At 42.4% G+C, this 56,180-nt stretch overlaps 5 protein-coding genes across 10 annotated transcripts; 4 read left to right on the top strand and 1 right to left on the bottom strand.

The window, feature by feature from the left end:
• Nucleotides 1–2,916: 2,916 nt before the first annotated feature.
• Nucleotides 2,917–8,784, bottom strand: LOC139215346 (pyruvate dehydrogenase [acetyl-transferring]-phosphatase 1, mitochondrial-like). 5 transcript variants are annotated; one of them, XM_070846319.1, is made up of 7 exons: nt 8,394–8,784; nt 8,069–8,216; nt 7,734–7,968; nt 7,245–7,658; nt 5,185–5,285; nt 4,295–4,863; nt 2,917–3,354 (listed from the first exon to the last, which is right to left on the bottom strand). In XM_070846319.1, the coding sequence occupies exons 3-7, from the start codon at nt 7,923–7,925 to the stop codon at nt 3,047–3,049; spliced, it is 1,584 nt and encodes a 527-aa protein (XP_070702420.1). In that variant the 5' UTR covers nt 7,926–7,968; nt 8,069–8,216; nt 8,394–8,784; the 3' UTR covers nt 2,917–3,046. The 5 variants fall into 5 exon arrangements, with proteins under 5 accessions (XP_070702420.1, XP_070702412.1, XP_070702387.1 ...); XM_070846311.1 differs by having other exon boundaries at nt 7,734–8,006; nt 8,187–8,216; XM_070846286.1 differs by having other exon boundaries at nt 7,734–8,216.
• A 2,588-nt stretch (nt 8,785–11,372) lies between these two features.
• On the top strand, nt 11,373–17,088 carry cnbpb (CCHC-type zinc finger, nucleic acid binding protein b). 2 transcript variants are annotated; one of them, XM_070844979.1, is made up of 6 exons: nt 11,433–11,480; nt 13,449–13,641; nt 14,019–14,135; nt 14,937–15,002; nt 15,733–15,931; nt 16,148–17,088. In XM_070844979.1, the coding sequence occupies exons 3-6, from the start codon at nt 14,033–14,035 to the stop codon at nt 16,263–16,265; spliced, it is 486 nt and encodes a 161-aa protein (XP_070701080.1). In that variant the 5' UTR covers nt 11,433–11,480; nt 13,449–13,641; nt 14,019–14,032; the 3' UTR covers nt 16,266–17,088. The 2 variants fall into 2 exon arrangements, with proteins under 2 accessions (XP_070701073.1, XP_070701080.1); XM_070844972.1 differs by lacking the exon at nt 13,449–13,641 and having other exon boundaries at nt 11,373–11,480.
• Nucleotides 17,089–18,706: 1,618 nt separating this feature from the next.
• isy1 (ISY1 splicing factor homolog) lies at nt 18,707–26,063 on the top strand. The gene is made up of 11 exons (XM_070847083.1): nt 18,707–18,788; nt 19,499–19,521; nt 20,379–20,430; nt 21,249–21,314; nt 21,518–21,560; nt 22,301–22,413; nt 22,999–23,116; nt 23,218–23,340; nt 23,541–23,659; nt 25,536–25,625; nt 25,841–26,063. Exons 1-11 carry the CDS (start codon nt 18,786–18,788, stop codon nt 25,946–25,948), a joined length of 858 nt encoding a protein of 285 aa, XP_070703184.1. The 5' UTR covers nt 18,707–18,785; the 3' UTR covers nt 25,949–26,063.
• A 2,830-nt stretch (nt 26,064–28,893) lies between these two features.
• Nucleotides 28,894–37,896, top strand: LOC139207786 (haloacid dehalogenase-like hydrolase domain-containing 5). Its single transcript, XM_070837497.1, has 9 exons — nt 28,894–28,950; nt 31,600–31,791; nt 32,416–32,528; nt 33,300–33,393; nt 34,029–34,062; nt 34,524–34,698; nt 35,363–35,539; nt 36,802–36,979; nt 37,699–37,896. The coding sequence occupies exons 1-9, from the start codon at nt 28,894–28,896 to the stop codon at nt 37,894–37,896; spliced, it is 1,218 nt and encodes a 405-aa protein (XP_070693598.1).
• Nucleotides 37,897–41,486: 3,590 nt separating this feature from the next.
• On the top strand, nt 41,487–55,875 carry pcif1 (phosphorylated CTD interacting factor 1). The gene is made up of 16 exons (XM_070846106.1): nt 41,487–41,559; nt 45,432–45,590; nt 45,707–45,831; nt 47,473–47,598; nt 47,719–47,852; nt 47,959–48,113; nt 48,643–48,790; nt 48,959–49,042; nt 49,155–49,254; nt 50,470–50,629; nt 50,726–50,895; nt 51,089–51,175; nt 51,286–51,470; nt 51,878–51,971; nt 52,315–52,490; nt 52,857–55,875. Exons 2-16 carry the CDS (start codon nt 45,464–45,466, stop codon nt 53,182–53,184), a joined length of 2,199 nt encoding a protein of 732 aa, XP_070702207.1. The 5' UTR covers nt 41,487–41,559; nt 45,432–45,463; the 3' UTR covers nt 53,185–55,875.
• The last annotated feature ends 305 nt before the right edge of the window (nt 55,876–56,180 follow it).

Raw genomic sequence — 56,180 nt, 5'->3', positions numbered from 1 at the left:
TAAGGTCATGCCACAGCATCTCAATTGGATTTAAGTCCGGACTTTGACTAGGTCACTCCAAAACCTTCACTTTGTTTTTTTTGAGCTATTCAGAGGTGGACTTACTCGTGTGCTTCGGATCATTGTCCTGCTGCATAACCCAAGTGCGCTTGTGCTTAAGGTCACGAACTGATGGCCGGACATTCTCCTTCAGGATTTTCTGGTAGAGAGCAGAATTCATGGTTCCATCAATTACAGCAAGTTGTCCAGGTCCTGAAGCAGCAAAGCAGCCCCAGACCATCACACTACCACCACCATGTTTGACTGTCGGTATGATGTTCTTTCTCCGAAATGCTGTGTTAGTTTTACGCCAGATGTAACGGGACACACACCCTCCAAAAAGTTCCACTTTTGTCTCGTCAGTCCACAGAATATTTTCCCAAAAGTGTGGGGGATCATCAAGATGTTTTTTAGCAAGTGTGAGATGTGCCTTTGTGTTCTTTTTGGTCAGCAGTGGTTTTCACCTTGGAACTCTCCCATGGAGGCCATTTGAGTCGTTGATGCGCTCTTGGAGTAATTTTGGTAGGCCGGTAGTCCTGGGAAGGTTCACCACCGCTCCATGTTTTCTCCATTCGTGGATAATGGCTCTCACTGTTGTTCGCTGGAGTCCCAAAGCCTTAGAAATGGCTTTGTAACCCTTTCCAGACTGATAGATGTCAATAACTTTGTTTCTTGTCTGTTCTTGAATTGCTTTAGATCGGGTCGTGATGTGTTGCATTTTGAGATCTTTCAGCCTACTTCATGTTGTCTATTTAAGGGATTTCTTGATTCTACAGCTCTGGCAGTAATCAGGCCTGGGTGTGGCTAGTGAAATTGAACTCAGCTTTCAAAAATGTGGTTAATCACAGTTAATTCATGATTTAACAAGGAGGGGGCAATTACTTTTTCACATAGGGCCAGGTTGGTTTGGACAGCTTTTTTCCCTTAATAAATGAAATCATCATTTAAAAACTGCTTTTTGTGTTTACTCAGGTCATCTATGTCTGATATTAAAATTAGTTTGATGATCTGAAACATGTAAGTGTGACAATAAAGCAAAAACAGAAGAAATCTGTAAGGAGGCAAATACTTTTTCACACCACTGTATATATTTTAAATATACAAAGTAGGAAATATACAAATGCACTAAAAGTATCAGCATACTCTTTTTTCAACATAACTGACAATTAACAAAAACATAGCATAGTAACACTGCCCCCCCCATATAGGGCATTTGTCACATCTTTCAGGATCATTTGGCTTTAATAACGGTATTAAGTTAAATAAAGAAAATCCAGAATAAGTAAATATAACAATTATAAGGGTCTAAGGGTGGTAATGCATCTAGAAACAGGGTCCAGATAGAATGACAGGTTGTAGGTTTTTCCTGACGGAACATAATATTTTTTCAGGAGTAATGAAAAATACAATTTCATTAATCCGGTTGTTTCTACAATGAGGATTCTTTAGTTTTCCATTTTTAAGCACACATTTTTGCTGCAGTGCTCAAAAGCAGAATAAGTACTTTATATGATTAGTCATGCAAAGTGAGCTAACATCACCCACCAGCAATTGGACTTGTCATTAAGAGGAGTGTTCACAAGCAACAATGTATTTAAACCCAAGAGTGGAAGAGAATGCTGCCATGCGCCATGATACCCAAGTAAACTGGATTTTTTTATAATTACTGAAAGTTTCTTCCTCAAATCGAGTGCAGTTTTTAGTGTTGCTCTACTGACACCTATCTCACGTTACCTTTTGAGTGCAACTAAATCCCCAATGGGCAAACTGAGAGGTAGGTAATAAAATCTGAAATTTGGAAGATTTACCCCACCTTTAGCATATGGGACCTGGAGAGTGGCTACCTTGACCCCTGGTGTTCTATGCAATACAAATAAGGATATGGCTTTGTTGAGGTCTTTAAAACAATTCATAAGAACTTCCAAGGGGATACAATGGAATAAATAAATACATTTGGTGAGTATATTCACTATAATCGTATTGATCCTCACAAGTAATGACAGTGGAAAGCCTGTCCACCACTGAAGTTCCGTATTAGTTTTGTCCAATAGCTTCACATAGTTTTCTTGATAGACTAGAATAGAAGGATCCACCAACATTATCCATTCATCCATCCATTATCTACTGCTTATCTGGGTTCTGGTCACAGTGGCAGGAGGTCAAGCAGGGCACTCCAGACGTCCTTCTCCCAAACATCGCTTTCCAGCTCCTCTTGGGGATCCCCAGGTGTTCCCAGGCCAGATGAGATATGTAATCCCTCCAGCGAGTTCTGGGTCTGCCCTGGTGTCTCTTCCTAGTGGGACATGCCTGGTAAACCTCTAAAGGGAGGCGCCCAGGAGGCATCCTGACCAGATGCCCGAACCACCTCAACTGGCTTCTTCTGATGTGAAGGAGCAGTGGCTGACTCTCCAAGGCTGAGCCCAGACACCCTACGGAGGAAACTAATTTCGGCCGCTTGTATCTGCGATCTCATTCTTTCAGTCAATACCCAGAGCTCATGACCATAGGTGAGGATTGGAATGTAGATCGACTGGCAAATCGAGAGCTTTGCCTTCCATCTCAGCTCCCTCTTCACCACAGCGGACCGGTACAGCATCTGCATTACTGCTGACCCTGCACCAATCTGTCTGGTCATCTCACACTCCTTTTTATTGTCACTCGTGAACAAGACCCCGAGATACTCAAACTCCTTCACTTTGGGCTGCAACTCATCTCCAACCCGGGGGTAGCAATCCACTGTTTTTACACCAATATGAGAATTCGTAAAAGAAATAAATTCTGAATCTTTCACAAGTAGATCCTGAATCCCCACCTATGAAAGGCAGATTCAGGTGGGCCTTGTTATAAATGGGGTGGGCAAAATAATAGAAACACAACTTTAACTAAGTCAACGTCTGAACCAAAAGTTTATTTTTATCAAAAGTCAAACCACAAGAAGGAGCAGTCGAATAGACATGTAACAAAGCTTAGAAGAAAAACCGAAGTTACCGATTTGTCATCTGCCTGTTCAATGAGCACGTAACCCCCTACAGGTGTTCTGATTAAAGCTGGGCTCGTTCAGGTGGATGACAGTGATGGTGATGTCATCACGGTAGCTCCTGGCCCGCTCTGTCGGCAGGCTCAGCATCTTGGCCAGGCGGTTTGGTGCCACCGCTCCATACCCATCATCACCCAGGGCGTGGCGGAGCAGATGGGTGGCAGCATTCTGGTCCTCCAGCACCGACAGAACTCGTCCCTTTCTCTCCATCAGGAGGTGCTGCAAGCCACCCAGTGTCATGCCCACGCCGGGAGTTATTGGTCTCTGCTGCTGAAGCCCTGTACGGTAATAAATTGCCTCCATTGTTTATGCAGTTCAAATGTGTTCATCATTTACTTACTTCACTTCAACTGACATTTCAGGTGGTTTCATCATTTACACTTCAACTCATAGTTCAATTGCTTTCATTATTTACACACAAACTGCTTTAACCCTCCAGAGCCTTGGGGTAAAATGGAGGTTTTTTACTACTTTTCATTTTACCTTTGTGTTTCCCATTAAAACTGTTTAGCTTGGTTTCTTTGTGTTTGTGTCTTTGATGCCGACAGGCGGTCCGAGACTACAAGTTAAGCTTGTGTTCTACAAATAACACTTCAACTGGCTTCAACCATTTGCAGTTCAACTGACTGCCTTCAGTGCTACAGTAGAATTTTTCAGCTTTCATTATTTTATTCTTGAACTGACAGTTCAGCTGCTTTTATCTCTTATGCTTCAGCTGCCAGTTCAACTACTTTCAGTGTTTCTACATACAAGCTGAAGTTCCTAAAGGGGCTGAACTTTAGAAATTTAAATGCTTTTAATCATTACACTAAACGATTTAAATTGCTCTCACCTCTTAACACTTTCAATGGCACCTCAGGTCCTTTCAGTGCTTACAACCAAAACTGAAACTTCCATACAATATTAGGCCATATTAATGATAACAGTTTACTTTCATACTGTGAGGTGTGGCGTCCCTCAGGGCTCCATCCTTAGTGCTCTACTTTTCTCCATCTACACGCTGCTGCTCTGAAACCTGCTTTACATCTACAGAATACATCTGACCAAATAACTCCAGCTTTTAACTCGATGGATGATCCAGATAGATAAAATGTATTTATTCTTCTGCTTCTGATTTTATAATTGAAGTGTGATCGTTTACAGTCTGTACAGTGCATTTGAGGTTCAACTCTGATGTTCAGTTTACTGTAGACTTAGTGAGGAGCTTAGTTCTCTGACCTGTCAGTTGTTCCCCCACCATCTGGACGACCGTCTGTCGGTGCATCAGCTCCCAGAGTCCATCAGTTGCCAGAACCAGGAACTTGTCAGTGGGTTTGATGCAGTGTTTGACAACCTCTGGGTGGGCACTCAGGTAGGGTGGGGTCAGGTAGTGTGGTGGCGGTGCCCGGGCCGCCTCACTGACTGCAGACAGGATGTCTGGTCGCGTTTCGTAGATTTGACTCAGCATCTCTGCGCTCCATTTGAAGCGGACATCACCAAATGCCCTGAAGGGCAACAGCAGACTTAGCAGCCGGTTGTGACGGACCACTGTCCTCTGTTCCGATGGTGGGTGTTCTCTCAGAATCCTTTGCAATTCATCTGGGTTCTGTGCATTGTGGTCGTTGGTAAGGCTAACTGCCAGCCAGCGTCCATCTGGCTCCTGGACGCCGAGGACGGCCCGGCTATCACCCAAGTTGGCCACATGCAAGACCCCGTTTGAGACATGGGCGATGCAGGCCGTGCAGCCGGACAGCGCTACCCGGATGGGTGAAGACACTGGCAGCACCTCCCCTGGCAAAGACAACCGTCTGTGGACATAGCAATATATTGCTATATTAACAACCAATATATGGCAAGCTCCAGGATACATGTTTTGACCAACTCAGACTGTTGAGGATTCGCATTATCTTCAGCTGAACTTCTATGTTGTCCTCCATCTCTTACCGATAACTTCACAGCCAGTATGGACTGTGGTATGATTACACATTCACCAATGAGTCTGACAACAATATTACAACCTGTGTAAATTAAACACACATAAAATTGTAATTATAACTTTGTTTGATAGAGACTTTCACATCAAAGTGTAAAGGAGTCAAACAGATAAAGTGTGACTGAAGAATGCGGACCTGGGTGAGCGCATAGACAGGTGGACCTTGGCCTCCGCAGAAAGGTCATTGTCGAGGCGATGGAAAGCGTTGACCAGCGCTGATGTCATCCGGCAGTCATCCTGCAGCCAATCAGATGATCATTCAAAAATGAAGCCTGAACCAGCTGCAGCAAATGGAGCTCCTTGTTTGCCAGTGCTGATCAATAACCCATGAGACCCATCTAGCATCCTAACCCATTGAATTCTAATTCAAATGGTATGCCTGTGCCTACAGCAGTGTTTTTGTTTATTATGACGTCATTGCTTGGAGTATCTTCAAAAGCTTCATATGCCTAAAATCTGTACAACCCTAGCTAAAAGGTTTTGTAAGTCAATAAACCATAATAATTGATTGAAATTGGTATTGAAATTGTGCCATATGTTAAAAACTTCATCAAGTTTGACTAAATCAAGGCACAAAACACATTGATCCAAAATAATTCTGAATGTAAAAACAGAGAAAATATTTCTTAACACTCCAGAAATTATTTGAACTATTGACTTTTTTTTAAGTTTTAGAGCAGGGTCCATTTTTCTGAGCAAAGACAATGATTTGATACAACAGAAATACACTGCTCAAAAAAATTAAGGGAACACTTTATTATCAGTAGTTTTCATGGAGATCCGATGTGTGATTTAAGTGTTCCATTAAGTTTTTTGAGCAATATATTTCCCCAACGCATTGGTCCATTAGTGTTTTAGCTTAATGTCATCATTGTCACCTACACAGGCCTACACTACACACTGACACACTAACTAACTAGCCTACATACACTATAGACCTACATAGACATAGACTGGGATCATTCTTTTATGTGTAAGGCAACATCAGGCATGCCCAAAACATTGATTTCCTAACTTTGTGAAACTATCCATCCATCCATTTTCTATACCGCTTATCCGTCAGGGTCGCGGGGGGAGCTGGAGCCTATCCCAGCTGACTTCGGGCGAGAGGCGGGGTACACCCTGAACTGGTCGCCAGCCAATCGCAGGGCCACATACAGAGACAGACAGACAACCTTTCACTCTCACACTCACACCTACGGGCAATTTAGAGTTACCAATTAACCTAATGTGCATGTCTTTGGATTGTGGGAGGAAGCCGGAGTACCCGGAGAGAACCCACGCTAGCATGGGGAGAACATGCAAACTCCACACAGAAACACCCCGGGTTCAAACCGGGATTCTGCCGTTTGTGAAACTAAATGTGACAAATAAATACAGAGATATACATTTATTGGCTAATTAATTATTAAATCAATAGTTATGGAAGATCCTGACTGGCAGCCGGTGGTAGTAAGCTATCCACTGTGGTTTTGGCGGCAGTGCCAGTAATTTAAGACCGTCCTGCCCTCCTCGTCTTTTATTCTACTTACCTAGACCTATCATTACCATCAGTTGACAGTAGTTAGTAGTTAACTTGCTCATAAGTAAGCACGAAGGAACTGTCACTAAATTGTGACATTTCAGTCCTGAAAGTTCAAAGTCAAATATGCACCATTAGCCAAGCCAGAGTAGCATGGAGGTGTTTCTGATCAGAGTGACTCTACCAGCAATGACAGATGATGTAATACATGCCCCATTGTCACAATCCCCAATCCAGCTATTTGAGTCAACATCAACCCAACATCCAGTGCCACTATGGATCAGGGTGCATCCCTAACGACTGAGGTCTGACATGTCCTGGTGATAATCAGGAACTGAAAAGTCTGTCTACTCTCGTATCAGAGATCAGCTCCTAGGTCTGCTGGACAGGTCAGCACCTTGGGCCATCACCAGATGTCAGGCCTCACACAGATTTGATGGTCAGAAGTCTTCACTGGTCCATGTGGTTCTTTGTAACAAAGACCTGATCCAAGAACTGAATCATGCTCGGTCCAAATTATAGTCCCTTTTGACTCAGGTCTCTTTTAAAATTAATTCATGCATGTCAGGATCAGACGGTTTTCCGTTGGTCCTTTTTTGGGTCCACAATTTTGGACCAGTGAAGATCTCTAGCCTGGTTTATTGATTCTCCAACATATCAGGACACCTGGCTACCTCTTCCTCCTTCTCATCTTCTTCCTCCAGCCTGTCCTGCCAGTAGTTTCGGAGGCTGTAGAAGGAGGTCTCTCCTCCGTCGGGGCAGCTGTGGTCTTGGGGGTGTTTGTGCCACTCCAGCAGTGGTGGTAAGGCCCGTTCCTCCTCTACTGCCTGTTCGAGCTCTGCCAGCATCCTTAGCGGAAGTGTTGCCACAACGATGTAGTAAAAGAGCCTCAGGCTAACGGCATGAGCACACGCCCGACCTGCATGACCATCAAACACACCAAACAGTACACCACCACGGTCTGGAAGGCATGTGGCGCTGCTCCGACAGTCCTCACTGGGGTGGTTGGATGGCAACATGTTGCTATGGAAACCCAGGACACCATGAGAGGCAGGGCCTCTGGGGAAGGTGTGGCTGTATTCATTGGCCTGGCAACAGAGGACAGACAGATCACTAGTTTGACTGATTGATCGACTGATACCTTGAATGATTGATTTTCTCACCTTTAAGATGCGGTTGATCTGAGCAGAGCTCATCGGTTCCGCTTCTCGCCCTGTCTTGTACTTCCTGCTCCTGCTGCCCACTGGGTAATGGAGTCTGAGGAGCTCAGTGGGAGGCGGAGGAGAGGGCAGGGAATGGCATAGCTGGATCTCAAACCTGCAGCGTCCACTGAAGGTTCCTGTTCTTCCCAGCATGGCCGCTGACTGGGGGAGCAGGCAGTAGAAACAACAGGAGAACCTGGGGGAGAACCCGTGGGGGAACCAGCAGAATGAAACCTTGAGGAAGATCAATAGAAGCATCAGCAGCTATCAACAGGGCTGCATGCCTCATCACAGACCAGACTCTGAAGCATCATACAGAGACTGACAAATTCCTGCTGGTTTGCACAGCATAGTGGTCAGAATTAACTGTACTGAGTGTGGTCTTCAAATGCGTGTCACCTCCCTCCCCCACACCTGACAGAAGTGTTCTGGTGTGCTTCGCTCCTAACAGTCACAGACGATGACAGAGAGGCAGAAAAAGGTTTTGTCTTGGCTGAGGTGGAAAACTTATCACAATGAAAAAGAGAAGACTGATGGAAACAGATGGAAACATTTTTGTAATCCTCCTCAATATGAATATAAATGAAAACTGAGCAGAAGATTAGTAAAGCTGAAACTCACGTGTGTTTGTTGAGGTGTTTAGTTCCTGGTTAACTCTTCGTCTGAATTTTCGGTTCATTAGAAGGTGTCCGGTGCTTCAGCAGATCGCTCCTTATCACAGATGTCACAACCTTTTTGCTGTGTGCTGTCGAAGGATGATTGTATATTCTGTTCTCTTGTTTGTATATTTGTTTCCGTCTGTTGCCCTGTAGCCCGCTGTGACCTTAGACAGCTTTCATATCTCACCCATTAATCAGTAATCTATAAACTCCTGCTGCTAGCTGCTCCTTCCTGTGGCAGTGTTGGTGAAGAAAGTGCATTTTTGGCAGGTTTCCTTATTATTTTTGTTGAGCGTTAACAGACAGAAGAGGAGAAATCTCCAAGCAGACCTGCTGAAAATGAATAAAGGCATCAAAAAATATGTGAGCTCACTGCTAAAACTCTGCTGTTGAAACATATTTTAAACAAAGTTGTACGCTCTGAGATACCCTAAGACAGAAAGTAGCAGTTAATGGAGGCAAAGTTCACTTCACTTTTCTGAACCTTGGAATAGACATTGGTGAACCATTGTTTCTCTTAATCAGGCAAGTGAAACTTGTAACTGGGATGTTTGGAGGACAAGTTGGTTTGACGGAACTAGAGGTTGTGAAACGCGAGGCCAACTGGCCATGGTGGTGAAAGTGAAGGTGTTGGGGGGGAGCTCATCAAAGCTATTGTGTTGATTTTTCAAACAGACAAAAACAAAACAGACTTGCTGTATGAAATGTGAAAAAATACGCAGTGAGCTATTTAAAATAGTTTGAGGCCTGGTGATACTGAAATTGTCTCCACACAGTGCAGTGAACTAAAGTTGAATTATGAAATGTATGCAAGTAAGATACATTTCAGTGGCAAATCAATATTTATTTATTCGTTATTAATAAATAAATTCCTTTTTTTTTTTTACACATTTCATAAACACAACTTTCTATGCAAGTTGTAAATAATATACTGTAAACCTACAACTTACATCTCAAGTTTTAGTGCTATGGACATAAAATAGCCATGGTGAAAAAATCATTTTCTAAATCTACCTCCAGAGATGTTGGCTGGTCATTATGAGATCTATCTACGTGTAACTTGTTTGTAAGATGTTGCTGCCTTTACCTCTGACAGGCAGGTGATGCCTCTGCTTTGAAAATAAAACATGTATATAATCTGATTATAATGTGATTCCAATATGTATCATTTGTTTTGATGATATAATCCAGTCATTTTTACATGTCATATGTAAATGTAGTGATGCCATTTAGCCAGCTTTGTGCACCAGATTTTCCAAAATGGCCTTTGAGTGTTGTTTAAGGGCAGAGGAACCTTTAATATGCTGACATAAGGCTCTGGCTATTATTCTAATCACTTTGTCAGATTTTTAATGGGCACTTGTGGTCCCATGGTCCTATCGGCGGGTGTAATATACGCAATGAAATGCGTACAAAAATACTAATTGACTGTAAATAAATGGGATATATTATCAAGCTATGTGTATAAATGTAAATGTCCAAGACACATGAAATGCTCGTATCATGTGACTGCTGAATTAGAGTTTTTTGGTCCAGTTCAGGCACTGGTGTACTAAACGTTTCCAGGACCGGACTGTGGCTGATGACAAGCATCAATAGTAGCTCCAACTGGAAACACAGTCACCAGTACAGTCACGTGGTGCAGAGAGGAGTTGCTTGGGTCTGCTTCAGTGTGAATGGTCTGCTGATAATGGCATGCTCAGTTGTCCATTTAGTAAGCAGCATGCAGTCCATATTGGTTGAGCATGTGTTTGTGTGCACTGTCAAACACAGCCTGTGTATTGGCGCATACTAAATGGACATGCTCAGCCTTTTCTTGCCGTTCTAAATAGTGTCACAGCAAGTGTGAACACTGCCCAGGTCCTATAGTGCACCCGTGCTGCTGTCACAGACAACACTGAACACATGAGGCTCCGAGGGGACAACTGGCCGAGCGCGGCCCCGCCCCTCCCCTCCTCTCCGAGCGCGGCCCCGCCTCTCCCTGCTGGGGCCGTGTGCACATGATGCGTTCAGGGACATCTGCTGAGCTCGTAAATAGAACAATTAGCAGTTTATTTATTTGTATATACTTTGGCAAGCAGTAGAGATGATGATTTTATCACATACTACTAAAAAACAAAAGAAAGGAACAATTGATGTCAGTTTGCGAATAATTACACAAATAATTTGGAATAAACAAACAGATAGAAATATAAGCTAATTATTCCAAACATTGTTTTAAACTTACAGCATGCAGCATGTTTTCACTTCTTCATTACAACTGTGGAATAAATTCACATTTTTAACTGAAATACAGCGCTGTGCACTGATTGTAAGTACAAAATTAAATTCACAGTGTTCTTTAAACAAGAATGTTATCAAAATTTAGAAAAAAAAAAACATTTCTAATGATTCACATACAATAGTTTGCAATGTTCTCCTGATGTGATGTGTAAAACACGGCAGCTGAGCGACCTGATAGCAAGATGCTAAAGTCACACACCAAGTCCTCGATTTGAGATCAGCTGTGAACTTGTGTTGCAGGTGGCACCAACATACATATTCTGAAGCAACAGGCCCGTGGACACCCCTCCTACACAGGAGCAAGGCCCCAGATTGAACGCGACACAAAACAACAAGGCTGAATTCTTTGTGGTGCTTTTGTGTCTCTTTCAGTGACACATTGCAGGTGAGGCCCAGTTGTCCCCTGACCCCTCAGGCCCCGTAGGCAAGTTCAGTAATGTATCTATGCTCTAGCCTCTCTCTAATAATAATAATAATAATAATAATAATAATAATAATAATAATAATAATAAGCTGTATAATGTCATTATTATATAACTATTACACCAAAGTTATGTTATTACAAAGTTTAATGTCAATACAACCAGCTACAATTCCGACGGCAACTGAATGGAGCAATACGTGTTTGTGTTTGTGTGTGTGTGTGTGTGTGTGTGTGTGTGTGTGTGTGTGTGTGTGTGTGTGTGTGTGTGTGTGTGTGGTGCCGTGTGCAGACCGCGTGTGGCGCAGAGGAGGATAGAAAACAAACACAGTCTCGGGGTCTGAGGTGAGTTTGAGCTCCGGCCGATCAATCCGCTCTTTTCTCCCCGCAGCAGGCTCACCACCGCCGGGCTGCCGTGCCGCTTCGTCCCGGTGTGACTCACCCGGAGAGGACGCGCTGCGGAGCGGACGATCTGCCGCTGTTTTATTCCGCTGTGGAACATATGCTAACGTGCTAGCGTGCTAGCTGACAGTGTGACAGCTCCGGGCCTGTTGACAGGCCGGATCTCCCCGCACGCACAGCGGGGACGTCCGCAGAGCAGAGCCGGAGGAGGAACTGTCCCCCCGGGCGGAGTGGAGCTCATCCCGGAGCGGAACCTCCGGCTGGTGGCCGCAGAGAGTCGCCTGTTAGCGGCGTCAGGCCGCGGGAAGCCCGGGGGGGCGGTGCTGCCTCTGGAGGCTTGTGCACAGTTTAGCTTAACGTAGAGGCAAAATACACCTAAAGTAAAACCAGCATACATTACCCAACACTGACTGTGATGACTGTAACCGGGATCATAATCCAGTCCGGTTCTCTGTGGTCCCACGTGAGAAGTTTGTCTCTCAGCTGCCCGATAAAAATAAACAGCAGAGCAGAAAACACCTGAAGTCATCAGTCCGTCAGCAGCGAGGAGGCTGCTGTCTCCCTGCTGCTGCAAATCAAGTTTAAAAGCTGGAAACATTGTTAAAGTGATCAGTCGATCAGGTCTGATTAATGATTTTAAAGCTAAAAAATCTCCTCATCCTCTCCTGGCAGTCTGCTCATGTCAGAGTGATCAGAATCTCTTCTGGGCTGTTGGATGAACTAAACTAAACATTTTAATATTTCTGCTTGGACACTTTTCACTGTTTCCAGTTATTTTACAGACCAAAATTATTAGCAGTGATAATAACTGTTAGTTTCTGCCTCCTTCAAAGTGAACATCGATCCCCTAAAGTCCAGCTCCTCAAAAACAAACACGTCAGAGGTGAAAAAGTGAAAGTGAAAGTTACCCATTGTGAAATGCTGTGTTAAGTTGAATTACTTTATATACTGATGGGTAGTTTAATCTACAGCAATGCATCATGGTCTGTGAGATCATCATATATTTGTGGTGCTGCTGTCCTGTGAGAGTCACTTATTTCTAATTCATTGGTTCAAAGAAACTGCTGTTTTCCACTTAGTTACAGTCACTTTCTCAACCCATGAAGGAACACTTACTTCTTTAGTTTATCAGAATTAGTATTATTATTCAGAATCACTAAATTTGGAGATGCATGATTTTCACCTGACAGGAAGGGCGGGACGTATCTTATTCTGAAAAGTAGCTAATATGTCAGATAAATGTAATGGAGTAGAAAGAATGATGTTTGCATCTGTAACGTAGTTGAATAGAAGCACAAGTCTGCATTAAATCAAGTCAAATGGGTGTGTGATAAATTAGGCTCAGGAAAGCAGCTCTTATTGTGAAAAACCTGTCTTGGATGAGCCTTTATTTTGAAATATCAGAGGAAAACAGACACGTTAAAGGGACACAATGAGAATTCCACTTATGGAAGCAGGATTTGGAGCCTTCGCTTTAGACCTCAAGAGGTCGGTGTGTGTTTGAGCCCTCTTGTGTGCAGCCATGTGGGGAAACAGCTGGAGTTCAGGCTTGCACAGTGATTTTCCAAGATGACACGGTGGAGGAAGTGAAAACAACACCTCCAGGCGTGTTGTAGTAGAGAGATTGTAACTGGTTCAACCTGAAAACCTGCACGACTGAGAATCCGCCTTCAGTCAGCGTCTCCTCCCTCTGTAACACACACTCCGCACCAGCGAGCAGGAAGTTCACACTCTTTTCAATCACCATTGTGTCGCGTCGTCACTGACAGCTGTACATCTGTAACATCTGGAACATTGCATTGTGGGATTGTTAGCGGCCAGAAGAGGACATGCTGGGCTCTGTTGTTCCAGGGCACCGCGCGAGAGGAGACACTCACCCTCCCTGTCTGTCTCTGTCTGTCCGTCTCTCAGGGATGCAGGGAGCAGGGATGGAGCTCTCTGAGGAGCTCCTGTGTGGAAACAGTTTCATCACCTCTCAGGTTCTGTCCTCTGTCAGCCTGAGAGCCACACACAGAGGTTGGAGGTGTCAGGCTGGGTCGTCTCATTAAGACGTCCGTCCCTGATCTTCAGATTCAGCAGACTGCTGCTCAGGCTGATGGAGGAGGTCTGTACTTCCTTGCCAGAATTCCCCCGCCGTAGCTGAACTATGGGATGATGAATATGAATATGTCTTTCCTTCCTTGGCTGTTTCTCCTCCAGTGGGACAGTGGCGGAGTGAGGACGATATCCTGCTGTCCTTAAACATCCCAGACTTGAGAGACTTTGTTATCAGTGTGGAGGTTTCAGATTTGTCCTGGCAGAGCCGAAGCTGTTGAGGTGTTGAGAGGTTTTTGGCGCAAACCCCCTGGACGGATGACCACCATGGCCAAATTATGGCCATTTTGATGAAGGCAAACTTTGTGTAAATAGACTTAACCAGAAATAAAGGTCTATTTTAATCTCTCTCTGTCTCCCTCCCTCCCTGTCTGTCCGTCTGTCCAGCCGTCGTCGTGGTGATGAGCAGTAATGAGTGTTTCGGCTGTGGCCGCAGCGGTCACTGGGTGAAGAACTGTCCAAGCGGCGGTCGGGGACGAGGGAAAGGACGCGGCAGAGGCAAAGGTGATACTGCATGTGTGCATGCTGCATGTCATCTGCTTTCTCCCTGTCTCCCCCCTGCCTCTCCTGTCACTCTCTACTGTGTGCTGTCAAATAAAGCATAAAAAAACCACAACATTAAGTTTAGCTCGGCATTGAAAAGAATTGTTGTTATTTATCCACAAACCATATGTGAAAGGAGAACAAGCCAGCTTTGATCACCAGGTCTTCAGTGACGGCATAGTAAAGTCCAGTTTAGTCAAACGTTTCTGAGGAAGACCTGTGAGGTTGAAACCAGTCAGAGTTTTAACCAACATGCTCGACTAAAGAATTCTTTTTTGGTGCCATTTAAGTTTAAAGTCTACTTAGAGTGCTTTTGTGCAGATGGTGCTTTTATTCTGAAGGACAGGAGCAGGAAGTTTTCTCGTAGAAACCAGCTTTGTGCAGGGACTTCAGGAAGGGATCATATGTTGATATATTAACCAAATGTAGTGCAGTAGAAGTGAAACTGAAGAAGTAAAGCACCTCATAATTGTACCTGAGAACTGCAGTGAAGTAAATGTTTCTGTTTTACTGCCTCTGTGAGCAGATGAGTGAATGTCAATGCATTTACTCAAAGATTCATTCTGTTTGTGCTGAAACTGATGAAACTGGATTTCTGTGCTGTGACATCATGGAGACAAAGAGTTTAAGTTTTTAATCTGTTTGATTTTGTTTTTCTCTGTTTCGAATGAAGAAAAGACAAAAATCTTGAATTGCTTGAAAACAGTTTAGAATCGTGTGTGTGTGTGTGTGTGTGTGTGTGTGCGTGTGTGTGTGTTTCAGATCTGTTCTGTTATCGCTGTGGGGAGCTTGGACACGTCGCCAGAGACTGTGAGAGGACTGAGGATGGTGAGGACACACACACACACACACACACACACACACACACACACACTGTGTATAATTCCTACTTCCTGTATTCATGTGACTCCTTTAACACCTTTAGATGGACGGTTTAAAATAAAGCGACGAAAATCAGTGCGCCAGAACCAGAGAACCATCGTCTTTATTCCACGTGTTCTTCTGCTCTGTCAGAACCCGCCGCCTACATTACCCACAATGCAATTCTCCCTCTTTTTGGCCATAACTCAAGAACTCGTACACTAATTATGACAAAATTTCACACAAATGCCTAATTGGATAAAATATCAACTTCACTGTGACTTCATAGTGTTCTGAGAAAACGCACCAATGGTCCTTATTGATATAAGTGAAGAACAAGAGGGGAGATTAAGACTATATTTCACATTTGGTCCGATACTGAGTCGGTGATCCTAATCTTGGCGTAATACTTTACTACCCACTGCTAACTGTTCAGTTACCCTGGATGATCATGTTAATAGCTGCTGCAGGTCAGTGAGATTTCATCAATAACATCAATCCATAATGAGTAGTCACAAGGTAATCCTGCTATAATTCTGGGTTCAGTTAGTCCTGATCTAAGCCTGAGCACAGCCCTGTCAGTCCTGGACTAAAGGAGGTTCGGGCCCAGGTCGTCATATAGGGTGAGAACTCTTGTAATGAAGTTGTGGTGTTTGGAAGAGGATCTGTGACCCTGAGGCTGCTGTCGCCCCTGCAGCCTGTTATAACTGCGGCAGAGGAGGTCACATCTCCAGAGACTGTAAGGAGCCGAAGAAGGAGCGAGAGCAGCTGTGCTACAACTGTGGGAAGGCCGGACACATGGCCCGGGACTGCAACCACGCCCACGAGCAGAAGTGCTACTCCTGCGGTGGCTTTGGACACATCCAGAAATGCTGTGAGAAGGTTAAATGCTACAGGTAAACTAACTGCTACAGGTAAACTAATAACTACAGGTCTACTAACATCTAAAGTAAAGTAATGCTACGGCCAACTGATGCCACGAGTAAATTAACTGCTACAGGTAAACTAGTTCCAGTGGACGTACTTTAAGCAGACGGATTTGGTTTAGTCTTTGGTTTGGTTGTTAGCCTCTGCAGTGTGTGCTGTATTTGCTGGTTCTGTGTTTGCTGCAGGTGTGGGGAGACCGGCCATGTTGCGGTGCACTGCAGCAAGGCGTCGGAGTTGAACTGCTATAACTGCGGGAAGTCGGGCCACCTGGCCAAGGAGTGCACCATTGAGGCCACTGCCTAGCTGCCACCCCATACCCCACACCCCACACCTTCGCCCTCGTTTATCTCTTTGTTCTTTCTCTTTGTTCATTCCCTATGATCCTCCTCTTCTCATTGGCCCAGAGGCCTGTCAGTCAGCCTCACAGCAGCCAGTCAGAGCAAGTGGCAGATGGAGAAGGGACGGACTCTGAAAAAACAAAAAGCAACTTTCTTCTGCATTTCTAAAAGAAAAAAACAGAATTTGTGTTTTTAGTTTGGTAGCAGTGTCATGATGTACAAAACTTTGTATAAGAATCCTTTCTGCCCAGCCGATTGGCTGAGAGAGTAGAGTGACTTAAAAAAAAGTGAAGCCCCCCCCTCAGCTATAAAGTGGGCAGGGCTTTAACAGAGGGAAAATAAGTGATGGACATTTCTTTCTTCCAACACGGTGATTTTTTTTTTTTTTTCTGGACAAAACCCAGTTTGTCTGAAAGAAACGTGAATGGCCCCAACTCACACGTCTGGCCACTTCATTGCCTCATGGTGGAACGAACGAGCAAATCAGAGCAGGTCACAACAGACAACAAAAGGAACATTAATAATTAATATTTAAAAGGTGCATTTTGTTGCTGTTTGGACCAGATGGAGGGACTCATCGATGGAGACAAAAACTAATAATAACAGTAAAATACATAAAAAAAACGACAATTTTAAGTTTGGAGAACGGAGAATGTTTTCACAAAGATCCAAATGTTATTTTTGTACAATATATCACTTAGAGCTACTGTAAAAATGTCATTTGGTTGTACTGCAGACTGTAAGTTTAACCTGACAATAAAAACATGGAGGAGGAGGGAGAGGATGGAGCTAAGTCTGATCAATTTATTTCACAACAACAACACACACATATACAAGAAAGGTTCAGTAAGGTTTTATTCAACAGGTCTGTTGTTCACGAGTAATTAATAAGATGTTTTCTGGAAACAGCTGTTTATGGCGGCTTGTTTCTCCCAAGAAAACGCAAGTTGATTTGTTCAGCACCTTTTAACAACATAAGACAGACATTAAGATGTGATACACAAGAAACACAAGTCAGTATTAAAAAATGCATATAATCAGGATTTTTTAAAAATGTGCTAAAAATTCAGCATCATATAAATACTTAAGACAAAAGATTACTTTTAAATTTCACCTTACCATGAATATTTCTACTTCCAACCGTGAAAATGTATGAGTTTCTGACACTGACACATTTAAACCTGGGTAAATACTCATGTATTCATTTGTAATGAAAATTGGTTTAAATAAGGTTTAAGTAATTTTTTTTAAATATAAAAAACCTAAAAATTTATGGGTTTTGCACTTTGGTGGCAGTGATGTCAATCTGTCTCCATCTGCATGATTATGTCAAGTGCTGTTTTTGTATAATTTGGACTGATGGAATCATTAAAATGTTAAAGAAAAGATGTCCGAGGATCAAGCCCTGGGGAGCTCCATGCACACACTGGTCAATTACAATGCAACCTCTGATTTAGTCAAAGTAACTCCTGTGACAAAACAGTCTCAAATGTTAATGAAAATTTGACTTTTCTGTGGTGTAAGCACCTCCAAAGGTTTTTGACATGTCAAATGAAACGATGCTGATGATGACAGAATATTGTCATGTTTTATTTTATTACATAGTTGATTTAATTTGATTAATATTACTGTATTTTCTATTTTCATATTTGATTAAATTAATTTTATTTATTGTATTTGTTTGTGTTTATCTTACTGTTGCATTTAGAACCGATTTTAAAGGTGCAGTGGGTAACTTATATAAAAATAGCTTTTGTCATATTTGCTGAAACTGTCACAGTATCCTAACAGTAGCACATGGGACAGGTAGTTCTCTTAATGGCATTTGCAATAATCCACCAGACTTGGACAAAAACAGCCAATCAGAGCCCGGAGGAGTCTCTAACACTGTGTAAAGCATTGCTATGCACTCATAGTGCAGACACTCATGCACTTCTCAATCTTACCCCCTTAAATTGGTCTCAATGTTGCAAACAGTTCCAAGAATAATTTACAGGAATGTAGAAACAGACACACAGCAAAGCTGATCAAACATTGGTGAAAATAGTCACAGAATTTGTATATACATACAAATAGGTGTATATAGAGATATATATTTAAAAAGCAGTAATGGCCAACAGCATACAATGTCTATTGAAAAGTGTTTCTGTCAATGAGAAATGGGTACAAATAGAGCAATGAAATAAATATAGATTAGGGTGTTTAATTTTTGAATTATACTTACTTGTTTTACTTATTTGATTTTATTTTTCTATGTAATCTGAATTATTGTTGCTAGTGAAAGCAGTTGACAAGGAGAAAATGGCCTCCGGTGAAAACTCCACCAGTAGGCGGCAGTAATGTTATAATAAAGACATCATATAACAGGAAACAGGAGAAGAAGACGGAGAAGGACTTCCTGTTCGTGTCGGCGCGTGTAGATCGTTTGAGTTTTCTTCAGTTTGTCGACGGATTCTGTATAAAAACACACAAACCCGCCGCAGAGATGGTGAGCAATGGAGCATATCTTCAGTGGGACTCTGGCGTTATTTACCACAGATACGTAGCTAGGTAGCATGCTAATCTGTTTAGCCGGACTTTAGCCTGTTAGTTCCAGCTGGCGGCTAACAGGTCCATTAAGTAACGTTTGTGAATACTCAGCAGATGAAAGTTTGAAATTCATAAACACTGTGACGAATTTCTCACAAGATATCAGTAATGACACGAAAATCTCAGGCACACACTCTGTGATAAAATAACAGATGTTTGAGTGGAGTCTGGTGTGCATGCTTGGTGTTAAATCAGTACAGTGAAGTTAGATATTCATTAGCTTCCTGTTTTGATTGTTAAGTAATCATTTTAGCAGTATACCTTATTAAGAAATGTATGCTTTCTCATCCTGTGAAAAGTCAAGCTAAATTCTAATTTTCAGATTTTAAGAGGCAGGGAAGATGAAGCCAAAAGTGTCCAGTGTTCTTCATACAGCCGGGGACAGAGCTCAGTCCAACAGTCCCTGATAAAATGAGTCTGTGGAGTAAATTTAGTCAGTTTAATCATAGTCCACCTTTTACCCAAATAAAAGGTAAAATAGAAAAAAGCCTGCAAAGGCATCAAATTGTCTGTTTTTCACGTTTTGTTCATGACTTGATTAACTGGCCATCGGCAGATTCATGTAATTCCAGCTTGTGTTATTACTGACATCTGTGTTTGTCTCTACAGGCGAGAAATGCTGAGAAGGCCATGTAAGTACTGACTCTGTGTCTCCGTATACAGAAACCTGTCATTCACTTCTTCGGGTTTATTATCTCGACTTTTCAGATTCTGCTCATATTCGGTTGTCGGATTATTAACCGACACAGTGTCAGTATGCCGTGACAGTCAGCAGTGAGATCAGTTGTATAAATGTCTGGTGCTGAAGCACTGTATGTGTTGTTTTGTTCTTCTGTAGTGTTTTAAAGACAATGGAAGAGTTGCTACTGGGAATTCAAATAAACTGGAGGACAAACTAAAATTAAAATGACATAATTAGAGTTTAAGTATGAGCAAACTTTAATTATAAAACACTCACAATATTATTATTACCCAGAAACTAAATAGATTAATGCCTATTGGTAGACTGAGTGGGGGTGTTAATAGTGAAGAGTGTATTTCCTCCACACTTGTGTTTCCAGTAAATATCACAGCATGTTTGAATGCCATAATCTGAAGATTTTCTGGATTAGTCGATTTGATTTATTAAACATCAGAACTTTTATTCTGATATTTAAAACCAAAGAATTTCAGTTTTCATTTGTGACAAAGAAAAGCAGCAAAATCCCACAAGTGTCGGACAGATTTGCATGAGACCACATCATTTAACTTGTTGTCAAAATAGTTACATTTCAGTTGATGAACAAATCACTGAATCATCCAGCTGGTTTCCGCTCTAATGCTGAGTTTATCATTTATTTAAAAAAAGTTAAATTACAGACGAGTTGACTTTTCTGTGTCTGAAACAACAACCAGACTGACTTCCAGTGGTTCTGTCATTTTCACATTCCTCTATCAGTGCCGTTACGTTCTGCTGTCGTTAACTGTGTTCGTCTGCTGTGTCTCTCAGGACGGCTCTGGCTCGGTTCAGACAGGCTCAGCTGGAGGAGGGAAAAGTCAAGGTCAGGTTCTACTCTGTGTTCTACTGCTGGTTAAACTTCAGACTGATGTAAAAACTCCTCTGGGTTCTACTCAGTGTTTATGTTCTCATCAGAGGTGGTGTTTTCAGGAATTATTCTTAAGTTTCTGATGTGTTGGAGACTGTAGCTCCACAGAGGCCCTCCAGGTTTGGGCCCCAGTAACGTTTTCCTCAGGCAAAAGCCTGAAGAGCTGAACAAGGACACTTCTTTAGGTTTTTCTTCATAAATGAAAGTTATTATTGTAGTCTGATTAACATTAGTAATGCTCCTGTGGCTAAACTGAACAAGTCTAAACATCTCTAATGTCTGATGCTGTGAGACAGGACGGGAAGAGATAACATCACTATGAGGGACACCATGTATGCATACAATAAACACAGTGTTAATGTTGGCCCAGTTCACGTTCGTTAGTCGTCATGGTAACAAGCTGTAATCAAACATTCCAACTTACAAAAAGCAAACTCAGAAGATCCACACATTTACATTCAGGGGTACGGTTATACTTTAAAGAAGGTACATGAATGCATCTCTTGTTCAAACATTAAACATACAGTGTGCATAAGGCACAAACTGACTGAACTAAGAGATTACTTGAGAAGTTTGAAACAAACGAAGAGATTTCTTCTTCAGTGTTCACAACCTGAAAATATCCAGACTTACAAAATGTTCCTTAAAGGCTGAGAAATCTTCCACATTTAAAGGAAAAAACAGGAAGACAGTCTCTGTTAGCAGAGATCTGTCTGTCTGCTCGTATTTTAGCATCCCCAGAAAACTGGAACTAACTGCCCATATGTCTGCAGGAGAGGAGACCTTTTCTGGCGTCAGAGTGCAGTGAACTGCCCAAAGCTGAGAAATGGAGACGACAGGTACGCACTCTGTAGTATCAACGCTGCCTCCCACATCATCACCTGTAGCTACGCTGTTAACCAATCATACAGCCTTGGGTTTTTGTTTCTGGTTAAGAAATACTACAATGCCCATGACTCTCAGCTGCTGAAGAAGAAGATGACAGTCAGATGTCTGTCGCTGCTGACAGCAAGCTGAAGCTGATTGTGTTTGTGTGTTTCAGATCATCAGTGAGATCTCAAAGAAAGTGGCTCAGATCCAGAATGGTGAGTGTGATGAATCTGACAGGACGTTAAGTGTAGTGTATCGAAGCGTATTATGAACTGTGCTCCTAAACTGGAGCAGTGGGTTGTCTGTGGCTCAGGTAGAGTGGCCACATGTTGAGGGGTTTAGTGACTGTAGTCTGTAAGGCAGGCGTACCATTCTTCAGCATTTCATTTTGGTGCAACACAAGTTTTCAGTTTGATTTAGGTTCAGATCTCCGGTGGGATTTTAGGTAATTTAAATAGTTTTACTCCCTGTATTGTTGTTGTGGCTTTTTCTAAACTGTTGATCAGATCCTAGAACTGACCCTGGTCTACTGCGTTTCTTAATCTGTGAACCGTTTCGTTGGTGCAGTGGAATTTCTTTTGTCCGATGGTCTGTTCATCCTGTGTCAGAGGTTCAGAGTGTTTATGTTGTAATGTTGGGTCCTGTTGGTGTGTGTGTTTTTGAACTGATGGCTGTGTTACAGGTTCAGGGTTACATTCACTGGAAATTTTTTTACACATTATTGTGTTTCAATGGTGGGGGTTCTTTGTTTTTCCATGTTTTGCATTTAATGCAGCTTCTTAGAAGATGTGGTTAAAGGTTGGTGTGAACTGTTGCTTTATTTCATTTGAATTAAATATTTGCACAAATTGTTCAGCGCTGGTTGGAGCCCATCTGTATGATTCTGGTTCTGTCTGTCCATCTGACCTCTCACCGTCTCTCTCTGTCTGTCTCTCTCTCTCTCTCTCTCTCTCAGCTGGTCTTGGGGAGTTCAGGATTCGGGATCTAAATGATGAGATCAACAAGCTGCTCAGAGAGAAAGGTCACTGGGAGGTTCGGATTAAAGAACTGGGAGGACCCGACTATGCGGTAAACCTTTTCTTAAGCCAGTAACCCTCCTGGTCCCAGTGACTGCATCTGGAACCATGTTTTTTATCTGCGTTTTGAATTTGAGCATAACAAACCAGAGTGGAAACACCAACAACTACAGGAAATTTAACTTCCACTTGGCTGAGGTGGAAAGTGTGTTAAAAAAACAAAATGCCACTAAGTGCAATGGAAACAGATTTTGCAAACACATGACACATGTGACTTCAACGTCCACAAAAGCTTCAGCTCCTCCTGAGAGAGAAAAGACAGCAGTGGATTGAATGAGGTATCATCATGTGATAAGCTACCAGAGATCAGGTCTGCCGCTCTGCTCTGAAACAGTAGCGGCCAGCGGCAGCACGGCACAACTTGCTGACCAGGCTACTCTGTAGGAGACTCGAAGAACAATTGATTTCAGAGGAAACTGCTGTTTTATACGAGTGAAACAAGTGAAGCCGGACAAAACAAGACATTTTCCGTTGTCCAATGTTTTTTTGGTTTTTTTTTTACACCAAAATAGCCAATAGTGAGCTGATGAATGGATGATGAAACTAAAGGTTGGTTCGATGTGTTTGCTTGTTTCAGCGGGTCGGCCCCAAGATGTTGGACCATGAGGGGAAGGAGGTTCCAGGAAATCGGGGATATAAGTACTTTGGAGCAGCCAGAGACCTGCCCGGAGTCAGAGAGCTGTTCGAGAAGGAGCGTACGTAAACACTGTCTTTACTTCCTGTTTTCCATCAAGCAATCCATCACTGTGCCTTTGTCTGATTGGGCCTCACGGATCATGTGACCCCCCCCCCCCAGCTGCCCCAGCACTGAGGAAGACAAGGGCAGAGCTGATGAAGGAGGTGGACGCAGAGTACTACGGTTACAGAGACGAGGACGACGGAGTGCTGCTTCCTCTGGAGGCGCAGTACGAGAAACAAGGTTCGGTTTAAATTTAAAATCCAGCGCTCACAACACCACAATAATCACCCACATCCCACAGATATAAAGAAAAGAGACTCATCCATACACTCGGACTTTGAACTGATGCACAACACACAAAGTGCAGCGTGGATCAAGTGCAGACTAAATGTGTTTATGTGGTGTATTTCTGTATGTGTGTGTGTGTGTGTTGTGTGCAGCTGTGTTGGAGGCAGTGCAGAAGTGGAGAACAGAGAAAGAGGCTCGGCTATCAGGAGACAAACAACAACAGGAGGAAGAGGAGGAGGAGGAGAGCATCTACACTGTCCACAATGAAGAGGTGAACTGTCCCTTTAAATTCAGGGAGCTTCCGGGGTTTTCCAGGCACTTCATGGGCCCTGTAGAGGTTTATTCAAGTCCGAAGAGTTCAGGCTGCAAGATGTTTTAGGATCAGCTGGCTGTGCCACCTCAGTTAAACTCCTAACTAATTTAAAACTAATTTATCAAACTTGAAATTGGCAGTTCTCTATTGTATTGACTCTCCACAGTTACATATGCCATACACACAGGGACTGACCCCACCGGGGCAGTCGATGAGGATATCTCCTTAAGACACACCACTACAAATCCCGTTTGCAGGGTTTTGAGGACCAGGTGTGCATGAATTCACTCCAGTTTGCCATTTTGGTTGTATTGTCCGCCATGAAAAAGATTTGCCGCAGGCATCAGAGGGGATCACATCTGATCTGATGTAGTTCTTGCTTGTGGGTACAGTTGCATTCAAAATTATTCAACCCCCATTGGAATAATATTCCTCTTTCTGCCACGTCCAGGTAGTGCAGCCAGTGTTCCTTTAACTTTGATTCCTACAGCATCTGAAGGAAGGTTCAGTGTCTTTGCTATCTTTAGCATCCTTTTCCTCGTCAAGACAATGATCTCCTCTCTTAACTTTTTGGACAGTTCTCTGGACTTACCCATATTTCTAACATGCAACCAAGCGTCAGTGTGAACAAACCCTGAGCCAGTCCTGGTATTTAATGTCTTCTATCTCATAGCTGTGCTTGAGACAACACCTGGTTTGCAATTGAGAGCTCGTATGAGGGATTCTATTCAGGGGAAACCACTTGTAATATTAGTTGTTTTGAGCTATTTCAATTGTTCTTATTACAGTTGCTCATTGAACACAGCTGAAAGTTTCTGCATTTTGCCGCTACACCAAATTTGCAAGGGGGGTAGAATGCTTTTGAGTGCAAATGTACATGTTTCTTGTCCAAAGGAAGCTGGTCAAAATAGGCTCCATGCTTATATGAACTGATAAAAGCATGCACATGAACTGAATCCACCCCAATGTAGGTGAATTAAACCTTTAAGACCTTCACGATGCTACATTTTGTTTTGGTGAAACGGCGCGGTCCTGCGTTCTACTTGATAAAGCAGTGAACACATTCTGCACTGTAACAGAGGACCGTGCTGTCTTCCTCATGGATATAAACCTCTTTGTACAATTTGTACAACATTGCACAGTATAATCTGCATATTTGGTATTTAGATAATATGATCATGTGTATAATAAGCACTGTATACATTTCTCATGGGATTTATATGCTCTTTGTTTGTGTTACTGCCCCAAACTTCACATGCTGGATAGGAGTCCAGTCTTGAAGAGACACCTACATGCCCATATTGAGTCCCACTCAAAGCATTACTACTGACAAACAGGAAGTCAGCGTCTTGTCACCTCAGAGAGCCTCATAGATCATTCATTCATTTATTTATTTATTTATTTAAATGAACTTAACTTGCTGTGGTCGCCACATGATGCACAGCAACATGGGTGCAAGTGCCTGGTCAACGCTGCTTGAAGCTTGAAATTTAGCTTTTGCCCTGATATATAAGTGGATGTTTTTATTACATGTTTAGTGACGGTGTAAAACATGGTGCTGTTTAAGCAGCTGAACCAGAGTCAGTAAGTCTGTTGGGACTCTCAACCTGCCTCAGGATCTCTAGTTCACATCTCTGTTGTAGCTATCTTGTTGTAACTACAGATTAGCTTTAATCATCACTTTACATCTTAAACAACTGACTGACAACTTGATTAGATAATAATGATAATATCAACCTTATTAGGAGACAGTTTACAGACTGTGAGAACGGGGGCAGAGCCACATATGTAGCTTCCTGTAAGTGAGGTTTGTTCGTTTTGTGTGCGTGTGCAGCCAGATGATGATGAGAGCAGGGAGGAGCTGGAGGGAGAGGAGCCAGGAGTCACCTTCATCGCACACGTACCTGTTCCCTCACAGAAAGAGGTGAGACACACACACACACACACACACGTCTCTAAAGACATTATGTATCCCCTAACCATCACAGCTAAATGCCCACCCCCAAACAATATCCTGACTTCTGTATTGATGCCATTTGTTTTTTGGTTACAAAACCAAATAATGTGATACCATACAATTTTATACAGTTTAATGCCACTGCTTAAGACCTGTCTCTCTCTCTGACCTGTGTGTCTCAGGTGGAGGAGGCTCTCGTCAGGAGGAAGAAGATGGAGTTGTTGCAGCGTTACGCCAGTGAGACTCTGCAGGCTCAGAGTCAGACGGCCAAAACTCTGCTGGGACTGTGACCTGTCTGCGTGTGACCTGTCTGTCTGTCTGTAACCTGTCTGTTTTGTCTTTTGATGTAAATATTGGCTCATTTTTGTACTTGGCCTGTTTCTTATTAAATCTTTCTTCTGCTCAGTTTGGTGTTCTCGTTGGGGTTTGTTGGTTCTACAGGTTTTCAGGGAGTTTTTAACCTGAACCTGCAAGTCTTGAAAAGCAATAAATTCAGTATCAACAACTGTGAGATGCAAAGTGACCACAGTGATCCATCAAAGCTAAAGTCACAAAACACCCTTCATGCATGCTGACTTTTCCTTATACAGTTCTCATTTATTCAAATTTAATATCCATCGTTTCATGTGATTAAAGCAGAATGCCAAACAGGTAAGACAAGTCAGAATGTAATCTAAAATCCTGATTGGTTCTGAGTTTATTAAAACAGTCCTCTTCATCATGTGGTTCCTATAACACTGTCAGACTCATTATGGACAGTTTAAAACGAAAAGGATCAAAATCGATGCAGTAGATTCTGAGATAACTTTATTCATTTCTACGCGTTCTTCAAAACCACCTACATTACCCACAATGCAACTCTCCCTCTGACAGAAATGGGATGTGTTATGTTAGAAGCTCTTAATGTAGCCGGAGGCCTTAAGCCTGCAGCAGAGCTCTGTTAAGCTTCTGTCTTTCTTACTCCAGACACATTTTTTACATTTTTAAAACATGTTCTTCAGCCCTGACCTATGCTGACTCAAGTGACATCACTTGAGGGTACTTGTCAAACTCCGCACAGCGTCCTCTGGAGACACCAGAGGATTTATACTACTATTGAAATATATACAGTAGGGATGTTAAGATTCACTAATTCAAACCGGAAATTGATTTTAACTTTGCGATTGGCAGACTTTTTAATTGATCCAAATGTACTATGAACCGGTTGATTGCTGGATCTCTAATTTGTGCCATTGGCTAAGTTTTGTTTTCAGTGTTCGAGGAGATTTGCCAAGTTCAAGAATTGCAATGTACTGAGGGGGTTAGACTCTTCATATTTTTTCTTTTTTTTCATACAGCAAGTCTGTTTTGTTTGTGTCTATTTGAAAAAATGAACATAATGACATGGTATTCTGATGTGATTTTTCCATTTTTGTCTACACAAATAGATTCAGGTTGCATTGAATCGAATTGAATCGCACTGTATTGTTCAGTAATAAAATGTATTGTCCCTGAATCGAAACATCGCCTCGTTTCTCATTGGATCGGCACATCAGGGAGAGATGCCCCTCAATATACAGTCATCTGGAAACTGGGGATCACAGCTTTAAGTAAATAACGTCAATATATGTTGACAGGTAAGAACAATGAAAACATTTAATTGTAAGTGGCCTCAAATCTGTCTGTTTTTCTGTCTGTCTCATTGAAATGTTTCTGTTTTTCTTGGCTTGACTGCATTCAGACACTGGCATCAATTCAAACATTGTCAGAGGAGTGAAGAGAAACAGTCTCTCTGTCCTCTCCAGGGTTCAGCTTCCTCTGTGTCTCATCATGTGGTTTCAATCTGGCCGCTGATTGGTTGATTGGTGGCAGCATTCTGCAGCATGTGATTGGCTGATTAATAGCTGAACGCTGCATGTGATGTCATGTGAGGAGAAAACTGCCATCAGCCGCATTTAATCAGCATCTTGTGTGTGTGTGTGTGTGTGTGTGTGTGTGTGTGTGTGTGTGTGTGTGTGTGTGTGCGTGTGCTACTATCTCTGCTGTGTTTCAGCTACGCTCTGTCTGTTCACAGTTTTTAGCTCTTGGACTGAAGGTTTCTCTGATCAACTGAATCAAATTTTCCAGCCAACATAGCACTGACTGACCCAGTGTCCTCAGCTTAAATGTAAAGACTATTTTATTGGCTTCTGTCATGTTTTAGACCAAACACATTTAACCAAAGCAACTATACATCTTTTATCAGTAAATGTAACTTTAACATTTTGTTATTTCAGTCACACTCTCAGCTGTGTGGATGTTACTAGAGTTCATCTTTGGCTCAGACTGAGATATGTGAACAGCTATTAGACATGTTTCACTCACTGTGAATTGTAATTACCTCACTGATCCTCTGACTTTTAACATTTGAATGTGTCTAATACTTTGGTTTATCACCACATACCTTGCAATATAATTGGTATTCCCATCAACCTCAGCTTTACTCTACTATTTACTAGTACACGTGCACTGGTATGGTAGTAAAATCACACTGTTGGTATCCTGCTGTTGCTGTTGGTTTGCTGCTGTCTGAACAGTTAAAGTTGTAGTGATCATCAGAGACAAACAACACACAGACGTGACATTACTGTTGTTTATTGATTGGTTAATAACTAAATTAATGTGTCAGTCTGTGGACCGTGTGTTAGCTGATGTATTTGATGTAGCTGATGGATTTCCAGAAAGGAAATTATTCATTTATTTAAACTTTAAGTGGAAAAGAAAGAAGGAAGAGGATAAATGTTTGTCAGGTATTAAATGAAAATAAAGAAATTAACACTCTTGATTGAAGGATAAATAAATGGTGAATTTTTGGGTGTGCTGTTGATGGACGACATTCTCCCACAATGCACTGCAAGGTAGGAAAACATGAAATAGTTTGTAGGTGGAGGTGCAAAAGCTGCATTAAAAAAAAACCAATAAGCATTAAATGCTCAAAAGAACATGTTGATGTATCCTTGAAGTTAAATTTGCAACAGCTTGGCAAAGTCACAGTTAGATTCACATCTGACGTCACAATAAATAACTTTATATTTGTATAAAACAGTGAAGCATGCTGATTTGTGTAAACCTACTGCTAAAGCTGTGTAATATGATCAGCACACACAGCAGAGTTGGTATGACACAGCCATAGTCAGCCCCTCCCCCTGCTGATGTCACAGCTCTGTCAGTATATATGAGCAGCAGACAGCCCGTGTCTTACACACAGATAGGCATCATGTGGTGGCGAGGTTTCCTGCGACAGACGGTCAGATCCATGTCGACCAGCAGGCAGGTCAGTATGAGTGTGTCTCTGTGTGTTTTGGTGTTTTACAGGCACGTAAACCTGATCACACACTGGTTATTGTTTCTGGGGGCTCACCCCCCTTATAGGAAAGTGCTTATTGTCCCCATTAAGTTTTAGGGCTCAGACTTTATTATAAGTCAGTTTAATGACATGTCCTCCTAACCAAAACTTTAGTTGCTCACCGTTTTCCTTAGACTCGTTTCACATTAAGAACAAAGTTTTAAAGAATTTCCAAACTTGATTTTATTCTTCATAATGAGAAAGACAGATTTTTATTGGGATTTATCACAAATACATGGACAAAATCAGGCTGAAATGGTAGCATGACTACCAAACATACATTGATGAAGAGGACTGGAAATATTTCTCTAAAATTATAGATGTTCGTATAATTACAATATAGGGTAAAATGTCGTTTTAATGTTGCAAGACGTGAAGAGACATTTTTGTCTTGCGACTTTACCTCGTTTTTGGATGATTTTAAACTGTGTGAATGATGACGTTTGAAGTTAAAAGACAAATGGAGGTTAAATGATAAAATCAACTTGCATTGTTGGAACTCCTTCACTCTGAAGATACAGATTGTTTCAGGCTTGATTAAGCTGATCATGACATTAAAGGGAAACGATGGACATGTTGCATGAAATGCATGAAAATGTTGGCATTTTCACATGAATTTCAATATAAAAAACATTCAAAAATGAAAAGCAAAAGGATCTAAATCTTGACATACACATTTCCATTTCCAATAATTATTATGTGTATGTTGTGTGTAAAGTTTTATTAGTTTCTGTTTTACTCATTTATGGATTCTCTTTGCTAGACTGTGTGTGTTGTTATGTAATCTGTGTTATGTGTTTTGGTTTGAAAGGATTATTGTAGATTTAGTTTCTTAAGAAATAATAGATAAATAAATAAAGTTTTAGGGGTTTTAAAGTTGTGAGAAACAGGATTACAATAGAATTAGAGCTTCAGTAATCACTATTTAAAACATCCATCATCCATTGTCCATACCACTTATCCTTAAGGGTTGTGGGGTGGCTGGAGACAATCCTAGGTAACAATTGGCAAGAGATAGAGTACACCCTGGACTGGTGGCCAGTCAATCACAGGACCAACACATAGAGACAGACAACCATTCACACTCACACCTACAGGCAATTTAGAGTCTCCAGTCAATCTAGTGTCTTTGGACCGTGGGAGGAAGTCGGAGTACCCGGAGAAAACCCATGCAAGCACAGGGAGAACATGTAAACTCCACACAGAGAGACCCCAAACTGAAAAACCAGCCGGCCAGCAGATTCATATTTATTAAGATTAATCATATTTGTCCAGTTAGATTAATACCGTCTGTGGTTAGTGCATTCAGTAAAGCATTAATTAGCCGTGAAAATCTTAAATCTCAGGCTGCGTACAACAATGCTCAAACAATATATATAAAGAAGAGAAACAAAGAAAATACTAAAATGTATCACCCTAAAACCGACCTTGTCTTCATCACTCTCTGCAGCCAGTCAGGATATTCCTAATCTTGCACCTGTAGAAGTTGCAGCGTATCCTAGAGTTGAATAGCCGACGGAGGAAGAAGAGCCGTTGTCTTGCTGTCCTTGCTGATGTGAACCACGAGGAATCTGTAGCTGCTAACTTTCTCCACTATGGCCCTATTAATAGTGATAGGGATGTGTCCTTCTACCGTCGCTTTCTCTAGTGCATAATCGGCTCCTTTGTTTTGCTGATGTTGAGATGGAGGCTATCCTGGCACTAGGAAGCCACGGCTCTAACCTCGTCTCTGTAGGCTGTCGCCTGTGATCAGGCCGATGACAGTTGCATCATCAGCAAACTTGATGGTGTTGAGCTGACCACGCAGCCCTGAGGGTTGCTGGTGTTGAAGAGTCAGGATGTGGTGGTGCCTATCTGCATAGCCTGGGGTCTGCACGTCAGTAAGTTTAAGATCCAGTCATAGAGGGCGGCGTTGAGCCCCAGGTCTCTGAGCCTGATGACAAGCTTGTCAATAAAAAGGATTCTGTGCTCCTCCTCCTGGTGGAAGAGGGCGGTGTAGAGGGTTAGGGCGATGGCATCGTCCATCCTGTGTGTGTGTGTCTGTGTGTTTGTGTGTGTGTGTGTGTGTGTGTGTGTGTGTGGACATGTATTGGTTACATTGTGGGGACATAAATGTGTTTACAACATTGTTGGAACTCCTCTTTCTGTGGGGACAGAATGTAAAATAATTGAGGGTGAAGACTTAAGGTTAGGGTTAGGCAAGGAGAGGGATAAAAAATCAATATAAGACACCTGTAATGATAAGGTGTCTTAAATGAAAAAGATCAATAAGGTGTTAGGGTTTGGGAATGAAAACAATTATCCACATGTCTCATCCTCAGTCTACTGCCATGTGGACAGGCTGTGAACAGAAACAGCCCTGCTTTACTTTTTTCAATAAGGTTTGTCCAATTTCTTGTGAGCTACTGGTGCCATGGTTAAGGATATAGGTCGCCAGGAAATTAATTTAAGTCAATATAATGTCCTCTGAAGTTATGGAAATACAACCGTGTGTGTGTGTGTGTGTGTTAGCAGGTGAACTAACAGTCTGTCTCTCACTGACTGACTGTCTCTGTTTTTCTCGGACTGCTCCATCAGGCGGGCGTCCTCTTTGATGTGGACGGCGTCCTGCTTCGCGGTGGCTCAGTGATTCCGGCCGCTCGAAGAGCTTTCCGGAAGCTTCTGGACCGAAACAACAACTTTCTGTTTCCCGTCGTCTTCGTCACCAACGCAGGAAGCTGTCAGAGACACCACAAGGCCCAGCAGCTGTCTCAACTGCTGGAGGTCCAGGTAGGTCAGAAAGGCTGGGGACAGACTGGTCAGAGAGATAGACAGACAGAGAGACAGGTGGTGACAGACAGAGGGAGGCATACAGGTGGACAGTCTCACAGGTAGACAATTTCAGATGATTATTAAATCTGTCATTTAAAGTGATTTGATCATCAGCATTCAGCTAATAGGAGCTCTCTCTTATTCAGGATTAATAAAGCAATGCTGGTAACACCATGTTAGTCTGAATTTGCTTAAGTAACAGGACCCTATTTATTGTAAGGCACATTATTTGCTTTTTTTCTTCCTCTACTTCTACAGGATTGTATCAAAATAAAATTCAAATGAAAACAGAGTAATTTTAGTCAGCAAAAATGGAGACTTTGTTGTTTTATTGTCCTCTTTTTTCTCTTTAATTTATTATTTATTATAATTATATATGGATTGGGTGTTTCTTTTGGATTTTGTATGGTTTATCCAGATCTTGTTCATGACAGAAATAAATCAAATCAATCTGTTTTATTATTGTATCTTTAATAATGTTTTTTTTTTCTGTGTTCAGCAGATAGTGAGATTTGTTTTGCCGTGCTGTTATTGGGTAAATAGAGTCATGTGACCTCTCTCTCTCTCTCTCTCTTTCTGTAGATTTCCCCAGAGCAGGTGGTTCTTTCCCACAGTCCTTTGCGAATGTTGAAGAGTTTTCATGATAAATGTGTCCTGGTGTCTGGACAGGGACCAGTGATGGACATTGCCAAAACGTATCCTTCACGTTTGACCTCTAAACTCTGAATGGCTCATAGTATACTATTTAGAAGTCTAAATAATTGAAACTGTACTAGTGCATAAACCTGTATAATAGTTACATTGTCCAGGAGAGTTTCTGTGTTCCTTCACATTCAGAATTCCCATTAAAGGAACATGTGAAATAAGAATGAGGGCAAAAAAAAACTTGAGGAAGCAGCAGCTCATTACACTTAATGCCTTTATTCTCTGTTTTATTACCTTGAAAAGAGAAAAGTGGTACATCCACTGATAACACTTCTCAGTACCATTTTAATAAGTCACTTGGCACATACTGAAAATAATACACAGCATTTCTACACAGTCTTTCATGAAGTGACACCAGAGACATTCACCTGCAATGAGATAGACAGGATACCTTGATGGATATATGAGTTTATGGATTCAGAGAGTTTTGGCAAGTGTAATCACATATTATACAAACTCCGATACAATAGGCATAATAAACAAGTCAGTCTGTGTGAAATATATTTTTTGTCTGACATTTGGAAAATATATATTCAGTTACTGCCCAGGTGATAACGAAACATGTTGATCTGCGTTGTTTGTAATAATAATTGTAATCATTGAAACTCTTGTTGGTGACAGTACGATTAAAGACTGGACATGTGATTTAACATTTAACGTTTTACACACTGAACCACAGCGAGTGTAAAATCTGATGCGTTGAGCTGATAGTTTGTCCATCTGAATGATGCATGTGTTTGAAGTCTTGACCATGTCGTCAGTTTGGGTTTTCAGAAAGTCGTGAGCATCGAGGAGCTCAAAGAACATCATCCCCTGCTGGATATGGTGGACCATAACAGGAGACCCAAACTACCTGTGAGTGCTGTACCTGTGACAGGTGACAGGTGACCTTTCTAACCTAATTTTCAACACACCAAATTAAACCCAATCACTGACTTTTGGCTAAATCTCCATAATCAAGCAATGTCTCCTTGTAGTGAGATGCTAATGACACAGCCCGTTACACCGCTGCCTTTTGTAACTAATGTATAAAGTATCATTATTATTGTTAACGGCCCCTGTTCTTCCAGGTATTTTCTCTCTGACTCTCTATTTACTCTCTATTCTCTCTATTTTTTCTCTGAATTACAATATACTTGCAGTGAGTCCAAATTTCGAGACGTTTTGGGGGGGGGCGGAGCTAAATCTCAGCATAGTGGAGGGGTCCTTTAACTGTAAAATAGGCTGATATATATATATACTATCCATAAACACAAATGGTAACTTATTGAGCCAAGCAAGCCTTTAATTTATTGTTACATGATACAATATGAAGTGTAAGTGTGTATGTCTGCGCACCAGAGATACACACTTACACTGCTGGCACAAAATTTCTCTGAGAAATTTTCTAGTTTCATATTTTTATTTGTAATTTCTGTTTTTTATATCTGATGATATTGTGGTTAAGATCCAGCAGCTCAGTTATCTATTCCATGTGTCCTCTGTTTCAGTCGTCTCCTCTACAGACACTTCCCCAAATAGAAGGTAACACAGAACTGCACAGAAAAATACACAACACACTTTAAGTATTCTGCAATTCATATTTACAATATTTATTATTCTTTCCCTCTGTGGTACTTTGTTATTTTTTCGTGTTAGTTTTTTGTGTTATTCTACTGACCTTTGTCTGTTTTGTCCCCCGTAATACTGTAAACTTAGCACACAGGTATAACAGGGCTCTTTGTGCTCTCACCAAGTGTAAATAGACGTTTAATGAACGGAATGGACTTTTTTAAACAAAACAACTCAAAGTGCTTTACATGAGACATGAAAAGATAGACATTTACATTTTGGACATTTTTAAGAAATAAAAAAATAACAAAAACATAATAAACAGTAGAATAGCACAAGACAGTGAAACATGATGAAATAGCCATCTACTGTATGATTGTCTTTTTGCCCTTATGTTGTTGAATTTTCCTCACTGGATTCCTATGTTGCTATAGCGATCATACTTTTTGGCGAGCCTGTCCGATGGGAGACCAACCTGCAGCTGCTGATTGACGTGCTCCTGACCAATGGGAGTCCTGGTTGTGTCTACGAACCTCAGCTGTCGGATCAGCTGCCGGTGCTCGCCTGTAACATGGACCTGATGTGGATGGCCGAGGCCCCATCACCACGGTAACCAGCACACCTAAAGAAATCACTTTAACACTTGTTGTTAGCTCTCAGGAAGGGTTGGTGCTAGATTGGATCGGTCAGAGGGAAGTGGGACGGACACTCTGCTGTGATTGGTTGTTATGTCATCTGTTGCTTGTGAACAACCAATCACAGCCTTTCTGCCACAAAGCTGTTGTTCATTTTCTCGTGTAAAAGTAAATGTCAGAGTTGAATTATTATTTTAACCCAAACCATGATCTTTTCCTAAACATAACCAAACTGCAAACTGAAAGATGTGACACATTATCCACCTTGACCTCTCATCTACACAGACTTTGTTATCTTTATATCACTTCACCTATCACAGGCTAACTTCTCCTATATCCGATACACATGAAATCCTCCATACTTAAATGTTAAACTCTACTCTGCTGTGAGTGGTTGTTTAGCTGTGAGGCATGACGTAACAACCAATCACAGCACAATGTACAGCAGAGCATCCCTCCTCCGTGTCCCCGGCCTATCCTACCTATGTGTGTGAAGGAATAGTCTCCTCCAAATTACATTTCCTCCTGTAAATGTCATGTAAAAGCACTTTGAGTTGTTGAAATAACTAGAAAGGCGCTATAGAAATACAGACCATTTACCATTTACCATGTTTATGGACCCTGCTGTGTTGCCGCAGGTTTGGTCACGGGATGTTCCTGCTGTGTCTGGAGTCCATCTATAGGAAGTTGACAGGTCAGGAGCTTCAGTACCACCAGCTGCTGGGAAAACCTAGTCTGCTAACATACCAGTACGCCGAGCACCTGCTGAGACTGCAGAACCACAACCACAATCTGACCACCATCTATGCTGTCGGGTAACCAAACCATCTATAACACTGTCTATACTGTCGGGTAACCAAACTGTCCATAACACTTTTCACACAGTCGGGTAACCAAACTGTCCATAAAGCCCATTCTCATTCCCAGACCGCTGTTGCATGTCACTGCTATGCATTAGTGCATTATGCATCTGCACATCTGCCATATTAGGGAGGTCAAGATCTGCTAGTAAACAATAATTATATTGTTTGTATAGTAATTCTGCACTGATTTTCATGAAATTTGGTTTCAACATTATAAACGTGAGAAACTGACCAATGATACTGACTACTTGTTGGAATTAAATCATCATTAAATTATTTAGAATTTCAGTTTTTGCAAGTTTCTCCAAAAGTGTAGATTTCTATATCTAGCATATTGTTATACAGCTGCCTGTTTGCTTGTTGTTGTATTAATGATTAAAACAGTTCATTGATGAGACTACACAAGACTAATTGTGCTCCAGAGAGAAGAATATCAAGTTTGTTCAATCTCTACACCCCAAGACATATATGATAACTCTACTTCTGCAGGCTGGACAGTTACCATTACACAAGCAATATCACAGTTATGTTAAATCTGAAATATTCAATACTTTTGACACATATAGGCTTTTCTGTGTGGAGTTTGTTGCATGTTCTCCCTGTGCTTGTGTGGGTACTCCGGCTTCCTCTCACAGTCCAAAGACATGCAAGTGTAAGCAGTATGTATATATAATATAATATAATACAATATAATATAATGTAATGTAATGTAATGTAATGTAATGTAAGATAATATAATGTAATGTAATGTAATGTAATATAATATAATATAATATAATATAATATAATATAATATAATATAATATAATATAATATAATATAATAACACTGTTATAATACAATACAATACTATTGCATAATTTAATGATAAAATACCATGTGTTACCATGTGCAATGACAATCACAATGACTCGTTATTAGATGCCAAAGGGAAGTGACAAAGCAGCTGTATTTGGCGCCATGGAAATGAGATCTTTTTTTCCCCATAACACGACCTACACTTGAGGCTAACCAAACTGTCTACTACACCATCCATAATACTAAATACGCTGTTAGGTAACCAAACTGCACATAACATCCTATTATGCTACTGGGTAACCAAACAACCCATGACACCATCTATGCTGTAGGGTAATCACACAATCCATACCCTATCTACGCTGTGGGGTAATCAACCTGTCAGGAAACCAAACTGTGTTGTTCTTGTTCTCTAGCGACAACCTGGTAACAGATATCTATGGTGCCAACCTGTACAACCGTTACCTGGCTGAGCAGCACGCTGCTATGACAACCACATCCAAGCTTGTTGCTGAGGGAACCGGGAGTCAGGTGACGATGGCAGTCACGGAGGAGGAACTAGTGTCTGCTGCTGCTCAGTGTCGCTCTATACTGGTAGGTAACAGTATTTGGGCCACAATTTAAGCAGTTAAAGGATAATGATTTTTTTACAACTTTGGTGTTATTTCTATTAGTACAGTGCTGGTTCGGAACAGGCTATTGCTTGGCTTAGCTTGCTTATTAGCAGTATACAGATGTAGCTTTTAAATTGGGAAACTATTTTAGCATAATGAAATGGGATTATACATGGAAATATTTCATCGCTAATGTTTGTTGTATAAGACAATGCCGTTTAATGTAGCAAAAATGAGCATCTGTTTGTGCTGTGATGGTAGCCGCTGCTTTTTGGCAACTCTAAGCACCAGTAGGTTACTGTAAACGCCATGTTGGCTTGACCAGTTTCTCACAGTTTTCTATAGAACTGTGAATCCTAACAACTTCACACTTGGCACTGCACTTCCTTGGGTCCTCGGCAATAAATCTGCCAATGAACGGTTTTTGAGAAAATCGAACACACACACACTTTGACATGCAGACACACACACATTTATTCCTTCATAGTTTGATGGGTGACTCGATATGTGCTGAAAGACCAACACACTTTCAGTTTAGAAGATTCACAGTTTAGTCCCAGTTTGTGATAAAAAAAAAAAAAAGCCTCTTTTATTTATCTCACCTGCTCCCCAACCCACTCTTTGTGGTTTAGTCTTAATTCACACTGACCCTGTCATCTGTCTCTGTCATTAACACACACCTGCTCTACCCGTCCTCAGGTGTGTACAGGTGTCTATAATCCTCGCTCCCCGTTGCCTTGCAACCAGAGCAGCGCGGTCATGGAGATGGTGTTCCACGGTCACAGAGATCTGGTCCTGGAGCCAGCCCTGGTGGAGCCGAGTCATGTGGTTGAGGATGTGGAGGCCGCCGTCGACCTGCTGCTGGAGCAGGAGAGCTCTGTCACTTCGGCCACCTGACACTTGACCTCTGACATTTGACTTCTGACATTTGACTTCTGACTCTCACGTATGAATTTGTTTGGGAGTCTCCTGATGGGCGGCTAAGACCTGCAAGTTCATGTGGCCTGAAGGCGACAGTTGGCCAATTTTCTAGTTGTTAGCTGGTCTGCTTGTACTATTAGCTGGTAGTCAGTGAAGACGAACTAAACACACCTTTCTGTAGAACATTAGTGTCTATACAGCATTCAGAAAACGATCTGTGCACCTTCACCTCAGTCGGTTTCCCATTCTGAGATGAAAAATGAAAAATGGGGCTTTTTTTAAATTAACAATGTTTCTAATACTGTTTTTTAAAATGAAAATAGGGCTGTTTTCCATTTATATTGGTTCTGAAAATACAATTTTGTGCGCTGTCTTACAGATTTTGGTATAGTGAGTGAAACACAAAAGTCAAGTCAAGTTTCCATAATACAAAATGCAAAATTATTTTTGTTTTTTAAAAAGGGGACCGGAGAATCACGCACTATCTGTATTTTTAGCCGTGATGTTTAGCCAGAGCAGCAGCAGGTCAGTGCAAGAAAACCCATGTGCCTACCCAGGATATTTATAGCGGAGTGTTTTCTGTGCGTATGCCTTGTGCCGCAGAAGTAAATGGAGAGCCCACAAAGCAAAAACTGATGATCTGTAATGTTTTTGCAGAGCAATGAAAGCCACTCAAGCTGGAGTGTAATCACAATACACTACTCAGAAAGTATCAAATTGACCCCGCAAATGACATATGGATTTCTACTATTGTTGCTGAACTGTGTTCAAAGGAGGGAGAATCATGGATCATGATAATACTCAGATACTAGTTTTGTCGAAACAGCGATGCAAAGGTTACATAACCTTTGACCTTATTTTTGTACTATTTACAAGCTGAAGAGCGAAGTGAAGCTGGGATGAGTGGGATCTACACGGAATCTGCAACCATCCAGTATTAAAGAAACTTAATGGTATATTTTCTTTAAAAGAAGAACAAACAACTGTGCTTAAAGCTCTTGCAGATATGAAAGATGTGTTTCCGTACTTCCAACGGGCTTTGGTAAAACGCTTATTTACGCTCAGTGCTACATCACATGTTTTGTTGGTCTGATTGCTTGTAGGTCTATCCAGTTAGAGGCATTTTAGTCTCCCTTAACACCCCTTGGAAATTGAAAATGAACTAAGACAATCCGAACTGATTCACTTTTGCGAACTGGTCAAGCTAGAGAATGCAGCCATGTTGGTTTAGATTCCCACACATGAATGTACACGTGTACGGTGGAAGCATCCCTAGACATTTTTATTCACAAATTGACCAAAGACAATATTTCTAGTTCATCAGATGTGAAACTCCATGAGGGATCCTCCAGTTGTGTTTTCAAAGAATTTTCTGCAGCACTTAACGCCCCTTTATTGATCAATCAGTGCGCAAACATGTAATAACTGGTCTATAGCAGACTTTCATGTAGTTGTAAGTGTTTCTGAATGTATTTGTTAACAAGTATCCAGTATAACTGTGCCAGAGGTGGAGGCTACTGTATGAACACATGAATGACAATATAGTAAAACACAGCTCTAATAATGTGAAATATGTTTTGCTAAGTGCTACAGTTGGATGTATTTAAAGAGCTGAATACTGCGCTGGTGCTCAGCCTTTCTTTTTCCAGTGGAATGAAAAATCCTCTGCAGCCCAAAAACCATTTTGCCCGTAGACCACCACTGTAAAAGAGATGTCTGAAAAACTCCTGACAGACACCTCCAGCTACAAACATGTTTAAACTTGTTGTGTTGTCTATTTTCACACCATGGCGGATAAATCTTTGTGAAAATTTCTGTCTAAATGATGTCACTGGTGTGACATCATTGGGCCGTTGGAATGTCATTGGATATTCATTGGGCCACACACACCTGGCAAGAAACCCAGAGGCTAAAAACCTTTTTGGCATATGCACCAGGCAAGCAATTTTTATTGGGTGCCATCTGCAGGTCCGGTACCCAGCTTTTGTAACACATCCAGGGTGCTGCCTTGGGCCCCCCCAGCAGTCACATGGCCATCACCTTGCGGGCTTTATTGGTCCATCAGGACTCTACTGACTTTGCCCTCCAAGATGACTGCTGATGATAAGCAGGTCCTCAAACTCACCAGTGAACACATGAACATGCAATTTACAGCAGAAAACTTTCAGCTGCGACCTCAGACTTGTTTGTTTACCGAAGCTGCAGATGATTTCAAGCTGTTTATTAGTTGTTTTTTTTTAATCAAAGAAATTAACTCTATTACTACTAATGAACCTGACTTGATAAACTAATAATCTCACTCTGTTGGTGCTCTGAACAAGACTGAACTGGATATGTATCCTAAATAAACTTGATGATTGTTCTGTCTATAATGATGATACTTTCCTTTTTGGAGACCTGATACTGATAGATAATGTTGTCTGTTTATTGTCTTATCTTTAGCGGATCTTCAATGCTGCTGCTCCTTAAACTCATAGATTAAAGCTCATTGGAGATTCAAAGGAGTGACTCAACACATTGATCCTCTCCTCTGTCATGTGGACTGTTTGAGCAATCAGATAATATTCAGTGAGACTTTAGTAAGAAAATCAACCTGGAACTATAACAGTAATGAGTACATGCCCCTGTCTCCCCTTACCCACTGTATAAATGTTTATCTGTATAATTCATTAACTCGATTGTACTTTTCCAGAGCACAAACAAAACAACAGCACCATCCAGTGACTGGACAGGAAACATGTGAAATGAATTTGATTGAAACAAGGAGGAATAAATAAATCGCAGAAAGAAAGAAAGAGATGAAAGGATAAATCCAGATAGGCCTACAAACACCACATATTAATGTTTCAAATTTTCAAGATGTCAGGGTGTTCAGGGTGCTTCATTTTAATTTAAAAATGACTTAAACTTCATTTCTTTGTAAATGTGAAATTTACTCATATCAATTATTTTCATTTTCATTTTCAGCTTTCCACATACAGCACAGAGCACATGGGCTATAATGGAGGAAAATTAAATGTTCTGAGAATTAAAAAAAAAAATCCATACACCTGTAATTTGCAGGTCTGTAACAGAAGATAAACTATTTCGATGTTTAAAACTCTTTCTCCCTTGGATAAAATTTCTGAAAAGGCTTCATATCTTCAATCTTATTCAAAATATCAATTTAGTTTTTGCTGTGGAGATCAATCTTTTTCAAACTTAAATGTTTCATAGCACTGTTGAAATATGGTAATAGCCTACATGGACAGAATTCCTACAGTTACTTCAAACTCCAGTTGACAAAACAATAAACTTTGTAGCTGTTGTGGAGCTTTCGATCATATCACATGATCTTCCTCCGCAGAGGGCGTATGGATATGCAGATGTTAGAATTCCCATTTTTTCTGAAAACTAGTCAATTTTCCAACGATGGGAATTTGTATTTGAGTACAATAAATCGGTTCCACCAGTTTGACCTGCTCAACATGGCGGCAGGAACAGGACATCTCGGAACAGGAAGCGAGGCAATAGCTGCGCCTGCGCAGTGGCTCACCCCGCGTCCCTGTAAAGATGTCTGAGCAGGCGGGGAGGGAGCGGAGCGGAGGACCCGAAACAAACGGACGGAACCTACGATTCTCCGCAATTTAACCGGTGAAGGTAAGGGCAGGCGGTCCCGTAGAACCGCTCTGACGGCACCGACCCGTTGCGGAATGTTTCAGCCTTCAGGTGGACCAGACAAACAGTGCACAGGGAGGCTGAGTCTGTAGTAATGAGCAGAAATTCTGTGCAGGACGCGCAGCACTGTGGCAGGGGCGTGTCCGCCATCTTGTCTGAGAAGTGGCGCCTAAACAGCAGTTGTCGCTCCGAGCGGAGACTGAGCGGGCCGCGCAAAATGGCCGTTAATGACGGGATCTAAAGGCGTCCCGTTTTCCGTTTTAGTGTTTTAAATCACGTTGGGCTGGTTTGGCCCCGCCGTGGACTGTTACGGAGAGCTGCTGTGACCGTGTCTTCGGCTCGGGCTCCGGCGGAGCAGCCGCAGCTTTTTGTTGTCCTCCCCCCTCTCCTCCCCCTTCTCTTCTCCTCCTCCGTGTTTGTTTGGAAACGCTGCCAGGCGCATGCGTGCAACCATAGCGCTCGTTTCTGCGTATGAGCGAGAAAACATCCAGGATTCACTTAATTTATACACGCAGCGTTTTAATTTCACAGCAGATTCACACAGACACGGTGTTATCTGGTTGTCCGAGTCTTCGGTCACAGTCAAACTCTCATATCGTTCAGTTTGCCGCCTTCTGCCGTCACACCGCCACATCCAGACGGTCTGTGATAAACAGCTCGGCCTGGACCTTCGTGTTGTCAACGAGCTGAAACAGACTCGCAGGTCCAGCCAGTGTGTCCGTTCACTCAGCGGTCTGTACGGCAGACTGACCCCGTCCGTCTTTACAGTCATACACTTTCTCTTCTTCTTCTTCCACTTCATAAGGCTGCGACTGAGCGTGTTGTTGACTCATCTGTGCGTTTTCTTAATCTTCTCTTCTGTCTGTTTACTGTGACAGAAAAAAAAAACAGCCAGTTTCGGTCCGAGCTCACGTCCAAAACGTTCAGGTTACTGTGATGTTTAAGCACCAAGATCATGTTTGGCATTTTTACTTCTAAAACGCATTGATCGCAATAGCGCCGTATTCATTTCCTATCGATCAATAAATCCATCAAACTGTTTCAGCTCTGGTTGAGTTTATCATCCTACCGAGAGGATTCTGTTCTAAGCAGAAGCTACTTTATGTTAGTTTAACACACAACCAGTGTGGAAACGAAGATCTAATTACATTAAAACAATAAACTTTTCTAGTTATAACCTGAGACATGGTTTTGTCATCATAACTAATTACTTGATTTGATCGGCTTGTAAAGGATCCTTCAAATTGATCTGCAGCTGTGTTTATGATAGACTGTGTTTATGTTTTCAAGAGCCAAAGCCAGGTTCTTCAATGTGTCACCTTTTTCTAGACAAAACCACGAATCAGTTAATCTCAAAAGTGATCGGCAGATGAATTGTTAATAAAAACTAATAAAATCAGTTATAATGTAAAGGCTGTAAAACATTATTAAATAGTAAATGTGACCCACTGGTTTGGCAGTAATGCTTAAAACATGACTGAGTCAATGACGATTTCTGATCATTAATCAAGTAATCGTCACCAGCACTCATTTTGTCAAAGCATCTGGTATATTTTCCCAACAGCTGAGTGAGGATCTGATGTGACACACGTCATTGTGACAGAGTCTCTGCCGTCGGACCTGTTCATTCTCATGCCACATTATTATTTGTCTTGCGGTCACTGTTTCATGCGAAGGAAATTAACATCAGTTTGCATTAGACTGTTCATCTTATTAGATTGTTGTAGGACGTGAATGTTCAGTCTTGTAGTTTTATCACCTGTCATCTCAGGAAGAGTGTGGTCTGATCAGTAACCGTAAAACAAAGTCTCCATTACAGCAAGACAAACTGATATTTACACTGTGAAATGTAGAGGTGAAACAATGAGCAAATCAATTGATTGGCACATCATTAATCAGGAGCTTTTTTTTGATAATAGAAGCTTTTCCACTGTTAGGATATTCTGATGTTTTAAATGACCGTTAGGGATGAACCGATACCATTTTGTGTCAGACCAAGTACAAATACTTACATTTGGGTACTTGCTGATACAGAGTACTGATACAAGAACTCAATAATACCATCACAGTACACAGTGTCCATCACAATACTATTACACATGTGTCAGTTGTCACTCTGCTGTCGCTTAGATGTCAGGTGTCACAGGAGGAACTGATATAACAAAGTTATTATTGGTTAAGAGTGTATTGTTGCTTCTCTTGATTTCAAAACCAGTGAAACCATAACCAGCTTGGTGGAAGTAATTTCATAAAATTAATGAAAAAATAAAAACTAGATCATGGCTGCTCACCGTGATGCACTGGGCAGCCACCCGACCCCCAAAAATGCGTGTTCATTAACCACTCGAACCCTTCCCACCCAAACTGCCAAATTTATGCCTTAAAATAGCACAATTGTCAAGACTGAGACAAGGACAGAGACGACACATGGGCTGAGAGCTGTGATGCTTTCCTGTGTTTGAGAGAGAGTGACAGAGCGGCGAAGGGAAGGTGGGCTACTGCACACAATGTTTCTCTATTTTATGAAATGCGGAATGCTGCTTTTGCAGTGTTTGACCCGTCTGCCCGAAACCACCTGACGGGTGGGTCGACCTCGTGCATCACTGCTGGTATTGGTTGTCCTAAAGGTATTGGGTGAGGTTGCGTCAGGGAAGTGTTACAAGTGCATTTGCGTACAATAGGATCCGATATTGTATAAATATTGGTGCATCCCTAAACTAAACACGAAAGTGGATATTTTGGGGTTTAATTTGAAATTCTGAGAAACTGAGACGGACATTTCTGTAAAATAATGAAAATTACGGAGCCCCAGAGGGGCCATGGAAAGAAAAAACATATATTGGGGCTACATTTTACTGAAGTGAGTGTTCGAAATGCCATTGCTTGTAAAGGAGACACAATTCGTGGCCACATTTTGATTAATTTGTGGAAACAAGATAAGTGTTCGTACAGAGAGCCAGCGCATTTCTGATCGAAATACAGGCTGCCCTCAGGGGCTGCTTTGACACTGACCTCTCCCAAACTGTGAGCCGGACCAGTAGCGCCTCATGCGTAATGTGATTCTGCTCTGGAGGCTTCTGCTGAGCCCCTGATGTTTTCCTTGGGGAGCACTCCAGAGCGAACAGCGGAGGCTCTAGGTGGACTCCTCTCTTCTAGTGAAGTAACCTGTTGACCACCTCGCACACTGGCACATATCCCGGGGGCCGGCCCATTGGTGAGCCGTAGTGGGCTGTCAAAGAAAATCCCCTAAGTCTTTACCCCCCTTCTGGCCCTGTCTGTCTCTGTACTGGCCTTCTTTGTGAGCCTGTCAAACAGGGTCTATATAAGACCGTGCTGTTTGGGTGTCCTGACCCAGTGCAGGCAGCACTGACAGCAGGCATACGGTTATTTGATGTGTTGTGGTTGTTATGTAGACTTACCAAGTCACAGTTGCCGTTGCTCATGTTAAAGTGTTCTCTGGAGCAAGCCCATGGGGGGGTTCTGCCGAGTGAATAGAGCAGAAGCCTGCGGAGAGGGTAATACACACAAGACACTGCCGTACCGGCTCACAGTCTCAGGGACGTCTGTGTGACAGTGATGTGATGCGCAAATCCTAAAATTCATCAAGACACATTGTATCTCGTGCATACAACAGTATTGTGACTGCTCAGTGTAGTAAAATGTGGCCTCTATGTATATATATATATATTTTTTTCCTCACAGTTGCTGTTTATGAGCTCAGTAGAGGATAATCATTATTGTTCATCATCATCACAATTGTTTTAAATGAGGATCCTTCAGCAACATGTTCACCAAGTCTCACCAACTTAAGTTCTCATCACTGTTTTATACTGAAAGTGTGTCTTCCTGTCCAGGCAGGTCGATGTCATTCTGACGAGCCGCTGAGATGTCCAATGACAGCCAGGGATCGGTGAGGGGGGAGGCGGCCACGATGCCGGTGCCCTCCGTCGCCGCCTCCTCTCAGGGACCGCCCCTTTCTCCGTCCACCACCTCTAAACCACCTGAGCTCCCAGGTACACCTGCCTGTCTCTCTGTCTGTCTGTCTGTCTGTCTGTCACTTGTCTGCCTGAGCTCCCTGTCTGTCAGCGCTCCTGGCTACATCTGTCTGTCTCTCTGCCCTGTGTGACAGATGAACTGGTCCAGGCTGGATGGGCGAAGTGCTGGTCTCGGAGGGAGAACCGGCCGTATTATTTCAACAGATTCACCAATCAGAGCCTGTGGGAGGTGCCGGTGCTGGGTCAGCATGATGTCATTGTGAGTAATGTCACTGTGTCCGTTTTAATGATCTCAACGATCCACAGCAGAGGTTTTTCAAACTGCGATGCCTCACCAGGAGGGAGACAAAGGTCTGTTTTTCAGATTGATAACTCGCTTAAAAGTGACATTATGCTCATTGTCGGGTTCATACTTTGATCTGGGGGTCAGACGAGAATATTTTTACTTGATAAAATGTCTTTCTGAATGTTCTGTTTTAGCTCTGGTCTCTTTTAAGGCAGCCCTCCGTAAAAGCCCAGTCTGCTCTGATTGGTCAGCTCCCACAAGCCTGAGCAGGCACAACTCCTTAAAGTAGCTCTATCTGTGTTTCCGAAGCTGAAACAGATTAGCTGTGCAACATGTTAACATCAAGTTCAACAGGCTAACCTGCCAAATAAACAAAAAAAACAATGTCAGACACAGCAAAACATATTACTTCCAAGACTGGAGTCGGGCCACGGACAACTGAGTTTGTGCAGTTACCAGCTCTCGTTAAAATAGCGGTCCTGAGTAAAATCAAATCACATTTCCATTCAAAATAAAGTAAATGCTCTCAGTCTTCACTTCCTCAGAAGGTGGGAGGACATGAAGACTGACAGAACAGTTTGCGTGGTTTGCTCGTTCTCTCTCTCTCTCTTAGTTTTACCGTGGTTAGTGTTGATGAGATGGCGAACAGCGCCGTGAATTCAGCTCTGTTAGCATTATCAAACAGGAGCTACGCTAGCCTTGAATGGGCGTCATATACAACATGAACTGTATGATGCTGTGTTAGTAACAAAACACTGTTGCTGTTGCACTTACTCTATCCTCAGCCATCTGTTTCGCCCCTTTTGTTGGCTTTGGTTGTTTTTTCCACATTCTTTTCGGGATCCTGATGTATGTCTCCAGCACTCCCAGGTCCATATGTAGCCGAAAGCTTTCATGTTGCGTTGCACGTGCCCCTTCCTCTGCAGATTCAGCAACTTTATCCAAAAGAAAATAGCTTCTGTGAAATACGGTGCAGCACAATGACTCCAGCTCCATATACTGCAGCAGCACCAACATTTAGTCTCGGCACGGAATGGTTATGGGTGACTATTCTCACCAGCTGGCTGAGCTTGACTCTCAGCTGTGGCAGCCTCTTCCTGCTCTGTACACTGTAACTTCTCAGCACTGTATTCTAGCTCATGTAAGTGTCCCCAAATGTCTGATTACAGCATTGGACAAATGAAAATAGTTTTCCACCAGAACATTGCCTTCTGTCATGATCTTCCAGTGCTTGCTTTGATTTTGGAGTGGTAAGGATTTGGGCATAAGAAAAATTGCAGAACAGTACAGTCTGTAGTTTGAACAACAGCCCCAGAGGAACATTAGAGGAGGGGCTCCAGGTGCTGGCAACATGGAGGAAAGTGAAACATTGTTCATTTATATGTACTGCCCACATTGTAATGACACAAAGCTGGTTGAATATTGGCAATGTATCCTTTTTAACAATTGATAGTTTGACACCTGACTGTCCTATTGTGTAAAACAGTAAAGTACTTTGGCTTTATCTTATCTGAACTTTACAGATTAATATGTAGTGCATACTGTATCCAGTAAGTAAGCCTGGAACTGAGACCCAGCAGTTACCTGTCTGTCTGTCTGTCTGTTTGTTTGCAGTCCGATCCTTTGGGCCTAAATGCGGCTCCAGCAGAGGGTGCTGACACTAACCTTGGCAATGGTCAGAGGAAAAGGAGAAGCTCTGAGGAGCAGGGGTCGGGGCCTAACAGCTTCAAACGAGCCAAGGTAGAACTGCCCTCTTACAACTAAATCATAACACACACCTGTTCTGATGTGCAGTGGATTGTGGGAAACTGCGTCTTCTAGCTTTGTGTAAACTGAAGAGGTTTGTCTGTCTGTCTCCAGGTGGAGCCCACCACTCCCATCTCTCCCAGCACCCCCGGGGTCAAACCCTGGAGCTCGGCACCCGAGGACAAACAGACCCAACCAGCCACCCCCACGACCCCAAGCCCCGCCCCTGCTCCGTACAGACCAGCTGTGTGAGTACTGTGGCCAAGCCCCTTCCAGTTAGCCTCTTCTGCATCTGTGTTGCATTGTATTTTTAAAGGTTATATTGCTGAAGTTGTTTATCACTGTTGTTTTCAGTATCTACTGGGATCTGGACATCCAGACCAATGCTGTGATCAGAGAGCGCCCCCCTGCAAACCACCTGCCTCCCCACCCTGAGATCGAGCTGCAGAGAGCTCAGCTGGTCACCAAACTTAGGCAACACTACCACGAACTGTGCCACCAGAGAGAAGGTACCATTTTACCTGACAGTGTTATTTACTGCTCATTAACTGGTTATGTTGCTGTGGTTTGGAGTTCTCATTAGAAAGGAAAATGTGAGAAAGACAGTAATTGAGTTGCTAGTTTCACGTAAGTGAAATGGGAGTGGGTACACTGCCACTTTGGACAGCTTAACTGATTAAAACTAAAATAAATGAATGAAGAATTTGGGGGAGGGAGGTTTGGGGTAGCCAATGGTCATTAGAAGTTACTGTGTGTTGGTGGTGGTGGGGGTAAACTTGTGACTTAACCAGGGTCTTGTTGGTCTTGACTTGGGACTTGACAGTCGTGACCAGAGACTTGAGGGTCGTGATCAGGATTCGACTGCTGTGACTGTGGACTTGACAATCTTGACTTGGGGCTTGAGATTTGACCAGGGACTTGTTTGACTTGAAATGGGATTTGTTGGTCAAGTAGAAGCTGAACTACACCCAAGAATTATTACCTTCTGTAAGTGCATGTGCTGGATGTAAACACGTTGGACGTCTGTCTGTGGTGCAGGTATTGATCCGCCCCGGGAGTCGTTCAACCGTTGGCTACTGGAGAGGAAAGTGATTGACAAAGGCCAAGACCCCTTATTGCCGAGTGACTGTGACCCCGTCATCTCCCCGTCCATGTTCAGAGAGGTCATGAATGACATTCCCATCAGGTACCTGACTGCCATGTTAAAATTGGCAAACTCAAATGTCTGTATTGAAAATGTGTCACCTTAAACCTGGAATGGGCGTTATCACTATAAAAAAGTTTAAATGTTTTGATCATTATCTCTTTTCATACATTGGTCATATATTAATATCTGTGTGTGTGCGTCTCTCAGGTTGTCACGTATTAAGTACAAAGAAGAGGCCCGGAAGCTGCTGTTTAAATATGCTGAAGCCGCCAAGAAGATGATTGATTCCAGGTAGGTCACAACAGAAGACGTAACTGACGTATATCATTAAAGTTTTATCCTGCTGACAGTCAGCCAGTGTGCAGGCTGATATTGAGGGAGCTTTGTCCTCTGACCTGTGCAGGAATGCAAGTCCAGAGAGCAGGAAAGTGGTAAAGTGGAACGCTGAAGACACCATGAACTGGCTGCGCCGAGATCACTCCGCCAGCAAGGAAGACTACATGGTAAACTCTGACTATTAACTACTTCTCTGTACTGTGTGTATTTTAATCAAGATGTTTAGTCTCGGGCTGTAATGTCCATAATAAATACCATGTGCGGGTGCACAATGGTTCATAAGTGTGCCTGGTTCCAGCGGATCTGAGGTAAAAGATAAACAGCTGAATTTGCGACTGTATCAGCTGAAGCAAGCTGAGGAAGCTGTCTTCTCAGCTTGGTTGGACCAGGGGACTTGTGAAGCAGCAGACAGGTATCAGAGGGCCAGAAGAACTGCTGCCTCTGGGGTGTTCATACCGGCAGGAGAAATGCTGACCCTGGAAAAACTGTTAGATAGTGACCGTGCCTGTGGACTGGCAGACCAGGGTGGTGGTTCCTAATTTTTCTTAAAGGCGTACTCAAGGGTGTACTCTGACTATTGAGGTTGCATGCTGCTCAACCCTGTAGGGAAGACTTTTCTCAGGCAACTGGAAAGGAGACTCTGGCTGATCGTTGAACCTCAGGTTCAGGAGGACTGAGTTGGATTCTGTCAGCTTTATACCTTTATGTATCTAGTCTACACGTCATTTGTGTACTTCGAGAAGGCTTATGAGTATGTCGCCCAAGGTATCTTGTAGGGGTGCTGTGGGAGAATGGGATGTTGGGGCCATTAACATCAGCTTTTCCTCTCCTTGTATAACGGGTGAGAGCTGCATTCACGTCAGGACTCCGCCAGGGTTGTTTCATAATCTGAAGGGGCAGCTGAGATATGAAGAAAGGCAACTTCACACTTTTGCAAGTGTGAAGTGGTTGGACTGAAAGTCAGCACCCAGTCTGAGGTCACAAGTGAAGGAGTATCAGGTTCTTGTTCACCAATGACGGTGACATGGAGCCATGGAGATCAAGATGCTGAGTTGTTAGCAGTTACATTAACAGTGTACCTGACCGTCATGCATCAGAGAGCCCAAAGGTGAAGGTCTGTATTTACTGGCTGCTCTGCATTCCAACGGTCACTTGTGGTCGTGACTGGAAGATTGATAATGCAGATGAAAACAGCAGAAAGGAGGATATCTGAACTCAGTCTCAGCAACATGATGAAGAGCTCAGATATTGGAACATGGAGCACCTCAATATCGTCCAGGAAGAGCTGGAAGAAAATGTGTTTTGTGTTCATTATAATGTGTTAATGTGTTCATTATACTTGTAATGTAAAGTAATTTCTGTGTGTGTGTGTGTGTGTCTAGGACCGTCTGGAGCACCTAAGACAACAGTGTGGTCCTCACGTCACTGCCGTCGCCAAAGACTCTGTAGAAGGAATCTGTTCCAAGATCTACCAGCTATCTGCAGAGTACAGCCGCCGCCTGAGACAGACGCACCTGAGTCTGCTGCAGGACCCCCCCACAGGTACACACACCGACATACCTGAGCCCACTGCAACACTCCAGAGGTGTCCTCCTGTCCTACGTGTGTTATTTATTTGTGTTTTTTCGGTGTGTTCAGAGGCGTGTGCATCCCCGCAGCAGTCACGGTTGGTCTACTGTTATCCAGTGCGCCTGGCGATCCCCACACCCCCCCTCCCTCGAGTCGAGCTGCACTTTGAGAACGACGTGGCCTGTTTGCGCTTCAGAGGGGAAATGGTCAAAGTCAACAGAGGTCACTTCAGCAAACTGGTCAGTGCTTATTACAGTGATGTAATTGTGACTACAGCGAATTCACATGCAGGTGTAATAGCTGGTGCCTGATTGGCTGGAGCTCAGGAAGCTACTAAATACTGTGTAGCATTAGTATCGTGTGAAATAAATCATGTGAGAAGTACATCTGTCTCTGTTTTATATCTAACTCTCTCTGTGTCTCTGTGTCCAGGAGTTGTTATACAGGTACAGCTGTGTAGATGATCCTCGATTTGAGAAGTTCCTGGCCAGAGTCTGGTGCCTCCTCAAGAGATATCAGGTCAGCTGACTCTCTGTCAACCAACCAGGACTTACTTAATCTCACTGGACTGTCTGTGTTTGGTAACAGCTCAGTTCATTTCTGAGTTAACTTGGTGTTTTTGTGTCTAGGTGATGTTTGGCAGCGGGGCTAATGAGGGGACGGGCCTGCAGGGGGCGCTACCTGTGTCGGTGTTTGAGGCATTGAATCGACAGTTTGGAGTTTCCTTTGAGTGCTTCGCCTCACCGCTCAACTGCTACTTCAAACAGTTCAGCTCCGCTTTCCCCGACACCGATGGCTTCTTTGGATCCAGCGGGTGAGACGGGCGTTAGGCACACTGTGACAGCGGTGGTCTGTCTGTCTGTATTTACCTGCGAGGTTAAACATGTCAGATACACACACACACAGAGTAAAGATCATTAAAGCCTATGTTACTGTTTATGCAGCAGTAATCACACAATATTTATAGTGAAGGATTATTATTTGTGACTTTGGCGCCTCCAATGGTAGCAAACTGTGATAGACAGACTGCATGTTTCTATACACAAACATTTGTCTTCAGAGTAAGTTACATCATCACTTCATTATCTGTCATGTGGCATTAGGCTATAATCAGTTTGAGTGTGTAGTATTACAGTGTTTGATGTCAGTATGAGTATGTAGTATTACAGTATTATTAAACCCTGTGTGTGTGTGTGTGTGTGTGTGTGTGTGTGTTTTTAGGCCGTTCCTGTCTTTCTGTCCAGTCAGTGGCTCGTTTGAAGCCAACCCTCCGTTCTGTGAAGAGCTGATGGATGCTATGGTGACGCACTTTGAGGTCAGTCCAACGTATTGTGTACTACTTTGTACCATATTGATCTGGACTATACTGGTTTGAACCAGCCTGCACCAGTCTATACCAGGCTGCTCTAGTCTGGATCAACTTGTACCTGTCTTGGCCTTCCTGTGCCATTCTGTACTCGTGCTCCAAACCTTTTCATGGATGGTATAAAGATTCTGTCACTAGCTGTAGGCTCACTGTGCTCCTCTAACCTCCGGTCTAGATACAGGAAGTTAGAGGAGGCAGCACACACTGCTAAATGGGTCCGTACAGGTCTAAACCGAACTGTTCGCTATTGTATATACAGGTCAACATATTTTCATCTGCCTGTGTCTGTTAGGAACTGTTGAATCAGTCCTCCGAGCCTCTGTCCTTCATTGTCTTCGTACCTGAGTGGCGTGACCCCGTGACCCCAGCTCTGACCCGCATGGAGGCAAGTCGATTCCTCCGCCACCAGCAGAGCGTCCCAGCCTACGAGCACGAGTATCGTTCCGGAAGTCAGCACATCTGCAAGAGGTACTTACACCACACTGTACTGCACGGTTATTACACTGTACTACACTGTACTTCAGTGATACTAAACTGATACTGCACTGTACAAATACTAGTATCGCTCTGGAAGCCAACACATCTGCAAGCAGCATTAATTCTACTACTACTATAACTACACTGTATGAACACTGAGTGTTGCTCTGGGAGTAAGAACATCTGCAGAGGAATTAATACTTCACTATAATGCAGTATTACACTGCACTATACTTTTCTACAGTAAGTATGCTCCGCAGTAATGTCATGTTTGCCCCCCAGGGATAAGATATAATACGCGGTAGCATACTGATACTCCTTGGTACTACATTAAAGTGTATCTGTGTGTATTTTCAGAGATGAGATGTACTACCGGGCAGTACATGGTACTGCAGTACTCTTCCTTCAGAACGATGCTGGTTTTGCAAAGTGGGCGCCGACTCCAGAGCGTCTGTCCGAGCTGATGGCAGCCTACCGCCCCTCTTCCTCCCGCCCCTCCTCCCTATCCTCTCCTGGCCCCGCCCACATCACCCCTGGAGACAAGGACTCCACTGCCAAGGCCACTGATAGGACGCAGAGTGGCGTGATGTCACCTGATGGCCATGACAACAACAACAACAATAACAACAGTAGCAGTAGCAGCAGCAGCAGCAGCAGTCCACAAGACAAGATGCCTGCTGTGTAGAGTGGGCAGGAGTTATCGTGTGACGCGCCCATTGACCTGGTGGAAAGTTTCTGTTTTACAGCATTAGTTTGTGCCGATCGTTGTCTCGTCTGTTGTCCCTCACCAGCACCTATAGCACACCCTCAGCATCTGTTAACATACCCACAATGCTGTTCTGTTGCCAGCAGAGGGCATGGCCCAAGTGTCCTACTCCAACCTGAGCTAATCTTTTTTTTTTGTTATTCACTAATCGTTTTTGCTTTCACTGTGTCCCCACAACGTGGTTTGTCCCCGCTCTCACGTCATCTCTCCCGATTGGTCGAAACTCTGACATCACGGCGTCTGGAGTTTTTCTTTCAGCTGCTGCTGATTCACGTCCAGGTGTGACTGCTCTCGTTGCATAGCAACAAGCACCGCAGCCAATAAGATGTAGTTAATCAGCAAGCAGCAACGTGTTGAAGCTCCAGCAATAAAAACCTTTTCATCCACCTGTGATGTCATTTGTGATGTCACTGCTCTTCTCCTCTGGAGGACTTGTGATTGGTCCCCAAACCAACAGGGCTTGGTGGTTGGTTGACAAGGCAGCTATCGTTTCTATTGGACTCGTCTTTCTTTGATGAATTGGACAGAATCCAGCAGTGTCCCGCCTCAGGCTCCGCCCCCTCGGGACGGCCTGGCATATCGGTGTACGTCCTTCAGAAGATGAACCTTTGTAGGAAACTGAGAATTCAGCGGGCAGGAGGGGGCGGAGCCTGTGCAGTGTGGTCATATTTACTGGTAGAAGGATTCAGAGTCTGAACTGGGACTCTGGACTGGTCAGCGAGGACAGACATCTGAGGTGCTTCCTCAGAGGTCCCATCAGACTTCTTGTGGTGTCTGAAGTGAAGTCCGATCAGAGATGTGACAATCAGATCTACCATGACTGAGGAGGAAGATATCTGATCAGGTATGTTTGACAGCAGGTGGAGCTGATCTTCCATGTAAAACCGAGATGCGAAGTGTGATGAGTTATTTTAGGGTTCCTGTAGCAAGGAAGGCTCGTGTTCTCATAGGCAGTGTTGGGGTTCTACGTGCACAGACGGAACCCAATTTGATCATAACATACTGCATGCTAAGAAAAAGATAAATGTTACCCAAAAAAAACTTTTTTCTCTTCATAGTGCACATTGACTCTTGCTTCAAATCTTCTGACTTTTTCGTGTAATGTCTTTTTTTCCTTGAAATGTTTGTAGTGTTTTTCCAACATTTTTCTCGTAGTACTTTTTTTTCCCCCCTAAAAACTAGACAAATTTTCTCTAAACATAACTGACACTTTTGACTTCATTGAGTCAGCAGCCCTAATACTCCACCATGGAACGTGAACTTTAGGTCTGGTACGATTCTCCACGTAATTTCTTAGTGTACGAACTTTTGGGAGATGAATCTTTGGAATGACAATTCAAAACGATGAAAAATACCCGAGGAACCATCAGCTTGACACACTTCGTAACTCGTATGCAGCAGCTGTCTGTTCTCTGATTGGCCGATGAGACATCCTATCAGGCGTCTGTCTCCGTGTGACATCAGTTTCTGCCCAAGCAGCAGCTGTGTAGATAATGTACAGTTAAACTGATATGAAGTCTGTTGATGTTATTTTCCTCATCTGCTGTTTAAACTGATTGAAAAAACAAATTTAATTGTTCTTTTTTATTTGATTTAATTTAACAATTTTTTAAAAAAGAGATGGAGATCTGTTTTCTGTATTATACAGCTTATGATAGTTTGTTTTAAACTAAACCAAAGTGTTATTAAGAATCTATATCTTGTATGTAAAAGTAGAAGTGTGTATGCATCAGTAATGCTGAAGTCTAACCAGCAGAATACTCCTCCACATTATTTTTATAATTCTCGGTTGTTTCTGTCTGTGATCTGTTTGTTTTTTTATGTTTTTTTTTTTTTTTTTTTTTGTTATTTTGAGTTTTTGTCGTGCATGAAATCTTTTGGACTCAAAACAATATTCGTATTCCTGAATGTGTTTTTCAGGCCGAGTCTTTGGGCCAAGCGCCGTCGCTACGTCATGAAAAATCACATGTAGTGTTTCTTCACCATTTTGATTTTAATTGTTGTTTTAAAATTTTAAAGGAGCAGTCCAACATTTTTGGATATCGTGTTTACTGTAAATCTGGAGTAGTTGGAAGTTGTTGTTTTTTTTTTTTTATGATGGACTTAAGCTCAGTGTCCACCTGCTTCCTTGTGCTAAGCTAGGCTAATGTTGGACTGTTCCTTTAATATTTTGGGAGAGTGAGTAACCTCGGTATTCTGTGAAACTACATTACGCTGACAAAAACAAATTGGAGATGTTTTATTGTAAATATGGGACTTGTATCTTTATGAAAGTAAAGTTCTCGTAATTATGAGATACAAACCTTGAAGTGATTTCTGTGTCCGAATTTGATAAAAGATGTGATCATAATTTTCTCATAATTGTAATTATAGTTCATAAGATGATTGTTTTATTTAAATGAAACAATTTTCTTATTTTTACAAGATCCATATCTATTAAGTTATGAATTAAGTTCTTGAAATTATGAGAAAATGATTTTATCTAATAAGTATGATGAAAGTATAATCACAAGAAAACTATCAAAATTAGGTATCCAACTTTCAGTCATACAATTAATTGAACTTTATTAATAGAATTTGAGAAAAGATCTGGTGACAGTTTTCTTGTAGTTATCACTTCTGTATCATCATTTCGTGCCTCATAATTACCAGATAAAGATCTTGTAAGCTTGAGATAAAATTTGAGATGAGTTGAGGAAAAAAAAGATATAAATTGTCATAATTACGAGAACTTTCTCTAATTTTGAGAGCAGATTCCATGACCGTTATCCTCGCATCTTGTAAACTGATTAATGCTTCATCAAAATAACAAGAAAGATCCCTCAATCAGGAATAACTAAGATTTTTGTCAGGATCACAAAAAAGGATGAAGCGACTAAAAAGTTCCATCTTTTTATGTAATTATGACATTGTTC

The sequence above is a fragment of the Pempheris klunzingeri genome, chromosome 2 (assembly GCF_042242105.1).
Source record: "Pempheris klunzingeri isolate RE-2024b chromosome 2, fPemKlu1.hap1, whole genome shotgun sequence".
NCBI lineage: Eukaryota > Metazoa > Chordata > Actinopteri > Acropomatiformes > Pempheridae > Pempheris > Pempheris klunzingeri.
The sequence above is the reverse complement of the archived record's forward strand: the minus strand, read 5'-3'. Positions and strand labels throughout refer to the sequence as shown.

Bases quoted from the DNA above. Each gene is read 5' to 3' on its own strand.
- LOC139207786 (XM_070837497.1), top strand. From the start codon at position 28,894: ATGTGGTGGCGAGGTTTCCTGCGACAGACGGTCAGATCCATGTCGACC. The intron at 31,792-32,415 runs GTAGGTCAGAAA...CTCTTTCTGTAG, and splicing joins CTCAACTGCTGGAGGTCCAG to ATTTCCCCAGAGCAGGTGGT. The intron at 33,394-34,028 runs GTGAGTGCTGTA...CCTCTGTTTCAG, and splicing joins ACAGGAGACCCAAACTACCT to TCGTCTCCTCTACAGACACT.
- LOC139215346 (XM_070846286.1), bottom strand. From the start codon at position 8,030: ATGCTTCTATTGATCTTCCTCAAGGTTTCATTCTGCTGGTTCCCCCAC. The intron at 5,286-7,244 runs GTAGCCAGGTGT...GATTGGCTGCAG, and splicing joins AAGATGAGAAGGAGGAAGAG to GATGACTGCCGGATGACATC. The intron at 3,355-4,294 runs GTCAGAGAACTA...ATTACCGTACAG, and splicing joins GGTGGGGGAACAACTGACAG to GGCTTCAGCAGCAGAGACCA.
- isy1 (XM_070847083.1), top strand. The intron at 23,341-23,540 runs GTTCGGTTTAAA...TGTTGTGTGCAG, and splicing joins GGCGCAGTACGAGAAACAAG to CTGTGTTGGAGGCAGTGCAG. The intron at 23,660-25,535 runs GTGAACTGTCCC...GTGCGTGTGCAG, and splicing joins ACACTGTCCACAATGAAGAG to CCAGATGATGATGAGAGCAG.
- cnbpb (XM_070844972.1), top strand. From the start codon at position 14,033: ATGAGCAGTAATGAGTGTTTCGGCTGTGGCCGCAGCGGTCACTGGGTG. The intron at 14,136-14,936 runs GTGATACTGCAT...TGTGTGTTTCAG, and splicing joins AGGACGCGGCAGAGGCAAAG to ATCTGTTCTGTTATCGCTGT. The intron at 15,003-15,732 runs GTGAGGACACAC...TCGCCCCTGCAG, and splicing joins CTGTGAGAGGACTGAGGATG to CCTGTTATAACTGCGGCAGA.
- pcif1 (XM_070846106.1), top strand. From the start codon at position 45,464: ATGTCCAATGACAGCCAGGGATCGGTGAGGGGGGAGGCGGCCACGATG. The intron at 50,630-50,725 runs GTACACACACCG...CGGTGTGTTCAG, and splicing joins GCTGCAGGACCCCCCCACAG to AGGCGTGTGCATCCCCGCAG. The intron at 52,491-52,856 runs GTACTTACACCA...GTGTATTTTCAG, and splicing joins AGTCAGCACATCTGCAAGAG to AGATGAGATGTACTACCGGG.